General features: G+C 46.2%; 2 non-coding genes across 2 annotated transcripts; both read left to right on the plus strand.

Annotated features, from left to right (window-relative positions):
- The first annotated feature begins 38,630 nt into the window (after positions 1-38,630).
- Positions 38,631-38,793, plus strand: LOC147087644 (U1 spliceosomal RNA). The gene has a single exon (XR_015075570.1). It is a non-coding gene; the product is annotated as a U1 spliceosomal RNA (small nuclear RNA).
- A 16,952-nt stretch (positions 38,794-55,745) lies between these two features.
- LOC147087645 (U1 spliceosomal RNA) lies at positions 55,746-55,909 on the plus strand. Its single transcript, XR_015075545.1, has one exon. It is a non-coding gene; the product is annotated as a U1 spliceosomal RNA (small nuclear RNA).
- The last annotated feature ends 16,180 nt before the right edge of the window (positions 55,910-72,089 follow it).

A 72,089-nucleotide genomic window follows, 5' to 3' on the forward strand; every position in this document is an offset into this window, starting at 1 on the left:
GAACTAAAACATTTCATTCATTTGCTTCCAATTTCTACCCTTCCCTCACCTTCACATGGTCCATCTCCGACTCTTCTCTTCCCTTCCTCGACATCTCTGTCTCCATCTCTGGTAAAAGGATATTGACAAACATTCACTGTAAGCCGCTGGTGGGGTGGGGAGGAGCTGAGGATATTAGGTGGGGTGGGGAGGAGCTGAGGATATTAGGTGGGGTGTGGAGGTGCTGAGGATATTAGGTGGGGTGGGGAGGAGCTGAGGATTTTAGGTGGGTTGGGGAGGAGCTGAGGATATTAGGTGTGGTGGGGAGGCTCTGGAGTTATTAGGTGTGGTGGGGAGGAGCTTCGGGTGTTCGATTAATAAATAAATATCGAAAGTCACAAATTGAGGCTGAAGCAAACAGGAGAGCAGTTCTGTTATTTGAAATAAATAATATCTTCACTGACTTCTTCGAAATGCACAGGTACAAAGTGACAAGCCAGCAGTTTACTCTGCAATAAATCCACAGATGTTCTGATAAAATTCCAAAACCACGCACTGTTTTATTTGGCTGCCTTTAGTATTTATTATTGTTTTTTATTCAATACACTGATGCGTTGCTTCAAATATTGAAGATACATTTCTCTACATGACATCTCACAATGGACATTAGAAAACAGACAGACTGCGCAGTTAAGTGGGAAGTGAACTTTAAAATAAATGACAGCGAGGCGATGCACTTTGGTAGGAAAATATAAGCATCATGAGGGTAGTGCGGTTGATGTTGTGCATATGGACTTTCAAAAGGCGTTTGACAAATACCACGTGACATACCTGGTCATAAAATTGTCGCCCATGGGATTATTGGGACAGGGTAGTGTGGATACCAAATTGGCTAAGTGTCAGAAAGCAGAGAGTAGTGGTGACGGGTTGTTTTTCAGAATTGGCGGAGGTATACAGAGGTGTTCCCCAGGGGTTGCTATTAGGACCAGTGCTCTTTTTCAAATATTTTAGTGAAGTAGATTTGGATAAACAGGGCATCGAAACTCGGAAATGTAGCACACAATGAAGAGAATAGTAACATAATTCAAGAGGACGTAGACTGACTGGTCAGCAAGAGAACATACGAAATAGGAGCAGGAGTAGGCCATTCGGCCCTTTGATCCTGCTCCACCATTCAATATGATCATGGTTGAACTTCAGTTAAAGAGCCATTCATGTAACACCTTTTAACTGAACCTCATTCCAGCATTAAAAATTATGCCCTTAATCAGTTTACTGGCATATTTTGCAGTAACAGAATAAAATATAATTGGAGTCGTAAGCAAGACTCTAAATTCCTAGAAAATTTGCTGTGTCTTGAACCTTATAAACTGTTCCTCAGGCTGGAGGTTTTGAGAGCTTCAGATACGTCCCTGACATGATACTGCAATTCGCTCATGGAGTTTATTTCCTAATCCAATCCCTTTGCTTACAGCATAACCATAACTCTGATTCAATTAGGCAGACACTTGGCAGAATCTATTTAACACAGAGAATTGTGAAGTGAAACATTAGAAGAGGCAATGGTACAATTTTAAAGGGAGTGGAGGAACAGAGGGACCCAGGCATGTATGTACCCTAAACTTTGAAGGCGGCCGGACAACTGGAGAAGTATGTTAGTAAAGCATACGGGATCCTTCACTTTATTAATAAGTAGTAGCGTACAAAAGCACGAAATTTATGCTAAAATTTTAAAAAGCACTGATTAGGCTTCAGCTGGAATATTGTGTCCAATTCTGGGCACCAAACTTTAGGAAAATGTCAAGGCCTTGGAGCGTGTGCAAAAGAGATTTACTAGAATGGTACCAGAGATAAGGGACTTCAGTTATGTGGAGAGCCTGGAGAGCTGGTGTTTTTCTGATTAGAGCAGAGAAGATTAAGATGAGATTAGCTGGAGGTGTTCAAAAGCCTAAATAGATTAAAATAGAGCAATTAAGGAGCAACTGTTTCCAGTGGCAGTGGGGTCGGTAACCAGAGGATACAGATTTAATGTGATTGGCAAAAGAACCCGAGAGAACATGAGGAAGTTTTTGTTTTACACAGCGAGTTATTGTGATCTGGAATTCGCTGCCTGAAAGGGTGTTGGAAGCAGCTTCAATATTAGCTTTCAAAGGGCATTTGGAAAAAATACTGGAGGTAAAATAAAATACTGGGGAAAGAGCAGAGGAGTGGAATTAATTGGACAGTTCTACCAAAGAGTCGGGACAGGTGCTGTGGGCCGAATGGCCTCCTTCTGTGCTGTATCATTCCATGATTCTATAATCACAGATACATTGGAAAATAAGAAGCTGAACCTGCCAGAAGAGCAAAGGGCTCTAGGGCGACAGGTGAACAAATAATTAAAGCCGTATTACTGGACAGCAAAGCAATTAAAATGCTAACAATGAATTGAGGTTTATTTCTAAGAAGATAGAATTCAAAAGAAGTGAATTTGGCCAATGGTGGGAAGTGATGTTTCACAAGGATCGGTGCTGGGAGCACTTTTGTTCACCATTTACTTCAACATTTAGGACTCAGGAATCGGAAGTGCAATTTCAAACATTGTGGATGCCACCGAAATTGGGGTTTATATTTAATACAGAGGAGGACTGCGACAAATACAGGAAGACGTTAATAAACTGGCAGAATGGGCGTGTAACTGGCAAATGAACCTCAATATGGAGAAATGTGAGGTAGTGCATTTTATTAGGAAGAATACGGAGGTCACATACTCCTTGGAAAATAAGTTCTAAACGGGATTGAGGGACAGTTACATCAATCACTAAAAGTTGCAATGCAGGTTGATAAGGCCATAAAAAGAAAGAAAGCACTGGGGTTCATTTCTAGAGGGGTAGAATTGTAAAGAATAGAAGTTATGTTAAACTTGTATGGAACCTTGGTTAGACCACACTTGTGGTACTGTGAACATGGTCTCCATCTTATAAATTTGTCACAGAGGGACTGGCGAAGGTACAAACAGTATTTACTAGAATGATACCAGAACTGAGAGGTTATACCTGTCAGGAAAGACTGAACATGCTGGGGCTCTTTTCTTTAGGAAAGTGAAGACTGAGCGATAATCTGATAGAGTTCTTTGAGATTATGTAAGGGTTTCATAGAGTAGATTAGAGAAGGTGTTTCCACTTGCAGGACAGACCAGAACTTGGGATCATAGATTTAAGATAGTCATTAATAAATCTAATAGGGAATTCAGGAAAAACCTTTTTACCAAATGACTGGTTAGAATGTGGAACTCGCTACCACAAGGAGCAGTAGATGCGAATAGCACAGACACAATTAAAGGGGGAAAGGTTTAGAACGGTATTTTACTGGGTTAGATGAAGGAGGATGGGAGCAGGCTCTTGTGGAGCATTGACACCAACATGGACATTTTGAGTCGAATGGCCTGTCTCTGTGCTGTAAATATGTTGTAAATTGTATTAAACATGTATAGGACCCGGGTCAGGTCACACTTAGAGAACTGTGCATAGTTATCGATTCCATAACATAAAAAGGACATCGAAGAACTGGAGAAAGTGCAAAAATACTTACAACAACAACAACTTGTATTTATATAGCGCCTTTCACATAGTAAAATGACCCAAGCGATTCTTGGGAGCGTTATTGAACAAAACCTGACCCTGAGCCACATAAGGAGATATTAGGAATGATGACCAAAAGCTTAGTCAAAGAGGTCAGTTTTAAGCAGCATCTTAAATGAGGCGGGAGATTTGCTGAAGCATAGAGGGTTAGGGAGTGGATTGCTGAGCTTAGGGCCCAGTCAGCTGAAAGCACAGCCGCCAATGGTGGAACGGTTAAAATCGGGGATGTGCAAGAGGCCAGAATAAGATCAGCACAGAGATCTCGGGAGTGCTGAGGGGCTGGTGGGGCTTGCAGAGGTAGGGAGGGCGAGGCCATGTAGGGATATGAAAGCAAGGATGATAATTTTAAAATGGAGGCATTGCCGGAACGGGGGTGACTGTAGGTCAGCTAGCACAGGGGTGGTGGTTTACGGGGCTTTGCTGTGGGCAGGTTATGGGCAGCACAGCTTAGGATGAGCTCAAGTTATGCAGGGTGGGAGATGGGAAGACGGCCAGGAGAGAGTTGTTGTTATCAAGCCTAGAGCTACCAAGGGCAAGGATGATGGTTTGAGCAGCAGATGAGCTGAGGCAGTGGCGGAGTTCGGCGATGTTAACGAGGTGGAAGCAAGACGTCCTGGTGATGGAGTGAATATCTGGTCGGAAGTTCATCCCGGGGTCAAATACGACACCAAGTTTGAAACAGCAAACTGGTGCTAAGGAGAGGGATGGAGTCGGTGGCTAGGCAATGGAGTTTGTGAAGGGGCCAAAAGCTTCGGTCTTACAAATATTTAGTTGGATGTCTCCAGAACTGAAAGATTGCAGCTAAACTGTTAAACGGAACAGGAAAATAAGGAGCAATTACTTTACTCAGAGAGTGGTTAGAATATGGAACTCTCTACCACAGGAAGCGGGTGAGGAAAATAGATTAGGTTCTTTCAGAACGAAACTAGACGTGTAAATGCTAGAAAGGGGAATAGAAAGATATTCTGAGAGGCTGAGATGAGGTAGATGCAATGTGAGGAGACTGATGTGGAGCATAGACACCGGCATAGACTGATTGGGCCGAATGGCCTGTTTGTGCGCTGCATATTTCATGTAATACAATCCCCTGAACTACAGCTCAGCACTGTCTGCCTACTTATTGACCAGGCTCTTACTCTGGAAGCTGTGAATGAATTGCTGCCCTCAATAGCTGACGGGACTCTATACAGAAGAGCTCAGACGGAAAGCAGCAAACCTTTGGCCCTGTCCCGAAAGACAATGTGGGAAATATCAGTCAGAAACAGTGCCGAGTCCTGAACACAGTGCTTGCTCCCGTCACTGGCTGTATCTTCAGATCGCCAGTGATTGCTGGTGTAATTTAGTGAATGGCAGTCTGGTGCTGAATATTACATTCTTGGACTGGAAACACTGGGAGCTGCCTCTGGGCTGCGCTCAGTTCTTTCTGATTATTAATAAATTGAATAATTGAGGTAAATGGATATTTCACCGCGCTCTTCACCTGCTCTCTGAACTTGGACTGGGTCACCCCATAAATAAATGTGTTTGTGCAGCAACTTAAGTTCATCAGCATAAATCCGACTTTTCCAAAGATATATAAAGAGCCTGTGTAATAACGGGGATCTTTTCCAGCAATATTATAATATAAGAAATCTATAACAGTCACCAGCCACAGCAGTATGAAGCTGGCGGATATGGTAAAGAGTAAAATCACAGACTTCCTTCTGCTCTCCATCTCCGGGTCTCTGCCATTCTCTCCCTTGCTCCCTCCCCTCAGTTCCTTACGGACCCGACTGGCCACTAAAATTTGTCTGACTGTCAGAGCGTTGAGCAACAGAATTCAAGCGAATGGGAGCAACGGGGTTAAAACCTTATCAAACCAGCCAAATCCTAGCCACCCGGGCTCAGTATAATAGCCTGGGATTGTGACACAGCCCCAAGGCACATTTTTGATTATCACCGTGGGTTGCTTTACAAAGTAGATGGGAACATTTTTTAAACATAGCAGAATGCTGGTTGTTGCCAGAACAACAGCCGCAGTTTTCCCGGTGCAATATTTAGTTTTCAGCTTTTGGCAACAAATGGCCACAAATCGATCAAAGGTGAAAGTGACGGTGAACCAGACAGAACAGTCTGTGGCTGCACTGGACAGAGCAAGGATAACACTACACACAGGGGTGATGTGCAGGAAACTCATTGGGAAATAATGCCAATTGATGTTCCTCAGTATGACCTCAGTGACAACGAGCAGGAGATCCGCCGCTGCCATGGCCACCAGGTAACGAGTTGTGCAGGTGGAGAGCCCGCACTTTCCCCGGGACAGGATCACAATCGCCAGCAAATTCACTGTAAAACACAGAAGGGAAAAGAGACTGAAAATTACTGATCACACATTCCCCGTGTCTGAGCCCAGACAGTAAGGGCTGGATTTTAACACCCCAAAAATCGGCGACTTGGTGTCGGGTCAGAGGTGAGAATTGAAGAATGTCCTCCCAACCCCAAACTGCCACCAACCCGCCCGCTTCCGAGTTTAACGGAGATGGGACAGGGGACGGGCAGTGAACCACTCCCAGGAGGCAGTTTGGCAAGTTGAATATTTTCATGAGGCGGACAGCGTTGGATATTTAGCCTGTCTTACAGGTTTAACTACGGCTGGCCGGCTTCCTGATCCTCGGGATTGATTTCAGCCACCACATCTCACTCTCTACCCATCGTCCGATGCCCCCATGGATAGAATCGCGCAGTCGGGGTTGAACTTCCCCAACACTGGGGATTGGACACCCCACCAGGGATCGGTCAAATCCCCAGGAAGGTCAATCCGCCGGGACCATTCAAACCCCCGGGGCCGGTCAAACCCCCGAGCCAATGATCGGACACACCACGGGATCAGACGCCACATCCAACCCAATTTCGTCCATCGGACCTACCTGGTCCTGCTGCGGAGTACCCCCATCCCGTCCGACTGGAGGCCCGACTGTCAATCAGGCTGACTTCCGTGGTGGAGAACCAGTCAAGGACAAAGGACGTACGCTGAGGAGTTAAGACACCCCAACGTCCGTGAATACTTGGACTTCCAGGTATCCAGTCTGATATTCCGCATCCACAACGTACCCCCCAGCCATCTTACGTAACCCTCCTCTGTTATTATCCAGGCAGAAGTATATGAGCAAATGCAAAATACTGAGACTGCTGTAAATCTGATAAGAACAAAAGAACATAAGAAATAGGAGCAGGAGTAGGCCATTCGCCCCTTCGAGCCTACTCTGCCATTCAATGATATCATGGCTGATCTTCTGCCTCAATTCCATTCACCGGGCTTATCGCCATATCTCTTCATGCCCTTATTAGTCAGCAATCTATCGACTTCTGTTTTGAATATACCCAATGACTGAGCCTCCATAGCCCTCTGGGGTAGAGAATTCCAAAGATTCACCAGCCTCTGTGTGAAGAAATCTCTTCGCATCCTGGCCCTGAATGGCCTACCCTTTATACTGAGGCTGTGGTTCCTGGTTCTAGACTCCCCAGCCAAGTGAGGCATTCTCCCAGCAGCCACCCTATCAAGCCCTGTAATAATTTTGTAGGCTTCAATGAGATCCCCTCTCGTTCTTCTGAATTCAAGAGAATACAAGCCTAGTTTAATTAATCTCTTCTCATATGGATGTCCCGCCAGCCCAAGGAGCAATCTCGTGAACCTTCGTTGCACTCCCTCTCTGGCAAGTATATCCTTCCTTACGCAAGGAGACCACAACTGTACAAAGTACTCCATGTGTGGTCTCACCATGCCCCTATATAATTGGAGTAAGACTTCTTTACTCCTGTACTCAAATCTTCTTGTAATGAAGGCCAGCAGACCATTTGCCTTCCTAATGGCTTGCTGCACATGCACATTCACTTTCAGTGACTCATGTAAAAGGAAGCCCAGAGCCATTTGAGCATCTGAATTCCCCAATTGTTCACCATTTAGGAAAAACTCTGCCTTCTCTATTTTTACCAAAGTGGATAACTTCACATTTATCCACATTATAATCAATCTGCCATGTTCTCGACTACTAACTGAGCCTGTCGAGATCCCCTTGAAGCCTCTTCACATCCATTTCACAACTGACACTGCCACCTAGCTTGGTGTCATCAGCAAATTTGAAAATGTTACATTTAGTCCCCTTATCCAAATCATTGATATAGATTGTGAATAGCTGGTGCCCAAGCACAAAACCTTGTCGTACCCCACTAGTCACAGACTGCCATCCTGAAAAAGACTCACTTATCCTTACAATTTGTTTTCTGTCTGTTAACCAATTCTCAATCCATGGAAGTATATTACCCCCAATTCCATGTGCCCTAATTCTGTTCACCAAACTCTTGTGTGGGACCTTATCGAAGGCCTTTTGAAAATCCAAATGCACCACATCTACCAGTTCCCCTTTGTCTACTCCACTAGTTACATTCTCAAAGAAATCCAATAGGTTTGTTAAACAGGATTTCCCTTTCATAAATCCATGTTGCCTCTGCCCACTCTTACTATTACGTTGTAAGTGCCCAGTTATTGCATCCTTTATAATAGATTCCAGCATTTTCCCAACTACTGATGTCAGACTAGCAGGTCTGAAGTTCTCCATTTCTCTCTCCATCCTTTCTTAAACAGCGGGGTTACATTTGCTATCCTCCAATCTGCAGGGAACGTTACAGCATATATACAATTTTGGAAGATGACAACCAATGCATCCACTATCCCAATGGCCACCTCTTTCAAAACCCTAAGATGTAGTTAATCCAGCCCTTGAGAATCATCGACATTTTGGCCCATTAATTTTGTTAGGACTGTTTTTTACTATTAATAATTTCATTAAGTTCCTCATAATCGACACATCATTGGTTTTCTCGTATTTCTGGGAGGTTTTTTGTGTCTTCCTCTGTGAAGAGAAAAAAAAAGTATTTATTTAATTTCTCAGCCATTTCCTCATACCCCATTATAAATTCTCCCGTCGCTGATTGTAAAGGACCTACGTTTACCATCGACTGTCTTTTCCCTTTCACATACCTATAGAAGCTTTTACAATCCGTTTTTGTATTTTTCGCTAGTTGTTGCTCACAGTCCATTTTCCCTTTTTTATCAATTTCTGGTTCCCCCTTTGCTGATTTCTACAATGATCCCAATCCTCAGGCTGACCGTTTTTTCTGGAAACTTTATAAGCTTTCTCCTTTGATGTAATACCAGCTTTAATTTATTAATAAAGACAATGCTGAAAACACCCAGCAGGTCAGGCAGCATCTGTACAGAGAGAAACAGAGTTAAAATTTCAGGTCAATGACCTTTCATCAGAACTGGAAGATATCAGGTATTAACAGTATTAAAGCAATGAGAGAGTCAGAGAAAAGTGCGGTTGCATAAGGAAAGAACAAAGTCTGTGATTGGCTGGAGGGCAGCTGCGTTTCAATGTCAAAAGTGATGATGGTGCAAGGCGAATGGGAAAATTAAAGAAACAGAAGATAGGACTAGAGGAGGTGTAAATGGTTGCAGCAGAATAACAAGGGGGAGGTGCAGTAGGGCACATGTGGCAGATAAGCTTGGGTAGAGCCCAGGAGTTTGGAGCAGCCCGCTGTCTATGTACCGGGATCTCTAGCACAAAGACCCAACCCACACCTCCACGTAATTTGAATTTGAATGATCAGCCATTATCTCATTAAATGGTGGAGCAGGCTCGAGGGGCCGAATGGCCGACTCCTGCACCTATCTTCTATGTTTCTATGTCCCTATGACAAGTGGAACCATTTCTGGGTTCTAGCTGGGAGGGCAAGTGGTAATGGGAGCAATGCAGGATTGACACGGTCGAGGGCCCTGTCAATCACAATGGAGCTGTATACTCGGCTGAGGAAATATGATGACATTTCGGAACCACTGGTGCGGAAGGTGGCATCGTCAGAACATATGCAACTTTGAGAATAGAATAGATCCCGTCCAGGAAGCCGGGTTGGAGGAAGTCTACTACAGATTCCTGTGGGAGTTGATTGGATTATAGTAGATATTTGTGGACGGCCTAGCAGCTGAAATGGAGATCTAGAAGTCGAGGAAGAGAAAGGAAGACCACTGTGGATCACCATTTACATGTTATTCCTGTATTTAAAATGTAAGATAGAACAATTCCAAGGATCTACAGACCAGTTAGCATAACGTCGATGGTAGAAAAGATCATGGAATGCTTACTCAAAGATGGATCAGAAAAACATCTAAAAGCACAAAATATAATAACGAATAGTCAGCAAGTATTCCAAAAGGGAATCATAGAATGGTTACTGCACAGAAGAAGATCATTCGGCCCGATGAGCCCGTGCTCACTCTCTGCACATGCACTTCAGCTAATCCTCTGCCCTTTCGCCGTAAGGCTGCAAACTTTTCCTTCACGTAATTATCCCTTTCCATTTTGAAAGCCACGATTGAATCTGCCTCCACCACACTTTCAGACAGTGCATTCCATATCATAACCACACGCTGCCTTAAAAAGCTTTTCCTCATGTCGCCATTGCATCTTCAGCACATCACCTAAAACCTGTGTCTTCTGGTTCTCGACCGTTTCACCAATGGGAACAGCTCCTCTCTATCTACTCTGGCTACTCTGTGTAGACCCCTCTTGATTTTGGTCACCTCTATCAAATCTCCTCTCAATCTTCTCTGCTCTAGTGAGAACTAGGACAGCTTCTCTAGTATATCTACATAACTGAAGTCCCTCATCCCTGGAACCATTCTTGTAAATATTTTCTGCACCCTCTCTGAAGCCTTCATGCCCCTTCCTAAAATGCTGTGCCCAGAATTGAACACAATACTCCACTTGTGGCAGAACCAATGTTTTATAAATGTTTATCATAACTTCCTTGCTATTTTACTCTACTCCTCTATTTATAAAGCTCAGATTCCAGTAAGCATTTTTAACTGCTTTCTCAAACTGTACTGCCACCTTCAACGATTGTTGTACAACTAACTCCAGGTCCCTCTGTTCTTGCACCTCCGTTGGAATGTCAAGCTTGAGTAACCTTAGTGAATTATTTGAATAAGTACCAGAAAGAGTAGATTAGGTTAATGCAGTAGATGTAATATACTTTGATATTTTAAAGCCATTCGATAAGGTACCACATAGCAGACTGAATCACAGAGCAAGTGGAGATAGGGGACAATCAGCAGAATGGATAGCAAGATGGCTGCAATAACAGAAAATAGGGAGTAGTGGATAAAGCTATTTCTCAGATAAGTGGATGGTGAGAAGTGATGTTACACAAGGATCGGCGTTGTGACCACTGTTGTTCAACATTTACATAAACGATATTGATTCGGGAAGCAGAAGCACAATTTCAAAATTTGCACACCAATCCAAATTGAGAGTACAGTTAATACAGAGCAAGATTGCAACACAATACCTGAGGACATTATTAAACTTGCAGAAAGGGCGTTCAAGTGGAAAATTAATTTCAATATACTACGTGAGAGGTGCTGCATTTTGGTAAGAAGAAGAATGTTCCCAAATACTTTTGGAAAATCAGTGTGGGAATGGGGTAGAGGAGTACCGATGATCAAATCATTTAAGGTAGCAACGTATGTTAACAAGGCCATAAACATGCAACAAAGCACTGGGGTTCATTTCGAGAAGAATAGAATCGTAAAGCAAAGCAAATAAATTAAACTTATTTAGAACCTTGGTTATATCACACTGAGCGTACTGTGTGCAGTTCTGATCGCCATATTACATAAAGGATATTAAGGATCAGGAGAAAGTCCAATTTTTTTTACAAGTTTGGTACCAGAGCTGAGACATTATAACCATCTGGATAGATTGAACAGGCTGTGGCTCCTTTCTTTACAAAAGTGAAGGGTGAGGGGTGTCCTAATAGAGTTCTTTAAATTTTGATGTGGTAACAAAGGGTAGATGTTTATACTTGTGACATGGGTGCAAAATTGGAGATTACCGATGCAAGATAGTCACTAATAAATCTAATACGGAATTGAGGAGAAATGTATTTACTCAGAGAGTGTGGTTAGAATGTGGAACTCGCTACAACTTGGAGTACTTGAGGCGAATAGCAGAGATTGATTTAAGGAGAAGCGAAAGAAGTACACGAGGTAGAAATCAGTAGAAGGTTACGCTGATAGGGTGAGATGAAGAGGGGTGGGAGGAGGCTCCTGTGGAGCATAAACACTGGCATAACCTAATAGGGCCGAATGACCTGTTTTGTGCTGTAAATTCGAAGGAGATCTCCGTAACTTGTGTACAAATTAAGCACATTCGTCAGTTCATTTAATCATTGCGGATATTTAGGTGCGTTATTTATTGAAGCATTGCTGTATTTATTGCATTATTATAAATGTATTACTGCTATTATTTACTGCCCCGGGACTGATCTCTGTATTATGAAAACCTGATATGCATGTTCTTCAGTTATATGTGTCTCTCCTCACAGGGACTCACCTCACTGAGCTGAGACCAGAGATCGTTGCAGGTTACCTGTGTAGATACTCTGAATCAGAGATAAGTATTGGTTTGTCAATCCTTAATCAGTTACAGAAGTGGAACAATCAATAACCACAGCCCAATATTCATCCTGTCTAACTGTAACATAATGAAATTCAGCACTCATGACCCACAGATTCTCAGGACTGTCTTGGGGAAGGGGATTAATCAACACCAAAACAATTAATGTGTTTACAATAATTATACATAGAGTAAGAATAAGTAATTATACAGAGTATTTGAATACTGTAACACTGCGATCCTGCTGTTTACCTGTCAATAATTAGTTAACATCTGCTTCTGTAGATGCAGTTCAATGGGAAACAAAGCATTGTCAATACATTTTCACCTTATATATGAGCATAAGCACATAAGAAATAGGAGCAGGATTAGGCCATACAGCCCCTCGAACCAGCTCAGCAATTCAATAAGATCATGGCTGATCATCGACCTCAATAGCCCTTTCCTGCTCGATGTCCATATCCCTTGATTCCCCTAGAGTCCAAAAATCGATCTATCTCAGTTTTGAATATATTCAAAGACTCAGCATTCACAGGCCTCTGGGGCAGAGAATTCCAAAGATTCACAACCCTCTGAGTGAAGGATATCCTTCTTATCTCAGTCTCACATGGCCTACCCCTCATCCTGAGACAGTGTCCACTAGTTCTCGATACTCCAGCCAGGGGAAACAACCTCTCAGCATCTAACCCTGGCAATCCCCTTCATAATCTTGTATGTTTCTATGAGATCACCTCTCATTATTCCAAACTGCAGAGAATAAAGGCCCATTCTACACAATCTCTCATCATAGGTCTGCCCTCTCATCCCAGGAATCAATCTCGTGAACCTTCGCTGTAGCACCTCATATGCTTATAACCAAACGTCTTCAACCAACAGCAAAACTCTTCCGCTTTGCCATTGATTACATTCGGAAAACACGAATGCAGCTCCATGAAGGGGAGAGATTAGTTATCTAAAGCAATAATTTCAAATTGGAACGGACTTGTTCCACTCGATTTAGTGACCCACACAAAGTACATTTCTACAGTGACAGATACTCCTAGTAATGAATGACCATTGGGGTCATGTGTTCCACTCTCGTTGGTGGCCCACACTCAGGACAGTTCTACAATGACAGATACTCCAAGTAATACATGGCCACTGGGGTCAGGTGTTCCACTCCGGTTAGTGACCCACACTCAGCACAGCACTACAGTGAAATATACTCCCAGTAATACATGGCCACTGGCGTCAGGTGTTCCACTCTTGTTGGTGACCACACTCAGGACAGTTCTACAGTGACATACACTCCCAGTAATACATGGTCACTGGGATGAGGTGTTACACTCCAGTTATTGACCTACACTCAGTCGTTCTACAGTGGCAGATAATCCCAGTAACACATGGCCAGTGGGGTCAGGTGTACCACTCCAGTTAGTGACCCACAATCATTAGTTCTACAGTGACAGTCCCTTCCACTAATACCTTCTCACAAGAGTTGCTTAAACTGGGGTCTGATTCAACAGTACACAATATTACACTCAAAGCAAGAACTTCATACGGCGAACCCGTGAGTTACGAACAGAGTTTGCTTTCAGTTGAGGCAATGGAATAAATTCTCAGATAATTCAGGACATTTAACTAAACGAGGACATTTAACTAAACGAAATGTTATCTCTGATCGGATATCTGTATAACGGTGTCTACTAGATCAGGATGTAACATTATCAGTCACAAAGGAAAACCAAAGACCAGCTCACACACAGATTTACACAACTTCAATGGAGATTGTCACCTACCAGGAACACCAATGACAGCAATGATCACGTAGCATACTTTCTGTACACTGAGATATGTGCCAATCATTTTCTGTGTGAAGCGATGTGTCCCTTCGTGCTGCAGGCAATCTCCCAGAATTAATTTCTGAGGCAGTACATCCACAGATCATTTCATTTATACCTTGCGGGATCTCCACGGGGACATTGAGGTTGCAACATCACTGAAAATATTATTTATAAAAATCATTTGAACAAACAGATAATGACAGCCGAGATAATTCTCTGTTGTGTTGGAATATATTTAGTGCTGAGATTGAAATTGAAAGCTCCAAAGACCGGAGAATTCTGATCACATGAATTAACTAATGAACATTGCCAGCTGTATTCTCCCAGCAATGGGGTTGTTGTTGCAAACACCACCAGGCCAATCTCTAGTCGTCATATTTTTTCGGTCATGTCCTTCACGATGCTGTGGTCATTCAGTAATTCAATTCGAAATGTTAGAGTGTCCTCTCAGGTCTGCTCTGCTCCACTCTAGGATGGGGCTGTCTGCATTAACTATTGGCAGTTACTTAAACAATTACAGTGGGGAATTTGTGTCGATGTATCCTTAATCTAATGCAGCCCCTCAAACTAATACAGCCCATCGAACTAATACAGCACCTCAATTTAATTCAGCCCCTCAAACTAATACAACTCCTGAAACGAATTCTGCCCCTCAAATTAATACAGCCCCTTAATCTAATACAGTACCTCAAACTAATACAGCCCCTCAAACTGATACAGGCCCGCAAATTATTACAGCCCCTCAAACTAATACAGCAACTCAAATTAATACAGCCCCTCAAACTAATACAACCCCCCAATCTAATACAGCACATCAATAAAATACAACCCCTCAAACTAATTCAGCCCCTCAAACAAATATAGTGCCTCAAGATAAAATAGAACCCGCAAACTAAAACAGCCCCTCAAACTAATACAACCCCTCAATCTAAAACACCCCCTTAAACTAATACAGTACCTGAAAATCATACAGCCCTCAAACTAATACAGCCCTTCCAACTAATACAGACCCTCAAACTAATACAGCTGCTCAAACTATTACAGCACCCTCAATCTAATACATTACCTAAAATAATGCAGCATCTTAAATTAATACATCACCGCACTCCAATACAGCATCTCAACCTAATACAACACTTCAAAGTAAAACAGTATCTCAAATGAATACCGATCCTCAAACTAGTACAACACCTTCAAACTAATACAGCTCCTAAATCTAGTAGCCAGACCCGCCCACAACCTCTCTGGTCAAAAGTTGGTTAGCTCCTGTTCCCACAAACTCACAGTGCACGGGATCTCACTTGCCAGATACCATGAGGTCGTTAGCAGGCTGATACCAACTGATTGTACAGATTATTTGAAGAGTTTAAAAATGCATTTCTAAATATATTTTTTAAAGTCTTCAGTTTATTTCTGTTAAGTTAGTAATGGTCTATTAAATAAAGGCATGGCAGGGCACCCCATTCCCATGGAATGCACATCTTGTGCCATGTGGGAACTCTGGAACGCTTCCCGTGTCCTGGACTACCACATGTCGTCAGCTGGAGGAGCTGCAACTCCGGGTTTAGAAGCTTGAGCAGAAACTGGCGTCAAAGCGGTGCGTCCGTGAGGCTGAGAACTACGTGGAAAGCACGTACCAGGTGCTGGTCACCCGCAGCTTAAGAGTGTGCAGGCAGAGAGGGAATAGGTGACTGACAGAGAGACAAGGAGGACCAGGCAGGTAGTGCAGGAGCCCCCTGAGTGAATCTCACTCTCTTACTGGTATTCAGTTCTAAATACTGGAGAGGGCTATGGTTCAACTGGCGAGTGCAGCCAGAGCCTAGTCCAGAGCACCACTGGTGGTTCAGCTCTAGAGTGGCGGGGTGGAAGAAGATAGATCAGGAAAGCAATAGTGATAGTGGATTCAATAGTCAGGGGAATAGACAAGCGGATCTGCGTCCGCAGATGTGAATCAAGGATTGTAAGTTGCCTCCCTGGTGCCAGGGTCAAGGATGTCACTGAGCAGCTGAAGAACATTCTGAGGTGGTGGTGGGGGTGATGAACAGCCAGAGGTCGTGATCCATATCGGTAGCAATGACATATATAGAAATTGGGATGAAGACTTGAAGATTGATTTTAGGGACCTAGGAAAGAGATGGAAGGTGCCATCGACTGTGCTATCAAGCGACATTTACTCACCAATAACCTGCTCGCGGATTCCCAGTTTGGGTTCCACCAAGACCAATCGGCTCCCGACCACGTAACAGCCTTTGTTCAAACATAGACGAAAGAGCTGAATTCCAGCCGAGAGGTGAGAGTTACAGAATTTGACCGAGGTTGGCATCAAGCAGCCCTAGCAAAATTGAAGTTAATAGGAATCAGTGGGACATCACTCCACTGGATGGAGCCATGACTAGCACAAAGGAAGATGGTTGTGGTTGATGGAGGTCAATCATCTCAGTCACCGGACATCGCTGCAGGATTTCCTCAGGGCAGTGTCCTAGGCCCCAACATCTTCAGCTGCTTCATCAATGAACTTCCCTCCATCATAAGGTCAGAAGTGGGGATCAATAATGATGATTTCACAGTGTCCAGTTCCATTCTCAGCTCCTCAGATAATGAGACTGTTAATGCACGCTTGCAACAAGATCTGGACGACCTTCAAGCTTTGACTGATAAGTGTCAGGTAACATTTGCACCAAAGAAGTTTCAGGCAATGATTTTCTACAGGAAGCGAGAGTCTAGCCATCGCCCGTTGACATTCAATGGCATTACCATCTCCGAATCCCCCACCATCAACATCCTGTGTGTCATCATTGAACAGAAACTTAACTGGACCAGCCACATAACTACTATGGCAACAAGAACAGGTTAGAGGCTAGGTAATCTGCAGCGAGTGTCTCACCTCCTGACTCCCCAAAGCCTTTCCACCATCTACAAGGCACAAGTAAGGAGTGTGATGGAATACTCTCCACTTGCTTGGTTTAGTGCAGCTCCCACAACACTCAAGAAGCTCAACACCATCCTGGACAAAGCAGCCAGCTTGAATGGCAATCGATCCACAAATTTAAACATTCATTCTCTATACCATTGGTGTACCCTGGCTGCCGTATGTACCACCTACAAGATGCACTGCTGCAACTCGCCAAGGCTTCTTCGGCAGCACCTCCCAAAATTGCGACCTCTTCCAACTAGAAGGATAAGGGCAGCAGGTGCATGGAACACCACCACATCCAATTTCCCTTCCAATTCACACACCATCCTGACTTAGTAATACATCGCAGATACTTTATCGTCGCTGGGTCAAAATTCCTGAACGCACTCCCTAACAGCACTTTGTGAGTACTTTCACGACACGGATTGCAGCGGTTCAAGAAGGCCGATCATCACCACCTTCTCAATGGCAATTAGGGATGGGCAATAAATGCTGGGTTTACCAACGACGCCCACATCCCATAACCGAATTAAAATAAGACAGACAGAGATTCAGATACAGGCAGAGCCAAATAAAGAGACAGAGTCAGACAGGCAATGACTGACAGACTGGTATAGTCAGATGGATATAGACAGAGAGACGAGATCGGCAGAAGGAGACAGAAAGACAGAAGCAAAAAGAAAAATAGACTCAGACAGACAAAGCCAGACAGAGGTAGACACATAGAAACAGACAGGCAGACAATGAGAGAGAGAGTGATACAGATGGACACGACACATTCTGCAACAGAAACTGACAGAGAGAGAGAGAGAGACAAAGTTAGACAGAGCGGGAGAAAGAGAGACAGAGACAGACAGAAATAGAGATAGTCACAGACAGTCACTGATCGGCTGCAGGGCATTCTGAAGGGGGAGGGTGAACAGGCAGAGGTCGTGGTTCACATTGGGACCAACGACATGGGGAGGAAGAGGGATGAGATCCTGCTGCAAGAATTTAGGGAGCTAGGTAGCAGATTAAAGTGCAAGACCTCAAAGGTTGTAATCTCTAGAATACTCCCGGTGCCACGTGCTAGTGAGTATAGGAATAGGAGGATAGAGCAGATGAATGCGTGGCTAAAGAGTTGGTGCAGGAGGGAGGGCTTTAGTTTCCTGGATCACTGGCTCTGCTTCTGGGGAAGGTGGAACTTGTACATGTCGGACGGCTTGCACCTGAACCAGAGCGGGACAAATATCCTTGCGGGGAGGTTTGCTAGCACTGTTGGTGGGGGGTTTAAACTAACTTGGCAGGGGGATGGTATACAGATTGGAGCTACAATAGGGGGTGATGTACAGCCAAATATAGAGGAAAAAACATGTCAGCTTGGAAGGAAGGGCAAAGATGTAACGGCACAAGGGAGGAGGGCAAGGCTGGATGGCATTTATTTTAATGCAAGGAGTCTTGCAAATAAGGTGGATGAACTGAAGGTGTTGATGAACACATGGGAGTATGATATTGTTGCTATCATGCAGACATGGTTGAGGGAGGGGCAAGACTGGTAGCTCAATATTCCGGGATATAGAATCTTCAGGCGAGACAGAGGGGGAGTTAAAAAAGGAGGGGGTGTCGCAATATTAATTAAGGAGTCAATTACTGCTAGAAGGAGGGATGATATATTAGCAGGTTCCTCTAATGAGGCCATATGGGTGGAACATAAAAACAAAAAGGGGGCAAGCACTATGCTGGGAGTGTATTATAGGCCCCCAAACAGTCAGGGGGAGATAAAGGAACAGATATGTAGGCAAATCTCAGAGAAATGTGCAAATAATAGGGTAATAATAGTGGGGGTTTTCAACTTCCCCAATAATAACTGGGATAGTCAGAGTGTGAAAGTCTTAGAGGGTGCAGAATTCTTAAAGTGCATCCAGGAGAACTTTTTGAGCCAGCATGTAGAACGTCCTACAAGAGAGGGGGCGGTACTGGACCTAATTCTAGGGAATGTGGCAGGGGAAGTGGTAGTAGTGTTAGTAGGTGAGCACTTTGGTGACAGTGACCATAATTCGGTGAGATTTAAGGTAGTCATGGAAAAGGACAGAGATGGACCAGAAATAAAGGTTCTAAATTGGGGGAAGGCCGCTTTTAATAGGATAAGGCAGGGTCTGGCCAAAGTGGACTGGGATCAGCTACTTGTAGGAAATACCACATCGGAGGAATGGGAGTCTTTCAGAAGGGAAATTGAGATCGTACAATGGCAACATGTTCCTGTAAAGGTCAAGGTGGGTCCAAAAACCCCAGGGAACCTTGGATGTCAAGGGATATATGAGAATGGAATAGAAAAAAATGAGTGCTTTTGGCATATACAAAAGGCTAAAGACAGAGGAAGCCATAGAGGAGTATAAAAAGTGCAGGGGGATACTTAAAAAAGAAATTAGGAGAGCGAGGAGGGGCCATGAAATAACACTGGTGAGCAAAATCAAGGAAAATCCTAAGGTGTTTTATAAGTATATTAAGGGTAAGGGGATAACAAGGAAAGAGTAGGGCCCATTAGAAACCAAAGTGGCAATCTGTGTGTGGAGCCGGAAGAGGTAGGTGGGGTTCTAAATGAATTTTTTGCATCTCTTTTCACTATGGAGAAGGACGATGTAAACACAGAAATAGGGCAGGGGGACTGTGATATAATCAAACATATTAGCATCGAGAGGGAGGAGGTATTGGCGGTTTTCGCAGGCTTAAAAGTGGATAAATCCCCAGGCCCGGACGAGATGTATCCCAGGCTGCTGTGCGAGGCAAAAGAGGAGCTTGCAGGGGCTCTAACACACATTTTCAGAACCTCTCTGGCCACAGGGGATGTGCCAGAGGACTGGAGAACAGCTAATGTAGTACCATTATTCAAGAAGGGTAGTAGGGATAAACCAGGGATCTACAGGCCAGCGAGCCTAACATCAGTGGTAGGGAAATTATTGGAAAATATTCTGAGGGACAAAATTAGTCTCCACTTGGAGAGGCAAGGATTAATCAGGGATAGTCAGCATGGCTTTGTCAAGGGAAGATCATGTCTGACTAATTTGATTGAATTTTTTGAGGGGGTGACTAGGTGTGTGGATGAGGGTAGTGCAGTGGATGTGGTATACATGGATTTCAGTAAGGCTTTCGATAAAGTCCCGCATAGGAGACTGGTCAAGAACGTAAGAGCCCATGGAATCCAGGGTGCCTTGGCACATTGGATATAAAACTGGCTTAGTGGCAGAAGGCAGAGGGTGACGAAGGTTGTTTTTGTGACTGGAAGCCTGTGTCCAGTGGGGTACCGCAGGGATCGGTGCTGGGTCTATTGCTGTTTGTGGTCTACATTAATGATTTGGATGCGAATGTAAAAGGTATGATCAGTAAGTTCGCAGATGACACGAAAATTGGCGGGGTGGTAAATAGCGAGGAGGGTAGCCTCAGTCTGCAGGACGATATAGATGGGTTGGTCAGAAGGGCGGAACAGTGGCAAATGGAATTTAACCCTGAAAAGTGTGAGGTGATGCACTTTGGAGGGACTAACAAGGCAAGGGAATACACAATGAATGGTAAGACCCAAGGTAAGACGGACGGTCAGAGGGACCCTGGTGTGCATGTACATAGATCCCTGAAGGCAGCAGAGCAGGTTGGTTAAAAAGGCATATGGGATACATGCCTTCATTAGCCGAGGCATAGAATACAAGAGCAGGGAGGTTATGATGGAGCTGTATAAAACGCTGGTTATGCCACAGTTGGAATACTGTGTGCAGTTCTGGTCACCACACTATAGGAAAGATGTGCTTGCTTTGGAGAGGATGCAGAGGAGATTCACAAGGATGTTATCTGGGCTGGAGCGCATCAGCTATGAAGAAAGACTGGACAGGCTGGGTTTGTTTTCCTTGGAGCAGAGAAGGCTGAGGGGGGACCTGATTGAGGTGTACAAAATTATGAGGGGCATAGATAGGGTAAATAGAAAGGAGCTTTTTCCCTTAGTAGAGTGGTCAATAACAAGGGGGCATAGATTGAACGTAAGAGGCGGGAGGTTTAGAAGGGAATTGAGAGGGAAGTTTTTCACCCAGAGGGTGGTTGGAATCTGGAACTCACTGCCTGAGAGGGTGGTAGAGGCAGAAACCCTCGCAACATTCAAGAAGCATTTGGATGAGCACTTTAAAAGCCAGAGCATACAAGGCTACGGACCAAACGCTGGAAAATGGGATTAGATTAGACAGGGCTTGATGGCCGGCACGGACGCGATGGGGCGAAGGGCCTCTTTCCGTGCTGTATGATTCTGTGACTCTGTGACAGAGTGAGACATCAGACAAAGGCAGCGACAGAAACTAACAGTGAAAGACAAAGACAAAGGCAGACAGAGCCAGAGAGAGGGACAGAGAAATACAGACTGGCATAGCGACAGAGACAGATAGACATAGACAGAGAAACAAACACAGAGACACAGACAGAGACACAGATTCAGATGAACAAGCTAACAGACAGATACAGACAGGCGGCAGAGACACAATAAGAGGGGGACCTAGACAGACAGAGACCGACAGACAGCAAAAGAGACAAGCAGATAGAGATACAAAGCCAGCCAGAGTAATAGAGAGAGGGACAGCGAGAGACAGACAGGGGGAGATAGACAGACAGAGACACAGACATACAGTGGCAGATCAACAGAAACAGACACACAGACATGGACAGAAAGCCAGGGACAGATATGCAGAGACAGAAAGATAGGCAGGAACTCTCAGACAGAGACAACTGCGGGAGAGAACGAGAGAGAGAGAGACAGAGACAGAGACCAAGAGAGGACAGGATATGCTCTGCGTGCAGTCAGGGAGTGGTGGGGACAGAGATGCACTTCCACACAAGTTGTAGAAAATATCAGGGCATAAGGGAGAATTTCTACCCAAAATTCACAAAAATATGCCTGGAATTCAGAAATTTGAATGACGACCAAAAACTCCCATACCTACTAGGGGAAGAGAGAAATTGTGTAACCTTAGCGGCACACTATGTTACAGCTTGCCATAAACAGAGGGACAACCACTAAATATAAGAAAAGAGTATATACAAATTATATGAATGTATGTTTATACACTCAGGGATATATCTGTTTATACACTGTATGGATAGATCTGTATTTTTGTGTACAACCATGAATGTTTTTCGATGCTTTGGCAACATAAGATGTACCTTGTCATGCCAATAAAGCGATTTGATTGAATTGACATAGTCGAACAGATAAAGACAGACAGGAGAAACAGAGAGACAGACAGAGAGACACAGACAGAGAGGCAAAGAGATACAGACAGACAAATAGAGACAGACATACAAACAGAGAGACAACGAAACAGACAGAGGTAGGCAGAGAAAGAAACAGACAGATAGAGACAGAATTACATAGACAGGGGCACAGACGGACAAAGACAGTGACAGAAACTAACAGAGAGAGAGAGAGGAACAGATACACAGACACGTAGACAGAATGAGACAGATAGTCAGAAAGAGACACATATGGACAGAGAGAATCCGATAGCCAGACAGAAATATCTGGTCAGACAAAAAGACAGACAGAGGCAGAGACAGACAGGGACACAGCTAGACTGAGACAGAGAGACAGCAACAAGGACCGACAGAGCGAGACAAATAGACCAACCGTACCAGACATAGAGAGAGAGAGAGACAGACAGAGGCAGACAGATGGAAATAGACATACAGAGGCAGACAGCTGAACAGAGAAAGACAGACTCAGACAGGCAGAGCATAGGTGGAGAGTGAAAGACTGACAGAGATAGACAGAGACTGATCAACAAATTCAGACAGAGTGAGAGAGACACACAGGGACACATATACACAGAATCTTAGAAATAGTATCATAGAAAGTTACAGCACGGAAGGAGGCTATTTCTGCCCATCCTGTCCATGCCGGCCAACAAAGAGCTACCCAGCCGAATCCCACGTTCTAGTGCACGGTGCTTAGCCCTGTGGATTACGGCACTTTAAGGCTGCATCCAAGCACTTTTTAATACGATTAGCATTCCTGCCTCTACCGCCCTTTGAGGCGGTGATTTCCAGACCCCCACAGCCCTCTGGCTGAAGAGATTTCCCCTTAAATCGCCTTTAAACCTTCCACCAATTAATTTAAATCGGTGCACCCTGGTTTTTGACAACTCTACTATGGGAAATATATCGTTCCTGTCCACTCTGTCGAGGTCCCTCATAATTATATACACCTCAATAAGGTCTCCCCTCAGTCTCTCTGTTCCAAAGAAAACTGACCCTGCCTATCCAGTCTTCCCACATCCCTAAGATTTTCTACTCCCGACAACACCCTTGTAAATCTCCTCTGTACCCTCACTAGTGCCTTCACAGCATTCCTGTAATGTGGTGACCAGAACTGCACGCAGTATTCTAGCTGAGGCCTAACTAGTATTTTATACTGTTTAAGCATAACCCCCCTGCTCTTGTATTCTATGCCTCAGCTAATGACGGCAAATATTCCGTATGCCTTCTGACCCACCTTATCTACCTTCAGGGATCTGTGGACATCCATTCCAAGGTCCCTTTATTCCTCTACATTTTTCAATGGCCTACCATTTAATGCGTATGTCCTTACATTGTTAGACGTCCCCAGAGGCATGACCTCACATTTCACCGGACTGAATTCCTTTTGCACTGTTCTGCCCACCTGACCAATGTATTGATATCTTCCTGCAGTCTACAACTTCCTATTTCAGTATCAACCACACAGCCGATTTTAGTGTCATCTGCACACTTCTTAATCATATCCCCTATATTTAAGTCTAGATCATTTATATGTACCACAAAAAGCAGGGGTCCTAGTACTGAGCCATGCAGAACCCCACTGGAAACAGCCTTCCAGTCAAAAACACAACCATCAACCATAATCCTCTGCTTCCTGTCACCGAGACAGTTTTGGTTCCAACTTGCCACTTTGCCTTGAATCCCATGGGCTTTTACTTTCATGAACAGTCTGCCATGTGGGACTTTATCAAAAGCCTTGCTAAAATCCATATATACTACATCAAACGCACTACCCTCATCGACCCTCCTTGTCACCTCCTCAAAAAATTCAACCAAATTCGTCAGACAGGATCTTCCTTTAACAAATCCGTGCTAACTTTCCTTGATTAATGCGTGTATATTTAAATGAAGCTTTATCCTGTCCCTCATAACTTTTTCCAATAATGTTCCTACCAGCGAGTTTAGGCTGACTGGCCTGTAATTGCTCGGTCTATCCCTTTCTCCCTTCATAAAAAAAGGTGCAACTTTAGCAGTCCTCCAGTTCTCCTGCACCACACATATAGTCAGAGAGGATTAGAACATGATGGTCAGGGCCTCTGCTATTTCCCCTTTTGCTGCTCTTAATAGCCTGGGATATGTTTCATCCGGGCCAGGGGATTTATCCACTTTCAAATCTGCTAAGCCCCTTAACACTTCCTCTCTCAGTCTGCATCTGTCAGGCACAGCCTATCAGTTTCGCTCTGTCGGTCACTTTCTGCGTGTCTGTCTCTGTCTGTCTGTCTGGCACAGTCTGTCTGTTTCTATGTCTTTCTCCATCTGCCTGCATCTGTCTGCCTCTCTCTCTCACACACACACACACACACACACATACGCAGAACCACAGAAACAGACGGAGAGACAGACAGACAGAGGCAGACGGACAGACAGAGACAAACACGCAGAAAGAGACAGACACAGAGTAATAGACAGACTGTGCCAGACAGATGCAGGCTGAGACAGACAGAAGTGAAACACAGTGAAAGACAGTTGAAGTGACAGACTGAGACTGACAGAGACTGAGGCAGAATTTGAGAGACAATCAGACAGAGGTAGATAAAAAGACGGAGACAGAGAGGCATAGAAAGCCGGGGACACAGGCAGTGATACAGACAGAAATCAGTATTTGTAGGGAAATGGTGTTAGTTAAACTGACGGGATTGAAGGCAGATATATCCCCAGGGCCTGATAATCTACATCCTAGGGTACTTAAGGAAGTGGCCCTAGAAATAGTAACTGCATTGCTGATCATCTTCCAACATTCGACGGAATCTGGAACAGTACCCATGGATTGGAGGGTAGCTAATATTAACCCACTATTCAAAAAAGGTGGTGGAGAGAAAACGGGGAATTACAGACCGGCAAGCCTGACATTGGTAGTGGGGAAAATGCTAGAGTCCATTATAAAAAATCTAATAGTAGAGCACTTGGAAAACAGTGACAGGATCGGACAAAGTCAACATGGATTTACAAAAGGTAAATCGTGCTTGAGTTATCGACTGGAATTTTTTGAGGATGTAACTGGTAAAATTGATAAGGGAGAACCAGCGGATGTGGTGCATGTGGACGTTCAAAAAGGCTTTCGATAGGTCCCGCATAAGAGATTAGCGTGTAAAGTTAAGGCACATGGGATTGGGGTCAAGATATTAACTTGGATAGAGAACTGGTTGGCAGACAGAATGCAAAGAGATGGAATAAACACGACTTTCTCCGAGTGGCAGACAGTGACTAGTGGGGTACCGTAGGGATCGGTTCTTGGACTCCAGCTATTCACAATATATATTAATGATCTAGACAAGGGAACTAGATGTAATATCTCCAAGTTTGCAGACGACACAAAGCTGGTTGGGCCTGTGTGCTGTGAGGAGGATGCCGAGAAACTCCGGGACCATTTGGACAGGTTGGGAGAGTGGGCAGAAGCATGGCAGATGCAATATAACGTGGATAAATGTGAGGTTATCCACTTTGGTGTCAAAAACAGGAAGGCAGATTATTATCTGAATGGCAATAGATTGGGAGAAGGGTAAGTGCAACGAGACCTGGGTGTCCTTGTGCACCAGTCGCTGAAGGTAAGCATGCAGGTGGTTAAGAAGGCAAATGGTATGTTGGCCTTCATAGCGAGAGGGTTTGAGTACAGGAACAAGGGTGTCTTGCTGCTGTTGTACAGGCCCTTGGTGAGGCCACATCTTGAGTATTGTGTGCAGTTTTGGTCGCCTTATCTGATGAAGGATATTCTTACCATGGAAGGAGTTCAGCGAAGATTCACTAGACTGATACCTGGGATGGCAGGAATGACGTATGAAGAGAGATTGGTTCAATTGGGCTTGTACTCGCTGGAGTTTAGAAGAATGAGAGGGGATCTAATTGAAACTTATAAATTCTGGCAGGGCTGGACAGACGAGATGCAGGGAGGATGTTCCTGATGGTCGGGGAATCCAGAACCAGGGGTCACAGTCTAAGGATAAGGGGTAGGCCTTTAGGACAGAAATGAGGAGGGATTTCTTCACCCAGAGAGTGCTGAACCTGTGGAATTCTCTACCACAGAACGCAGTAGAGGCCAATTCATTAAATATATTTAAGAAGGAGTTGGATATATTTCTTAAGGCTAGAAGGATCAAGGGGTATTGGGAGAAAGCAGGGACTGGGTAATGAACTTGGATGATCAGCCATGATCGCACTGAATGGCGGAGCAGGCTCGAGGGGCCGAATGGGCTACTCCTGCTCCTATCTTCTAGGTTTCTAATTTTCTATGTTCCCTAGCCAGTGACTCCATTCCTCTCCCTAACTAGTGTCTGTGGCTGAACCAAACTGTTTGTAACATTGCTGCCATATTGGACCCTGAAATGAGCTTCCGACTATATATCAGCAGCATAACAAATGACGCCTACTTCCACCTCCGTGACATCGCCCATCTCCGCCCTTGCCTCATCTGATCCGCTGCTGAATCCCTCATCCAGTCCTTTGTTACTTCTAGACTTCACTATTCCAACGCAATCTCGGCTGGACTCCCACATTCCACCCTATGTAAACTTCAGGTCATCCAAAACTCTGCTGCCCGTGTCCTAACTTGCAGCATGTCCCGTTCACCTATCTCCCCTGTGCTCGCTGACCTATATTGGCTCCCAGTTAAGCAGCACCACTATTTCTAAATTCCCATTCTTGTTTTGAAACCCCTCCATGGCCTTTCCCCTTCCTCTCGCTAATCTCCTTCAGCTCCACAACTCCCTCTCACCGAGATATCAGCGCTCCTCTAATTCTGCCCTCTTGAGCATCCCTGATTATAAATGCTCAATATTTGGTAACTGTACCTTCGATTGCCTCGGCCCCAAGCTATGGAATTACCTGCCTAAACCTCTCGCTGTCACAACCGCTCTTTCCTCCTTGAAGACGCTCATTAAATCCTACCACTTTGACAAAGCTTTTAGACACCTGCCCTAATATATCCTTACTAGCTGGGGAGCCCCGCTTTGCGAGGGCAATTTTGGGGTGCTTGGTCTCCCTGCCCCTGTGTGTGCCCCCTCTCCCTGTCATGTCCTCTCCCTGTCCTATCCCTCCCTCCCCTCCTCTCCCTCCCCTCCCCTCCTCTCCCTCCCCTGTCTCCCTCCCTCCCTCCCCTCCCACACCCCCTCCCCTCCCCTCCTCTCCCTCCCTTCTCTCCCCTGTCTCCCTCCCTCCCTCCCCTCCCACACCCACACACCTCCCCTCCCCCACCCCCTCCCCTCCCCTCCCCCATCCGCACCCCTCCCCTCCCCTCCCCCACTCCCCCGCTCCCCCACTCCCCTCTGTCCCTCTCTCCGGCCCCTCCCCCTGCCTAGTGCCTGAGGTCCGGTGCCCTTGCGATTGCGGCCGTGCGGGGCCTAGCGCTTAAGGCGCGGTCGGGTTCTGAGGCCGGGACGGACCAGAGCTGAGGTCCCCGCGTATCGCGCGGCTGATGGACGGCCGCTGCCGCTCCCCCGACCGCTGTGTGTGTCGGGCCGAGCGGTTGCGATGCATGGCCCAAGTGAGGCGAACTTACCTGCCGCTCCGGGGGGGCGGGAGCGGGATGAGGAGCCGCAATCTGGGGGTTTCTTTTGGTGCTGCTGTCCCCGTGGTGATGGAAAAAATGGCGGCGAAGTTTAGGGAGCGTGGAGGATTAGGACCCGCCCCTGGCGCACTGATTGGTCAACCATCAGGTGAGTGAAGTGTAGAATTGGTCAATCATCACGTCACAGGATTGGTCAACCTTCACGTCACTCAATGCTAATGAGTGGATAATGAGTGGAATTTTGAAGGTTTTTTGTATAATGTGCGAACAATTGTTCTGTGACGAAAAAGTAAATACGCCTACAAGAGTCCCCTAATGATGAGCTTTCTTTTGATATAAAATATGTGTAGGAACGCTCTATAACTTTTGATAGTATAGCCGGACAGAGAGACAGACAGAGAGACAGACAGAGAGACATATCCTTTTATATATATAGATAGAAGATGTGGCTCGGTGGCAAAACTCCTGTGAAGCGCCTTGGGATGTTTTACTACGTTAAAAGTGCTATTTAAATACAAGTTGTTGTTATATATCTCTGGCTCTACAGAATCATTAAATGGTTACCACATAGGAGGAGTCCATATTGCCATTCAAGCCCATGCCAGCTCTCTGCAAGAGCACTTCAGCAACTCACACTCCCCCACCCTTTTCCTGTAGACATTCCTCTTTTTTTCCTTCAGGCACTTATCTAATTCCCTTTTGATATACCTCACACTCCACTGTAACATTCTGATATATCCCACACCCCTCACTGTCATACTGTGATTTCATCCACATCCCTCACAGTAACACACTGAAATACCCCACAGCCCTCAATGTAACACTGATATACCCCACACCCCTCACTGTAACAGTCTGATATACACAACTCCACTGTAACATTCTGATATATCCACACCCCTCACTGTAACGCTGATATATCCCACACCCCTCACCATAACACTCTGATATACCCCACTCTGTTGTGTCCGTGTATAATTAAGACACAGACTGCAGGAGAACGGTGCAACAGGTGTTTACTGAACTTAGGGTACACTGGAACTAACTGTACAGATTACTACTCAGTGTTATATACAGGTGTGGTCACTGCCGGTACTGCAGCATGCAGGAGCTGCAAAAGATAGTTCCTCCCTTAAAGGTACATACATTACAATTCCTCCCCTTTTAGATTAACAGTAACATGACACTCATTTAACAATTAAATATCAAACTATTTACAAATACAATTTTTAACAATACACATTAGCTGACAACAATCTCTTTATAGATTCAGTCTCTGGGGAGGCTTCCTGATCCTTTCTGGATAGTGCCTTTCCCGAGTGTCTTGCTCTTTTGGCAGAGGCGATTCTGGTTACTTATCATCGGCTGGTTCATCAGCTACTGTTTCTGAGGCAGATGCAAACTATACGTCGGTTTTATCACCAGGTACGTATGGGCGAGGCATGGGGTTGACTTGCTCCCGTGACTCTAGGATCTGGTCAGCATGGCGTCTCACGATGCTTTCCCCACCGTCCACTGTGTACATGAGTGGCCCCTGTCGTGTGCATATCGTTCCTGGCTGCCATTTTTCTGTTCGGTAGTCGCTGGCCAAGACTGGTTGTCCAACATTGAAGCTCCTTGTTGGCTTCTCATGGATGTGATGGAATTGCTTATTCTCAACATCTCTTCGTACGTTTGGTCTGAGCAAATCCAGGCGAGATCTTAACCTTCGGTTAAAGAGCATCATGGCTGGGGCCTGGTTGGTGACTGCATGTGTCGCATTCCGGTAGGCTAACAGGAAATTGTTCACCTTGTGCTGCAGTGGAATGTTATCATTGTACATAGCCTTTATTGCCTTTTTCAAGGTTTGTACGAACCTCTCAGCCAATCCATTTGTGGCTGGATGATACGGGGCGGATGTGTAATGCCTTACCCCATTCTTTTTCAAGAACTTCTGGAACACTTCGGTCGCAAACTGTGGACCGTTGTCGGAGCAAATCTGTTCTGCCAAGCCATTCCTGGCAAAAATGGTCCGTAGGACTGCAATAGTTTTCTTCGTGGTGGTGGAGGACATTTTGATGACCTCAGGCCATTTCGAGTGCGCATCCACGGCTATTAAAAACATTGAGTCCATGAATGGACCAGCAAAATCAAAATGCACCCGTTGCCATGGAGATGAGGGCCACTCCCATGGGTGTAGCGGGGCCTGTGGTGGTGCATTTTGGACTTTCTGGTATCCTGAGCAGCTCTTGGTCAGTTCCTCGATTTCTTTATCGATACCCGCTCAACACACAAACGCCCTGGCTAGGCTTTTCATTTTTACCCCTCAAGGATGACCCTCATGAAGCTCATTGAGCACTCTATCTCTCAACTTGGGTGGAATTAACACTCGGGATCCACACTTCAAGGTGCCCCGGCACACTGACTGCTGTTCTCTGCTTGTCGAGAATGCTGGCAACAGTGAGTCACCATGTGCTGGCGATCCCTTCACCATCAAATCTTATAACCGAGAAAGTGTCGGATCATTTCGGGTTTCCTTCTCGATACACGCGTTTGTTACCGGTAGGTATTTGACTATAGTCGAATGGAATATTCCGACTGGATCCACTGCAGGTGCTTCCTCCACCATAGGCAGTGGCAGGCGTGATAGCCCATCAGCGTTTCCATGCGGTTTCGTGCCCTTATACTCAATTTCATAGTGGTGCGCCCCTAGAAAAAGAGACCAACTTTGTAGCCGTTGCGCAGTCATCGCCGGAACGCCCTTCTTTGGGTTAAAGATGGAGACAAGAGGCTGGTGATCAGTCAGCAAGGTGAATTTCTGCCCGTGCAGATAGTGATTGAACTTCTTCACCCCCCACACTAGGCTGAGGGCCTCCCTGTCAATCTGGGCGTAGTTACGCTCGGCTGTGTTTAATGAACATGACGCAAGCGCTGTTGAACTCTCTGAGCCGTCAATTAATTTGTGCAACAGCACCGCTCCAATGCAGTAGGGTGACGCATCACATGCCAACCGAATTGGTAGTGCTGGATTGTAATGGGCCAATAACTTTTTTGAAGTGATTAGAGTTTTGCTTTTCTGGAAAGCACATCTACATTCGTCACTCCACTTCCATGGCACTCCAGTTTGCAGTAGGGTGTTCAGTGGGTGTAGTATTGTAGACAAATTTGGCAAGAACTTATGGTAGTAGTTAACCAGCCCGAGGACCGACCTCAGTTGTGACACATTTTCCGGTGCTGGAGCCTTGGCTACTGCCTCAATCTTTTCTGCGGACTTATGTATCCCCTCTTCATCAATAACGTGGCCACAATACGAGATTTGTTTTCGGAAAAATTCGCATTTGGGGCGGTTGGCTCGGAGCCCATATTCCTGTAATCTAGGGAGCAACTGCTCCAGGTTGGCAAGGTGATCACTGTCATTTTCGCCCGTAACCAGGATGTCGTCCAAATAACACTGGGTCCCTGGGATCCCTTGCAGGACTTGTTCCATTGCCCTCTGCCATATAGCCGGAGCTGATGCTACCACGAATACCAGCCGGTTGTATTGGTAGAGACCTTTATGAGTGTTGATTGTGAGGTATTTTTTTGATGCTTCTTCTACCTCCATTTGCAGATACGCTTGGGCCGGATCAATCTTAGTGAAGCGTTTCCCTCCAGATAGTGTGGCGAAAATATCGTCAATCCACGGAAGTGGATATTGTACGGTGTGAAGGACTGGGTTCACAGTTACCTTAAAGTCCCCACAGATGCGAACCTTCTTTGGTTCCCCAGGTGTGCTGCTCAACGACTTTTTCATTACAGGAACGATGGGTGTGGCCCACTCGCACCCGTCCACCTTGGACCGTATACCTGCATGTTCCAGACTCTCCAGCTCTGCTTCGACGGCTGGGCGGATCGCATAAGTTATCGGTCTGGCCTTAAAAAAATTTGGGTTTGCGTTTTATTCCATTTTAATCGTTGCAGTTATGACTTTTGTGTTCCGAGTCCTTGCTGGAACACTTCTTTCACGTCTGTTAGGATCTTCGACAATCGCCTAGGTGTGACGTCGTCCTCCTTTTTGTCAGCCATACTCAGTGACTGAATGGAATGCCAATCCAGTTGTATTTTCCGGATCCATTCATGTCCCAATGATGGTGGTCCTCCATCTTGTAATACATACATGTCTAGTTTCTGTGTTTCCGTACCGTTATATCTAACGGGCACTCTTATTTTTCCTTTGGGGTAGACTTTTTGCCGAGTACATCTTCAAAATAATTTTTGTGTCTCTCAAGGGTATATGTGAGAATAGCCGCTCGTAGTCCCGTCGGTTAATGACTGTTACAAAGAAACATAGAAACATAGAAGATAGGAGCAGGAGTAGGCCATTCAGCCCTTCGAGATTGCTCCAACATTCAATGAGATCATGGCTGATCATCCAAATTCAGTACCCTGTCCCTGCCTTCTCCCCATATCCCTTGATCCCTTTAGCCTTAAGTAATATATCCAACTCTTTCTTGAATATATTTAATGAACTGGCCTCCACCGCCTTCTGTGGCAGAGAATTCGACAGGTTCACCACTCTCTGGGTGAAGAAATTCCTCCTCATTTCAGTCCTAAATGGTTTACCCCTTATCCTTAGACTATGACCACTGGTTCTGGACTCCCGGCCAACATAAACATCCTTCCTGCATCTAGTCTGTCCAGGCCTGACAGAATTTTATAAGTTTTGATGAGATCCCCTCTCAATCTTCTAAACTCCAGTGAGTATTAGCCCAATCGACACAATCTCTCCTCATCGGTCATTCCTGCCACCCCAGGTATCAGCCTGGTGAATCTTCGCTGCACTCCTTCCATGGCAAGGACGTCCTTCCTCAGGTAAGGCGACCAAAACTGCACACAATACTCAAGGTGCTGTCTCAACAAGGCCCTGTACAACTGTAGCAAGGCATCCTTGTTCCTGTACTCGAACCCTCTTGCTACGAAGGCCAACATACCATTTGCCTTCTTAACCACCTGCTGCACCTGCATGCTTACCTTCAGCGACTGGTGCACAAGAACACCCAGGTCTCTTTGCACTTCCCTTTCTCCCAAATCTATTGCCATTCAAATAATAATCTGCCTTCCTGTTTTTGCCACCAAATTGGATAACCTCACATTTATCCACATTATTGTGCATTTACCATGTTTCTGCCCAATCACCCAATCTGTCCAAATCGAACTGGAGTTTCACGACATCCTCCTTACAGCTTACCCACCCACCCAGCTTTGTGTCGTCTGCAAATTTTGAGATATTACATCCAATTCCCTCGTCCAGATCCTTAATATATATTGTGAACAGCTGGGGTGCTAGGATCGATCCTTGTGGTACCCGACTCGTCACTGCCTGCCATTCGGAAAATTATCATTTATTCCAACACTTTGCTTTCTGTCCGCCAACCAGTTCTCTATCCAAGTCAATACCTTGCCCCCAATCCCATGTGCCTTAATTTTGCACGCTAATCTCTTATGTGGGACCTTATCGAAAGCCTTCTGAAAGTGCAAATACACCACATCCACTGGTTCTCCCTTATCTATTTTATCAGTTAGATCCTCAAAAAATTCCAGTAGATTAGTCAAGCATGATTTACCTTTTGTAAATCCATGTTGACTTTGTCCGATCCTGTCACTGCTTACCAAGTGCTTTGCTATTACATCTTTTATAATAGATTCTAGCATTGTCCCCAATACCGATGTCAGGCTTTTTCTCGACAACCTTTTTTGAATAGTGGGGTATCATTAGCTACCCTCCAATCCATGGGTACTGTCCCAGAGTCTAACGAGTTCTGGAAGATGACCAGCAATGCATCTATTATTTCTAGGGCCACTTCCTTAATTACCCTGGGATGTAGAATATCAGGCCCTGGGGATTTATTGGCCTTTAGTCCCATCAATTTTCCTAACACCATTTCCCTACAAATACTGATTTCTTTCAGTTCCATCCTTTCATCAGGCCCTATGTTCCCCGGCATCTCTGGGAGGTTATTTGTGTCCTCCTTTGTGAAGATAGAACCAAAGTATGAATTTATTTGTTCTGCCATTTCTTTGTTTCCCATTATAAATTCCCCTGATTCTAACTTTAAGGGACCTGCGCTTGACTTCACCAATTTTTTTCACTTCACATATTTTTAAAAGCTTTTACAGTCAGTTTTTATGTTCCCCGCAAGCTTACTCTCATATTCTATTTTCCCTTTCTTAATTAATCCCTTTGTCCTCATTTGTTGAATCCTAAACTGCTCCCAATCCTCAGGGTTATTGCTTTTTCTGGCCAATTTATATGTCGTCTCCTTGGATCTTATGCTATCCCTAATTTCCCTTGTTAGCCACAGTTGAGTCACCTTTTTTGTTTTATATTTATGCCCAACTGGGATGAACAAATTCTGTAGCTCATCCATTTGGCCTTTGAATGTTTGCCATTGCCTATCCACCGTCAACCCTTTGAGTGCCATTCCACAATCAATCCTACCCAACTCGCTCCTCAGACCATCGTAGTTTCCTTTATTTAAATTGAGGACACTAGTCTCTGAGTCAACTATTTCATTCTCCATCTTAATGAAGAATTCGATCATATTATGATCGCTCAGACCCAAGGGGCCTCGTACAACAAGATTGCTAATTAATCCTTTGTCGTTACATAATACCCAGTCTAAGATGGCCTGATCTCTGGTTGGTTCCTCGACATATTGGTCCAGGAAACCATCCCGTAAACATTCCAGGAATTTCTCCTCCACAGTATTTTTACGAATTTGGTTGGCCCAATCTATATGTAGATTAAAGTCACCCATGATGAATGCTATGCCCTTATTGCATGCTTCTTTAATTTCCCTTTTAATGCCATCCCCAACCTCCGCGTTACTGTTGGGCGGTCTATATACCACTCCCACTAATGTTTTTTTTCCCCTTAGTATTTCTCAATTCTACCCATACAGATTCCACATCATCAGAGCTAATATCCTTCATTACAATTGTATTAATCCCTTCTTTAACCAGTAATGCTACCCCACCTCCCTTTCCTTTTTGCCTATCTTTCCTGAATATCGAATACCCCTGGATGTTGAGTTCCCAGTCCTGGCCGTCCTTGAGCCACGTTTCCGTAATTCCAACCAAATCATATTCGTTTACCTCTATTTGCGCAGCCAATTCGTCCACCTTATTACAAATGCTCCTCACATTAAGACACAAAGCCTTCAGCCTTGTTTTTTTAATGCTCTTAGACCTATTAGAAATATTATTTACTGTGGCCATGTTTAATTTAAACCGTTGATTACTCTGACTGCCACTGTGGCTTTTCTCCTTCCTATCTTTTGCTTTTATCCCTGTTTCCCTTTCCTCTGTCTCCCTGCTCAGCTTCCCAACACCCTGCTATGTTAGTTTTAACCCCCCCGAACAGTGCTAGCAAACCTCTCCGCAAGGATATTTGTCCCGCTCTGGTTCAGGTGCAACCCGTCCGACTTGTACAAGTCCCACATTCCCCAGAAGCACGCCCAGTGATCCAGGAAACTAAAGCCCTCCCTCCTGCACCAACTCTTTAGCCACGCATTCATCTGCTCTATCCTCCTATTCCTATACTCACTAGCACGTGGCACCGGGAGTAATCCGGAGATTACAACCTTTGAGGTCCTGCTCTTTAATCTGCTACCTAGCTCCCTAAATTCTTGCTGCAGGACCTCATTCATCTTCCTACCCATGTCATTGGTCCCAATGTGAACCACGACCTCTGACTGTTCACCCTCCCCCTTCAGAATGCCCTGCAGCCGTTCAGTGACATCCTTTACCCTGGCACCAGGGAGGCGACAAACCATCCTGGAGTCACGTCTATGGCCACAGAAACGCCTATCTGTACCCCTTACGACAGAATCCCCACCACTATTTCTCTCCCACATTTTTTCCTCCCTTCCTGAGCAGCAGAATCACCCCTGGTGCCGGGAAGTTGGCTGCTGCTGCCTTCCTCTGGTAAGTCATCCCCCTCAACAGTATCCAAATCGGTATACCTGTTTGAGAGGGGAATGGCCACAAGGGTCCCCTGCACTACCTGCCTGCCTCTACTGCTCTGCCTGATGGTCACCCATTTCCCTTCTGCCTTTGCAGCCCTTTCCTGCGGTGTGACCAACTCACTAAACGTGTTATCCACGACCCTCTCAGCATCGTGTATGCTCCAAAGCCCATCCATCCACAGCTCCAGCGCCGCAATGCGGTCTGCTAGTAGCCGCAGCTGGATGCATTTCTGGCACATGTAGTGATCAGGGACACCGGCAGTATCCCTGAATTCCCACATAGAGCAAAAGGAGCATAACACGGGGCTGGGCTCTCCTGGCATGGCTTACCCTTTAATTAATTTAAATTAATTCGCTATCACCAATTAAAGATAAACTCTAAGGCGCTTGTTTGGTTTACCAACAGTCCCTGCTACACCAGAAAAGACCTTAGCAACTATAAGCTACAGAGTTAAAGTTTAAAAAAGAGTAATACTCACCAACCAATCACTTACCTGCTCCCTGGTGACGTCACTCTCTGATTACTTTTTACCTCTCTCCCCGCTGCTGAGTTGGTGAGCCTCGGTGCTCGCTCCTCCTTATATCCTCTGCCTCGGTGCTCTCCTGGTCCGATCTGGTCGGGCCTCGCCACGCTCCTCCTTTTATACTGCTGCCTCGGTTCTCTCCTGGTCCGATCTGGTCGGGCCTCGCCTCGCTCCTCATTTTACACTGCCGCCTCGGGGCTCTCCTCCATCAGAACCTTGATGAAGTTCAACTCTTCTCTACAACAACTCTGTTACTCTCTCCACAGATGCTGCCTGACTTGCAAGTATTTGCAGCATTTTCGTTTTTTATTTCAGATTTCTAGCATCCACAGTATTTTGCTTTTGTATTTGAGATATTAGGACAGATGAGCAAAAGCTTGGTCGAAAAGGTAGGTTGTAAGGAGCGTCTTAAAGGAGGAGAGAGAGGGAAGTGGCGCAGTTTTGGGAGGGAACTCCTGATTTTAGGGCACATGCAGCTGAAAGCACGCCGGTCAAAGTTGGAGCAAATAAAATAGGAATATGCAAGAGGCCCGAATTGCAGGAGCACAGAGATCAAAGGCAACACGAGTGCAAAAATTATATGTAGCGTGTGGATAGCATCTGGAATTCACTGCCTGAAAGGGTGCTGGAGGCCGATTCAATTGTAGCTTTCAAAAGGGAGTTGGATATGGACCTGAAAGGAAAAAAAGTGCAGGTCTATGGGGAAAGGGTGTCGGAGTGGGACTAGCTGAGGTGCTCTTTCAGAGAGCCGGCACATGCTCGACAGGCTGAATGGCCTCCTTCTGTGCTGCAGCCATTCTATGATATGATCTCGGAGAGTTGTAGGCAATGGTCCCTCTGGCTTGTTTCTTTGGCCTGCTCGTCCCCGTCAACGGGCTGTGCGACCTATTAAAAATTCAGCACATGCACGTTATTTCTCTTTAAATGCCGGCTCACTGGATGCACGGGACCTGCAGCGTGCTGTGTTTCTGTGTGGCCTTGAAGGGTGCATTGGTTGTAGTGTGTTTTGTTTGGTGGTTAAAGTGAAAGGGAGGGTCGAGCCCGTGGAGGGATTTGAAAACAAGGGCATTTTAAAATCGAGGCATTGCTGGACCGTGACCCAATGTAGGTCAGCGAGCACAGGGGGTGATGGTGAACGAGTCTTGGTGCGAGATACGATACGCACAGCAGGGTTTTTGCAGAAGTAACTCTTTTCTGTTACTACTTTATGTATTGATGAATGTGTGTGGTTAGAGCCATGCAGCCCGTTGAGCCATAAAAATATATCTATCTCAGCCTTGAATATTCTCAAACACTCAGCATTCACAGCCCTCTGGGGCAGAGAATTCCAAAGATGCACAGCCCTCTGAGTGAAGAAATTCCTCCTCATCTCGGTCTTAAATGGCTACCCCTTGTCCTGAGACTATGCCCCCTAGTTCTAAACACTCCAGCCAAGTGAAACATCCTCTCAGCCTCTACCCTTTCAATCCCTTTCAGAATCTTTTATGGTTCAATGAGATCACCTCTCATTCTTCTAAACACCCAGGAGTATAGGCCCATTTCTCATCATAGGACAGCCCTCTCATGTTGTTTGCAAAGGAAAATGCCTCAATTCTTAGAAGGTCCTGCTGATATTTCCTGCTGCAGGACATCATTTTGATTTAAGGCAAGACTGAAATGGAACAGAAGAAAGCCTTACTGCAAGCCCTGACCATGCTGGAGAAAGTTAGGATTGTTGCACTGTTGGCATGAATATTTCAATATTTCCGGTGTCTCCCTTACATATAACAACATAAAGGGACATGTATTTTCCACCTCCTTCTCTAAGCTTTAATGTGGCATTTCCTTATATCATTTAATCACTATGATTATACTGAATGATCATACTGAGAAGAGTGAGAAATATTGCAAACGGCAACAACAACTTGTATTTATATAGCGCTTTTAACATAGTTGAAACTTCCCAAGACAATTCACAGGACTATTATGAGACAACAATGTGAAACCCGCTTAAATAAATGAAGTTAGTTTTATTGGTGAAATATTTCAACCACAGTGAGTGAATGTGAGAAGTGAGGAAGACTTGATAGGCCAGAACCTCACAATGTCCCTATCGGTCTTTATGGGAAAACTTGAAAATTGTGCTTTCAAACACATCAGATTCCGAATTATTGTTCATATGAAGATAAGACAAACATTTACTTCAGATGCAATACATATAAGGAGAGATTTATTTCCAGAAAATTTTCCATGGCCTGAAGAAAAGTTACTGAGGGAGCGGACCTTTCCTTTTAAGGGCAATATGCAAATATGTATGTCCATATATTTATTATTGCAGCGTTTTGTCAAATGGTATATCATTATACATTGCAAAAGTTTGGCAGAATCGACATGAGAAAATAACAGCACTTTCTGAATGAAGGGGAAATTTGATCATAAAAAATGAGTCGTTGAGACGGTAAGAGGCAGTGATTGATGTGGCGAGACAATGTGTGCCAATAGAAATCCTACTACCCTGGCAGCGGAAAGACCATGATCATGAAGGTGGTTTTCCCAGGACGAGGTTAGCCATTGCACTTCGGGTGTGCTGATGCCTGCGATGTCCCCAAATGCGGGATACTCGATTGCAAAATTTGTGGTAGTGGGGGACTGCGTTCGCGCTATCTCCTGGCTTTACAATTAAAATTAGATTTTCAACTAACCTCTCAAAGGCACTATTATTTTGTTTTCAATCCTAACTTTGCTTTGTTCCCGACTGAGGGAGCTGTGATGCGAAACGACCTTTCTCCAAAACACAGTCTATTCAAACCCACTCATAAGCGATTCCCAAAGCTCACGTTTCATTTCCTCTCTATGCTTACATTTAGATTCATTTTTACAAATAAGAAATTACATATTTTGCATAATAATTAAAAATTATTCTTTCTTTCAAATCCACACCGAGTGCAACCAGACTTTCAAAGCTGCATGCCAACTCTGCACTTTTGCAAATTGTTTAACATTGATAACTATAGAAACAATGGTACAGCACAGAACCAGGTCATTCGGCCCATCGTACCTCTGCTGGTTCTTTCAAAGGGCTATCCAATTAATCATACTCCTCTGTTCTTTCACCAAATACCTGCAATTATTTTACCAGCAAATATTATCCACGTTAGCTTTTCAACATTACTATTCAATTTGCTTCAACCACACTTTCAGGCAGAGCATTCCAGGCACTGAAAACAATTTGCTGCATTATTGTTTTTCAGCTCATCGAGGGGGAGTCGGGGAAACTTCCTACTGGTTCTTTTGCAAATGTTCTTAAATCTGTGTCCACTGTAACTGACACTGGAACAGTTTAAGAACATAAGAACATAAGAAATAGGAGCAGGAGTAGGCCAATCGTTCCCTCCAGCCTGTTCCGCCATTCAATAAGATCATGGCTGATCTGATCCTAACCGCCAATCAACTATCACAGAACCATCTCCTGATTCTAACAGTATTAGACACACAAAATAGGAGCAGGATCAGGCTACACGGCCCTTGGGCCCGCTCTGCTACCCACAGGGCCATGACCGATCCGAACCTAGACTCATGTCCAAATTCCTGCCTGCTCCCCGTAACCCTTAATTCCCTTTACTTCTAGGAAACTGTCTATTTCTGTTTCAAATTTATGTAATGATGTAGCTCCTCCAGCTTTTTGGGGCAGCATATTCCATGGACCTATCACCCTCTGAGTGAAGTAGTTCCTCCTCATCTCAGTTTTGAAAGAGCAGCCCCTTATTCTAAGACTGTGCCCCCTAGTTCTAGTTTCCCCCATCATCGGGAACATCTTCCCCGCATCCACCCGATCCAACACCTTCACAATCTTATATGTTTCAATAAGATCGCCTCTCATTCTACTGAACTCCAATGAATAGAGTCCCAATCTACTCAACCTCTCCTCATATGTCCATCCCCTCATCCCCGGGATTAACCGAGTGAACCTTCTTTGTACTGACTCGAGAGCAAGTATGTCCTTTCTTAAGTATGGACACCAAAACTGTATGCATTATTCCAGGTGCGGTCTCACCAATACCTTGTACAACTGAAGCAATACCTCCCTATTTTTATATTCTATCCCCCTAGCAATGAAAGCCAACATTCCATTGGCCTTCTTAATCACTTGCTGCACCTGCATACTAACCTTTTGAGTTTCGTGCACCAGGACCCCCAGATCCCTTTGTACTTCATTACTTTTCAGTTTCTTGTCATTAAGATAATAACTTGTTCTACGATTTTTCCTGCCAAAGTGCATAACCTCACACTTTCCAGTATTGTATTCCATCTGCCAAACCTCTGCACACTTACTTAGCCTGTCTATGTCCCCTTGCAGGTTTTTTATGTCCTCCTCACTCTACTACTTTCCCTCCCATCTTAGTATTATCTGCAAACTTTGATATGTTACACTCGGTCCCCTCCTCCAAATCGTTAACATAGATTGTAAAGAGTTGGGGACCCAGCACTGACCCCTGTGGAACACCACTAGTTACTGACTGCCAGTCTGAGAATGAACCATTTATCCCAACTCTCTGCCTTCTGCTAGATAGCCAATCCTCTATCCATGCCAGAATATTACCCACAATCCCGTGATTTTTTATCTTAAGCAATAATGTTTTGTGTGACACCTTATTAAATGCCTTTTGGAGGTCTAAATACCATACGTCCACTGGTTCCCCTTTATCCACCCTATATGTTACTTCCTCAAAGAACTCCAGCAAATTTGTCAAACATGACTTCCCCTTCATAAAACCATGCTGGCTTTGTCCTATTAAATTATGATTATCCAAATGTCCTGTTACTGTCTCCTTAATAATGGATTCCAAAATTTTACTTACCACAGATTTTAGGCTAACCGGTCTATAGTTTCCAGCCTTCCGTCTACTGCCCTTTTTAAATAATGGTGTTACATTAGCAGTTTTCCAGTCTGCCGGGACATTTGCCAAGTAATTCTACTTTATGATCTCGGAGAGTTGAAGGCAATAGTCCCTCTGGCTTGTTTCTTTGGCCTGCCGGGCCCCGTCAACGAGCTGTGCGACCTATTCAAAATTCAGCACATGCACGTTATTTCTCTTTAAATGCCGGCTCACCGGATGCACGGGACCTGCAGAAGGCTGCGTTTCTGCATGGCCTTGAAGTCTGTATTGGCTGTAGTGTGTTTTGGTTGGAGGTTACAGGAAATGGAGGGGCGAGCCCCAGCAGGGATTTGAAAACATGAGAATTTTAAAATCGAGGCATTGCTGGACCGTGACCCAATGCAGGTCAGCGAGCACAGGGTGTAATGTGTGAACGAGACTTCGTGCGAGTTACGATACGGGCAGCAGGGTTTTTGCAGAAGTAACCCTTTTCTGTTACTTCTTTATGTATTGATGTGTGTTTGTGGTTAGAACCATGCGGCCCCCTGAGCCTTAAATATCTATCTATCTCAGCATTGAATATACTCAAACACTCAGCATTCACAGCCCTCTGGCGCAGAGAATTCCAAAGATGCACATCCCTCTGAGTGAAGAAATTCCTCCTCATCTGGGTCTCAAATGGCCGACCCCTTATCCTGAGACTATGCCCCCTAGTTCTGGACACTCCAGCCAAGGGAAACAACCTCTCAGCATCTACCATTTCAATCCCTTTCAGAATCTTGTATGGTTCAATGAGATCATCTCTCATTCTTCTAAACTCCCGAGAGTATATAAACATAGAAACATAGAAGATATGAGCAGGAGTAGGCCATTCGGCCCCTCGAGCCATCTCCGCCATTCAATGAGTTCATGGCTGATCATCCAAATTCAGTACCCTGTCCCTGCCTCCTCCCGCTATCCCTTGATCCTTTTAGCCTGAAGAAATATATCCAAATCTTTCCTGAATATATTTAATAAACTGGCCTCCACCGCTCTCTGTGGCAGAGAATTCCACAGGTTCAGCACTTTCTGGGAGAAGAAATTCCTCCGCATTTCAGTCCTAAATGGCTTACCCCTTATCCTTAGACTATGACCCCTGATTCTGGACTCCCCGGCCATCAGAAGCATTCTTCCTGCATCTAGTCTGTTCAGGCCTGAGAGAATTTTAAAGGTTTTGATGAGATCCCCTCTCAATCTTCTAAACTCCCGTGAGTATAAGCCCAATCGTCACAATCTCTCCTCATACGTCATTCATGCCATCCCAGGTATCAGCCTGGTGAATCTTCGCTGCACTCCTTCCATGGCAAGGACGTCCTTCCTCAGGTATTGTGACCAAAACTGCACACAATACTCAAGGTGCGGTCTCACCAAGGCCCTGTACAACTGTGGGAACACATCCTTGTTCCTGTACTCGAACCCTCTTGCTACGAAGGCCAACATACCATTTGCCTTCTTAACAGTCTGCTGCACCTGCATGCTTACCTTCAACGACTGGTGCACAAGAATACCAAGGTCTCTTTGCACTTCCCCTTCTCCCAATCTATTGCCATTCAAATAATAATCTGCCTTCCTGTTCTTGCCACCAAAGTGGATAACCTCACATTTATCCACATTATAGTGCATTTGCCATGTTTCTGCCCAATCACCCAACCTGTCCAAATCGTATGGGATTTTCACATCATCCACCTCACAGTATACACTCCCACCCAGCTTTGTGTCATCTGCGAATTTGGCGATATTACATCCAATTCCCTCGTGAACATCTGGGGTCCTAGGACTGATCCCTGCATTACCCCACTAGTCACTGCCTGCCACTCGGAAAACGACCCATTTATTCCAACTCTTTGCTTTCTATCCGCCAACCAGTTCTCTAAACAAGTCAATGCCATGCCCCCAATCCCATGTGCCTTAATTTTGCACGCTAATCTCTTATGTGGGACCTTATCGAAAGCCTTCTGAAAGTCCAAATACACCACATCCACTCGTTCTCCCTTATCTACTTTACCAGTTACATCCTCAAAAAATTCCATTAGATTAGTCAAGCATGGTTTTCCTTTTGTAAATCCATGTTGACTTTGACGATCCTATCTCTGCTTTCTAAGCGCTCTGCTATTACATCTTTTATAATGGACTCTAGCATTTTCCCCACTACCGATGTCAGGCTTACTGGTCTATAATTCCCCGCTTTTTCTCTACCACCTTTTTTGAACAGTGGGGTAACATGAGCAACCCTCCAATCCATGGGTACTGTTACAGGGTCTATCGAGTTCTGGAAGATGACCAGCAATGCATCTACTATTTCAAGGGCCACTTCCATAAGTACCCTGGGATGTAGATTTTCAGGCACTGCGGATTTATCGGCCTTCAGTCCCATCAGTTTTCCTAACACCATTTCCCTACAAATACTGATTTCTTTCAGTTCCACCCTTTCATCAGGCCCTATGTTCCCTGGCATCTCTGGGAGGTTATTTGTGTCCTCCTTTTTGACGACACAACCAAAATATGTATTTAGTTGGTCAGCCATTTCTTTGTACCCCATTATAAATTCCCCTTATTCTGACTGTAAAGGACCTACGCTTGACTTCACCAATCTTTTTCTCTTCACATGTCTATAAAAGCTTAACAGTCAGTTTTTATGTTCCTCGAAAGCTTACTCTCATATTTTATTTTCACTTTGTTAATTAATCCCTTTGTCCTCCTTTGTTGAATCCTAAACTGCTCCCAATCCTCAGGTTTTTGCTTTTTCTGTTCAATTTATATGTCTTCTCCTTGGATCTTATGCTATCGCTAGTTTCCCTTGTTAGCCATGGTTGAGTCACCTTTTTTGTTTTATTTTTATGCCAACTGGGATGAACAAATTCTGTAGCTCATCCATTCGGTCTTTGAATGTTTGCCATTGCCTATGCACCGTCAACCCTTTGAGTGCCATTCCCCAATCAATCCTACCCAACTCGGTCCTCAGACCATCGTAGTTTCCTTTATTTAAATTGAGGACCCTAGTCTCTGAGTCAACTACTTCATTCTCCATCTTAATGAAGAATTCGATCATATTATGATCGCTCTGACCCAAGTGGCTTCGTACAATAAGAATGCTAATTAATCCTTTCTCGTTACATAATACCCAGTCTAAGATGGCCGGATCTCTGGTTGGTTCCTCGACAGATTGGTCCAGGAAACCATCCCGTAAACACTCCAGGAATTCCACCTCCACAGTATTGTTACTAATTTGGTTGGCCCAATCTATATGTAGATTAAAGTCACCCATGATGACTGCTGTGCCCTTATTGCCCGCTTCTTTAATTTCTCTTTTAATACCATCCCCAACCTCCGCCTTACTGTTTGGACGTCTATATACTACTCCCACTAACTTTTTTTTCCCTCAGTATTTCTCAATTCTACCCATACAGATTCCAAATCATCAGAGCTAATATCCTTCATTACAATTGTGTTAATCCCTTCTTGAACCAGTAATGCTACCCCACCTCCCTTTCCTTTTTGCCTATCTTTCCTGAATATCGAATACCCCTGGATGTTGCGTTACAAGTCTTGGCCATCCTTGAGCCACGCTTCCGTAATCCCAACCAAATCATATTTGTTTACCTCTATTTGCACAGCCAATTCATCCACCTTATTACAAATGCTCCTCGCATTAAGACACAAAGCCTTAAGTCTTGTTTTTTTAACGCTCTTAGACCTATTAGAATTATTATTTACTGTGGCCACATTTGATTTAAACCGTTGATTTCTCTGACTGCCACTTTTGTTTTTCATTTTCCTATCTTTTGCTTTTATCCTTGGTCGCCTTTCCTCTGTCTCCCTGTTAAGTACCAACCCCCTGCCATTTTAGTTTAAACCGTCCCTCACAGCACTAGCAAACACTCCCCCTAGGACATCGGTTCCAGCCCTGCCCAGGTGCAAACCGTCTGGATTGAACTGGTCCCACCTCCCCCAGAACCGTTTCCAATGTCCCAAGAACATGAATCCTTCCCCCTGGCACCATTCCTCTAGCCACGTATTCATCTGAAGTATCCTTCTATTTCTACTCTGAATAGCACGTGTCATTGGTAGCAATCCTGAGGTCCTGCTTTTAAATTTATCTCCTAACTCCCTATATTCCGCTTTTAGGACCTCATCCCGCTTTTTACCTATATCCTTGGTGCCTATATGCACCACGACAACTGGCTGTTCACCCTCCTCTTCCAGGATGTTCTGCAGCCGCTCGGAGACATCTTTGACCCTTGCACCAGGGAGGCAACACACCATCCTGGAGTCTCATTTGCGGCCGCAGAAACGCCTATCTATTCCCCTTATACTAGAATCCCCTATTACTATAGATCTACCCCTCTTTTTCTTCCCATTCTGCGCAGCAGAGCCACCCCTGGTGCCAGGAATTTGGCTGCTCCTGCCTTCCTCTGATAAGACATCCCCCCAACAGCACTCAAAGTGGTGTATCTGTTGGAGAGGGGGATGGCCACAGGGGACTCCTGCACTACCTGCCTGCGCCTAGTACTCCGCCTGTAGGACACCCAGTCCCTTTCTTCCTGTCCAACCTCTACCTGCGGTGTGTCCAACTCCGTAACCGTGCTATTCACGATGTCCTGAGCATCGTGAACGCTCCAGTATGCATACAATCGCAGCTCCAGTGCTGCAATGCGGTCTGTCAGTAGCTGCAGCTGGATGCACTTCCTGCACATGTAGTTGTCAGGGGCACAGGAAGTGTCCCTTAGTTACCACATATCGCAGGAGGAGCATATCACGTGGCCGAGCTGTCCTGCCATGAATTACCCTTTAATTAATTGAATTTACATTAAATCAATCAATCCCACTAATTACACTACAGTTAACTAGTTTACCAACAATCCCCACTACACCAGAGAGACCTTAGAATCTATAAACCACAGAGATCAAGTTTAAAAAAGGAGAGAAATTCTCACCAACCAATCACTTACCTGCTTCCTGGTATAGGCCCATCTCTCATCATCGGACAGATCTCTCATGTTGTTTGCAAAGGAAAATGCCACAGTTCTTAGAAGGTCCTGCTGATATTTCCTGCTACAGAACATCATTTTGATTTAAGGCAAGACTGAAATGGAACAGGAGAAAGCCTTACTGCAAGCACTGACCATGCTGGAGGAAGTTAGGATTGCTGCACTGCTGGCTTGAATACTTCAATATTTCCGGTGTCTCCCTTACATATAACAACATAAAGGGATATTTATTTTCCAACTCCGTCTCTAAGCTCTTAATGTGGCATTTCCTTATCTCATTTAATCACTATGATTATTCTGAATGATCATACTGAAAAGAGTGAGAAAGTTTGCAAACGACAACAGCAACTTGTATTTATATAGTGTAGGAACGGAGGTTCCTAGCTGAATGAAGGATTCGACTCGATGAATCAAATCAACAGGTTTTAATGAACAACGAAGTTAGCAGGGAAACTGCAGGAGAAACGGTATACAGGTCTTTTCAGCTTGCTGGGCACTCGAGGACTACTGGAAGATTCTGGGAGCTGACTTCATGACGTCATCACGTTCTCCGCGCCACTGGCGGTCACGTGAGCAGCGTCATGACGTCATCACGTGGAGTGCAGGAAAACACAATACAGCACAGTTAACAGGCAGTTTAAAGGTGCAGTCCACGGTTGCACTATACTGTAGTTAAAGGGATTATTACCAATTGTTCTGAGACCCTTGGTGGCTCTGCCACAGGCACACCCTAGAATACACTTTAACAGACATTGTCAAGCGAGTGGGAGGCTTAATTATCCTGGCCGAATGGCGACGAAACTCAGGCAGTGGAAACGGGGCGTTATTCGAAGAACCAGTGCCGGATTGTAACAGAAGCGGCGCCTTGGGCGAGGCAGAAACGGTAGTCAGGGGTGCAGGCGCGTCGGAGGCCGAATCGGGCTGTTCGACAGTGGGTTGATGCACAGCTGGTCTGGTGGCTAACGGCGGTCGGCCATGGCGAGGCGGTTGGGCAGCCACGACAGGCTCGGTCCGATCCATGTGGGCAGGTTTGAGCCGGTCGACAGAAACAGCATCAGACTTTCCACCGACTTCGACTGTGAAGAACTTTTCCCCTGATGAGATGACATGAAAAGGTCCGGTATACGGCGGCTAGAGTGGGTCTCTGTGACCATCTTGTCGAATAAAGACATAGTCCTAACTCATGAGCTCTGTCAGAACGTAAGGTCTCTGCAGGTCATGCTGCGAGGTTGGGATGGGCCTGAAATTCCTAACCGCCTCCTGAAGAAGTAGGAGCTGTTGAGCTGCAGACCATGTTTCGGTGTGCGGAGGTAGGAAGTCACCTGGCACTCTGAGTGTCTGGCCACAAACCATCTCAGCTGATGAAGACTGAAGATCCTCATTTGGTGCTATCCGGAGGACTAGCATCACCCATGGGAGCCTATCCACCCAGTTGGGTCCTCTCAGGCTGGCACGGAGGGACGCTTTGAGGGACCGATGAAACGTTTCGCACAGACCATTCGCCTGTGGATGGTACGCGGTGGTACAGTGCAGCTTGGTACCCAGGCCTTGCACCACTGCGTTCCACAGCTCTGAGGTAAATTGCGGACCGCGGTCCGAGGAGATGTCCGATGGCACCCCGAAATGAGCTACCTACGATGAAAGAAACGCCCTGGCTACAACTGCTGCGGTGGTGGCGGCCAAGGGAATCGCCTCTGGCTACCTGGTGATCCGGTCTACGACTGTCAGGGGGTGTGTGAATCCACGTGACCCGGGAAGGGGGCCTACTAAATCCATGTGAACGTGGTCGAAACGGCGCTCAGGCACCGGGAAATCTGCCAGCGGGGCCTTGACGTGATGGTGAGCTTTGGACTTTTGGCAATCAACGCAATTGTTTGCCAGTCTCGGACGTCCAAATGCACGCCTTTCCAAACGAATTTGCGGGACAGTAGCTGTTGAGAAGCCCGCATCCCCGGGTGAGATAACCCGTGGATTGCCTGGAATACCTTCTTCTGCCATTCGACAGTGAACGGGCGGCCTTCTAGGCGGAAACGGAAATGCCTGATGTCCAAAAACAGGGCGAGCAGCTCTCTGTCAAAAGTGCTATACTTTCGCTCGTTCGTGCACAGTTGGTTGCCATCCCCCGTTGACCAATTGCTCTTGAACTGCTCTGATGGTGTCGTCGGATGTATCCGTAGTGAGGGCAACCGTCGCTCCCAGAAGTGGATGTGCCAGCATAGTTGCATCTGCCAACGCCGCCTTTGTATCGCGGAACGCCTGGTCCATTTGCAGTGTCCAAGTGAGAACATCATTGCCCGCCTTTCCCTTTAGTGCTTCGTACAGAGGCTGCATCAACCGGGCCGCTTTGGGGATGAAACGATGATAAAAATTTACCATCCCCAAGAACTCTTGCAAGTATTTGATCGTGCGAGGCTGCGGGAATGCGGTAACTGCCTCTACCTTGGTGGCTAGTGGGACGGCGTCTTCTGGGGTAATCCTGTGTCCCAGGAAATCAATGCAGGATACTCCGAACGTGCATTTGGCCGGATTGACAATAAGGCCATGTTGGCTGAGTTGGGCGAAAAGTGTACGTAAATGGGCCATGTGAGCTGGGTCCACTTTAGAAAATATAGCGTTTCCAGCCAGATGAGCCGAAAAATCTTGGATTTGGGGAAAAGGGTACCTGTCCGGTGTCGTGGCATTGTTTAAACGTCTGTAATCCCCGCAAGGTCGCCATCCGCCACTTGGTTTGGGTACTATGTGCAGTGGGGAAGACCAAGGGCTGTCCGAACGCCAGATGATTTCGAGGCGCTCCATGGTCTGGAAATCATTCTTTGCGGCTGCCAGCTTGCCGGCTTCTAATCACCACGGCTGAGCGTAAACTGGTGCTCCGGTCATGGCGATGTGGTGCTCCACCCCGTGCCGAGTGCTTGCAGCCGAAAAAGTGGGCCTGGTGAGCTCCGGCAATTCGCCGAGCAGGCGCGTAAAGCCGTCTTGTGAAGGAACCGCGCAGGCCACCGACCAGGACATGGCTTTGCTGCAGTGGCAGGGCACTGCATGGAAAGTGGACGCATTAATGTGTCGGCAGTGTTGGACGTCGACCTGCAGACCGTTGGCGCAGAAAAATCGGCCCCCAGGATGGCCTGTGAGACCTTGGCTGTAATAAAGTCGCAGACAAAACATTGACCGGCGAAGGTTAAGTTTGCCGTCCGTTTCCCGAATGTATGCATGGCAGTGCCATTAACTGCCACGAGGGAAGGCCCGTGGCTGCCGGATAGTAGGTCCAGCTTTGAAGCCGGGAGGAGGCTGCACTGTGAACCAGTGTCACACAGGAATCGGCGGCCTGTGACGGAATCCGTAACATAAATGAGTTAGCCCACTGAGCCCGCCACCATAGCTAACTTGCTGTGCTTTTCAGACCTTGTCATCCGTCTGGGAGGACGCGGGCTTGTTGGAGTTTTTTTTTGTATTCTTGAGGGAAACTGCAAGGAGGCCAGCAGCATCGAGCTTTGGCGCCAAAACGGGCGTGGTACACGCACCATCCTGCCGGGGGCGGGCTGGTTTTCTCTCGCGTGGGGGAAAGGTGCCTCGCAGCTGCACAACATTGCTGAGTGACAGTAAAAATCTTGTCTGCCTCTGCAGCGAGTTCAGCACCGTCTGTGATGGCTGTGTTGGCCAATGCCGCCTAAACTGGTTCGGGTAGCTGACAGAGGAAAAGCTCACGGAATAAGAAGCATTGGGGTTCCGCACCCAACAGCATGAGCATTTGACTCATCAGCTCTGACGGTTTTGAGTCTCCGAGGCCCGGCATGGAAATAAGCTTGCGTGCCCGCTCTGACTTAATAAGATCAAATACCTGTGGCAAACGGGCTTTAAGCGCTTCATATTTGCCCTCCTCCGGTGGGCTTCCAAGGATGCTGATGACCCGCGAGGCCGTGGCACTGTCGAGAGCGGCAACCACGGAATAATAACGGGTCGCATCCGCTGTGACCTCCTGGAGAGCGAACTGTGCTTCTGCCTGGATAAACCATGCTGCTGGCTGCTGTTCCCAGAACTGCGGCAGTTTAAGGGCGATGGCGTTCGTGTTCATCCTCGACGAAAGTTGTCTGACGAGATCGGGGTCACCAATGTAGGAACGGAGGTTCCTATCTGATTAAAGGCATTCGACTCGATGAATCAAATCAACAGGTTTTAATGAACAACGAAGTTAGCAGGGAAACTACAGGAGAAACGGTATACAGGTCTATACAGCTTGCTGGGCACTCGACGACTACTGGAAGATTCTGGAAGCTGACGTCATGACGTCATCACGTTCTTCGCGCCACTGGTGGTCACGTGAGCAGCGTCATGACGTCATCACGTGGAGTGCAGGAAAACACAATACATTACAGTTAACAGGCAGTTTAAAGGTGCAGTCTGCGGTTGCACTATACTGTAGTTAAAGGGATAATTACCAATTGTTCTGAGACCCTTGGTGGCTCTGCCACAGGCGCACCCCCAGAATCCACTTTAACAGACATTGTTAACCGAGTGGGAGGCTTAATTATCCTGGCCGAACGGCGACGGAACTCAGGCAGCGGAAACGGGGCGTTATTCGAAGAACCAGTGCCGAATTGCGATGGAAGTGGCGTCTTGGGCGAGGCAGAAATGGTAGTCAGGGGTGCAGGCGTCATGACGTCATCACGTGGAGTGCAGGATAACACAATACAGTACAGTTAACAGGCAGTTTAAAGGTGCAGTCCGCGGTTGCACATTACTGTAGTTCAAGGGATTATTACCAATTGTTCTGAGACCCTTGGTGGGTCCGCCACAATAGCACCTTTAACGTAGTTAAAACGTCCCAAGACACTTCACAGGACTATTATGAGACAACAATGAGAAACCCGCTTATACAAAAGAAGGCAGGTTTATTGGTGAAATATTTCAACCACAGTGAGTGAATGTGACAAGTGATGAAGACTTGATGCTCCAGAACCTCACTATGTCCCTATCGGTCTTTATGGGCAAAATTTGAAAATTGTTTTTTCAAACACATCAGATGCCAATTTATTTTTCATATGAAGATATGACAAATATTTACTTCAGATGCAAAACATATAAGGAGAGATTTATTTCCAGAGAACATTCCGTGGCCTGAAGGAAAGTTACTGAGGGAGCGTTCCTTTCCTTTTAAGGGCAATATGCAAATATGCATGTCCAGCTCTTTTAATTGCAGTGTTTTGTCAAAGGGTATATCATTATATTGTTGAGATACCGCGGCAAACGTGGGAGTCGAGACCAGAGCTAGTAAATCAGAACAGCTTTTTATTTCAGCCTCATGGCAAAACAGGAAATGGAAGAGCCTGCGCCTGACTTAAATACTCCCCAGACAGGAAGTGCTCCCGGCAGCCTGTCCCTGTGGGAAACAAGTTGCTGGAGGAAAGGGCCCCCGGTTGGGGGCGTCTGCTTAAACTGTCCATACCGCCGTGAGCGGATTGTGTCCAGTGGTGGCGTGTCGCCACAGAGATCCCCCCAGAATCCGCTTAGGAGGAGTGGACGAGTCGTGACGGTGGTCTGATGGTTCTGCCGCAGCGGCTCTGCGTGATCGCCAGTCTAGTTGTCGGGGCCTGGCAGTTTGCCGCCGGCTGTGCTGGCTTGCTGGCGGGATGGCCTCTAGTTGGAGGCCGGGCCACGGGGACCTGTTCCCCTGGTTCTGTGTGTGCTGGTTTGAGCCGGTCGATGGAGACTGTCTCGACCATGTCGCCGGGTCGCAGCTTGAAGACCTTGTCCCCAGTTAGTAGTACTTCATACGGTCCATCGTACGGGGGTCGCAGGGGTCCACGGTGCACGTCGTGTCGCACGAAGATGAAGCGCGCCTGCTGTAAATTTGGCGGTACGTGAGGTGCGAGTTTGCCGTGTCGGTTGACCGGAAGTTGGGCGAACTGCTGAGCGGAAGAGAAAAAGTTGAGCCGCTGCTGGTCGGCTGACCAAGGCGTGGTAGCCTCTGGAAGGAATTCGCCTGGGATGCGCAGCCGTTGTCCGTAGACTAACTCCGCTGCCGAGCACTGGAGGTCTTCTTTGACCGCGGTGCGTAGGCCTAGTTGTACCCACGGTAGGCGGTCAGTCCAGGCACTGTCCTGCAGGCTGGCGCGGAGTGAGGCCTTGAGTGACCGGTGGAAGCGTTCACAAAGCCCGTTGGCTTGTGGGTGGTATGCCATGGTTCGGTGGAGCGTCACACCGAGGTTGCATGCTGTGGCCGTCCAGAGTTCGGAGGTGAACTGGGCGCCTCTGTCGGAGGTTATGTCAGCTGGAACGCCGAACCTCGCTACCCAGGTGTTAACGAATGCCCTGGCGATGTCGGCTGTGGTGGTGGAGGTCAGCGGCACTGCCTCAGGCCAGCGTGTGTAGCGGTCGACCATCATGAGGAGATAAATCTGGCCTTGCGATGGCGGCAGGGGCCCGACGATGTCGATGTGTAAGTGGTCGAAGCGGCGGCTGGGTACCTCGAAGTTTCCCAGGGGTGCTTTTGTATGCCGTTGTACCTTAGCCCGTTGGCAGGCGAGGCAGGAGGTGGCCCAAGTCCGAACATCTCTGCTGAGGCCGCGCCAGACGAAATGCTGGGAGAGGAGTTTGATGGACGTGCAGGAACCTGGGTGGGAGAGCCCGTGGAGCGTGCCAAAGACGCGGCGGCGCCACGTTTCAGGGACGACCGGCCTGGGTTGGTTGAGTGTGACGTCGCAAGTAACTGCCGTGGCTTCGGCCCGTGTGTGACCTTGGCTAGGCGTAGCCCTGGCAGGCTGGTAGTCGCCGAGAGGAGGTCTGGGTCCATGAGCTGGGCTGCTGCTAGTTGCGCGTAGTCGACCGCAAGGTGATTCGCGCAGATGGCGGGACGGTAAAGGCAGTCGGCGACAATGTTGTCTCTACCGGAGACGTGCTGGATGTCCGTGGTAAACTCGGACATGGCCGCGAGCTGGTGTTGCTGCCGAGTGGAACAGGGTTCGGTGTGCTTGGCCATCACGTATGTGAGTGGCTTGTGGTCCACGTATGCGGTGAAGGGGCAGCCTTCCAGGAGGAACCTGAAATGGCGGACCGACAGGTGGAGCGTGAGAAGCTCGCGGTCGAAAGTGGAGTATTTGACCTCTGGGGGGCGCAGTTGGCGGCTGTAGAAGGCAAGTGGCTGTCACGCGCCATTAACCCACTGCTCGAACACGGCCCCGACCGCGTGGTTGGAGGCGTCGGTGGTGAGCGCGACCCGGGCGTCGGCCCTCGGGTGCGCGAGCAGAGTGGCGTCGGCGAGCGCGTTTTTGGTGGCATCGAAGGCGGCTGACGTGTCAGTGGTCCAGGCTATGGCCATCTTGCCAGTTTTACCTCGGAGGGAGTTGTACAGTGGCTTCATGAGGGCTGCAGCTCTGGGGATGAACCTGTTGTAGAAGTTTACCATCCCGAGGAACTCCTGGAGGCCCTTGATGGTTGTGGGGCGGGAGAACTGCTGGACGGCCTGCACCTTGTTGGGCAGGGGGACGGCCCCAGCAGGGGTGATGTGGTGACCGAGAAAATCAATCTCGGTTAGGCCGAATTGGCACTTCGCCGGGCTGAGGATGAGCCCGTGTTGGGCTAGGCGCCCGAACAGGACGCGAAGGTGTTCGAGGTGTTCCTGTTTGGAGGAGCTGGCCACGAGAATTTCGTCTTGATAGACGAATAGGAAGTTCACGTCCCGCAGGACCGAGTCCATAAGGCGCTGGAAAGCCTGGGCTGCATTCTTGAGGCCGAAGGGCATCCTCAGGAACTCGCACAGGCCGAATGGGGTGATGACGGCCGTTTTGGGGATGTCCGCGGGGTGTACGGGGACTTGGTGGTAACCGCGCAGCAGGTCGACTTTGGAAAAGACGGTTCATCCAGCCAGTCGGGCCGAGAAGTCCTGGATGTGAGGCACCGGGTATCGGTCGGGGGTGGTGGCGTCGTTAAGGCAGCGGTAGTCCCCACAAGGGCGCCAGCCTCCGCCGGGCTTCGGGGCGATGTGGAGGGGCAAGGCCCAGGGGCTGCTGGAGCGGCGGATGATGCCGAGTTGTTCCATGGTGGTGAACTCGGCCCGCGTGATTTCCAGCTTGGCCGGGTTGAGCCTGCGGGCATGGGCAGAAACTGGAGGGCCGGTGGTGGGGATATAGTGCTCCACCCCGTGTTTGGCGGCTTTGGCCGAAAAGGTCGGGTTTGTGAGGGCGGGAAACTCGGCTAGGAGTGCCGAGTAGTCGTCCACGGCCCTGTCGAGGCAGCAGGTCGTCAGGCCGGCCGAACGGTCCGGGGTAAAGGCGCCGGGGATGGTGGCCATAGTGTTGGCGTCGACGAGGCAGTGCCTCGGAATGTCGACAAGGAGGCCGTGGGCGCGTAGGAAGTCAGCGCCGATGAGTGGGCAGAGGACCTCGGTGGTGAGGAACTCCCAGCGGTAGCGGCGGCCCGCGAGGTCGAGCGTGACCATGCGGGTGCCATATGTGCAGATGTCCGAGCCATTGGCAGCAGCCAGCATGATACCTCGTGTGCCACGTTGGATTTCGAGGGTGGAGGCGGGGGTGATGCTGTGCTGGGACCCTGTGTCGCACAGAAATCGGCGGTTGGTTCTGTCGTCAGTGACGTACAGTAGAGGCCCCTTTTGCCCCACGGCCATCGCGGGGGCCGGTGCGGGGGGGGAATTGAAGGTACACTGTGGCGTGCAGCATTGGGCCTTCGTGCCAAAGCGGGTGTGGTAGTAACAGTGGCCCGGAGTGGTAGGGCGGGCGGGCCTGGTGGGCCGGGGAGACCGCGTGGTCATTGCCGCGAGGTCGGGCGTGACGTTGCGCGTGGACTGTGCAGAGAGCAGCCGGTCGGCCATTTCTGCTATGTCATTCAGGTCCGTGGAGCCGGACTCCATAATGAGCGGGCGGATGCTGGCAGGAAGCTGCCGAATGAAAAGCGTGCAAAAGAGGGCGCCGGGGGGCTTGTCGTCCATGAGGGACAGCATGTGGGAAAGCAGGTCTGATGGTGAAGCATCACCGAGACCGGGGAGGTCAAGGAGTTGGCAGTGGCGCTGGTAAGAGGACGTTTGAAATTTTTTAAGGAGCGCAGCCTTCAGATGTTCGTACTTGCCAGTCTGTGGTGGGCCCTGCAGCGCTGCCCAAACTTTGGGGATGGTAGCGTACATGAGCGAGGAGACGAGGTAGTCGTACTTCGTGGTGTCGCTTGTGATGCCTTTCAGCCGGAATCTGGACTCGGCTTGAACGAATCAGGCTTCGGCCAAGTTTTCCCAAAAGTCTGGTAATTTAACCGTGACTGCGTTTGTATCCGCCATGCTAGCTTTGGATTCGTCCTGAGCGTCGGGGTCACCAGTGTTGTGATACCGCTGCAAACGTGGGAGTCGAGACCAGAGCTAGTAAATCAGAACAGCTATTTACTTCAGCCTCATGGCAAAACAGGAACTGTAAGAGCCCGTGCCTGACTTAAATACTCCCCGGACAGGAAGTGCTCCCGCCAGCCTGTCCCTGTGGGAAACAAGTTGCTGGAGGAAAGGGCCCCCGGTTGGGGGCGTCTGCTTAAACTGTCCATACCACCGTGAGCGGATTGTGTCCAGTGGTGGCGTGCCGCCACAATATATTGCAATATTTTAGCAGAATTGACATGAGAAAACAGCAGCACTTTCTGAATGAAGGGGAATTTTGATTATAAAAATGAGTCGTTGGGATGGTAAAAGGCAGTGAATGTTGTGGCGCGGCAATGTGTGCCAATGAAAAGCATATTTACCTGGCAGCAGAAAAACCATGATTATGAAGGTGGTTCTTCCAGGCCGAGGCTAGCCCATTGCACTTTGTTTCTGCTGACGCCTGCGATGTCTATAAATGTGGGATACTCGACTGCAAAATTTGTGGTAGTGTGGGACTGCGTTTGTGCTATTCCCCTGGCTTTACAATTAAAGTTAGATTTTTCAACTAACCTCTCAAATGTACTGTTATTTTGCTTTAAATCCTAACTTTTCTTTGTTCCCGACAGAGGGAACTGCGATGCAAAACGGGCTTTCTCCAAATCACAGCCTATTCAGATCCACTCATAAGCGATTCCCAAAGCTCACATTTCACTTCCTCTCTATGCTCACATTTATATTCATTCTTACAACTAAGAAATTAAATATTTTGCACAAAAACTTAAAAATTATTCACTCTTACAATTCCACACGTACAACCAGACTTTCAAAGCTGCATGCCAACTCTACACTTTGGCAAAACGTTTAACCTTGTTAACTGCAGATACAAGGATACAGCACAGAACCAGTTCATTCGGCCCATCGTACCTCTGCTGGCTCTTTCAAAGGGCTATCCAATTAATCATACACCTCTGTTCTTTCATCAAATCACTGCAAATATTTTGCCTTAAAATTATATCCAAATTATCTTTTCAACATTACTATTCAATTTGCTTGCACCACCCTTTCATGCAGTGCATTCCAGGCACTCACAACAATTTGCCGCATCACCTTTTTTTTTGCCTCCTCGAGGGGTAGGCAGGGTGAGGAGGCGCATCACCCTACTGGCTGTTTTGCAAATTTTCTTAAATATGTGTCCCCTGGAACTGACACTGGAAACAGTTTCTCCTTATTGACTTGTTATCTTGTATTTATATAGAACGTTTAACGTAGTAAAACGTCCCAAGGCAGTCCACAGGAGCGTTATCAAACACATTTTCACACCCTGCCGCACAAGTAGATATTAGGACATAAAAACCGAAAATGCTGGAAATACTCAGCAGGTCAGGCAGCATTTGTGGAGAGAGACTAACAGTGTTAACTTTTCAGGTCGATGACCCTTCGTCTGAACTGTAACAGTGATTAATTCACTGCCACTTCTCTTCTAAGAATGCCCACCTTTGTAACGCTCTGCCCTCTCTCCAACAACTCTGTTACACTCTCCACAGATGCTGCCTGACTTGCTGAGTATTTGCAGCATTTTCGGTTTTTATTTCAGACTTCCAGCATCCACAGTATTTTGCTTTTGCATTTGAGATATTAGGACAGATGACCAAAAGCTTGGTCGAAAAGGTAGGCTTTAATGAGCGTCTTAATGCAGGAGACAGAGAGACGTGGTGCAGTTTCATGAGGGAATTCCAGAGTTTAGGTCCTAGGCAGCTGAAAGCACGCCCGTCAACGGTGGAGCAAATAGAATAGGAATACGCAAGAGGCCCGAATAGCAGGAGCGCAGAGTTCAAAGGAAACATGAGGAAAAAATATTTACGTAGTGTGTGGACTGCATCTGGATTTTACTGCCTGAAAGTGTGCTGGAGGCAGTTTCAAATGCGGCTTTCAAAAGGGAATTGTATATGGACCTGAAAGGAAAAAAAATACAGGGCTATGGGGAGAGGATGGGGCAGTGGGACTGGCAGAACTGCACTTTCAGAGAGATGGCACGGGCACGACAGGACGAATGGGCTCCTTCTGTGCTGCAACCATTCTATTATATGATCTCGGAGAGTTGTAGGCAGTGGTCCCTCTAATTTGTCTTTTGTCCCACCCGGCCCCATCAGCGGGCTGTGCGGCCTATTCAAAGTTCTGCACGTGCATATTTTTTCTATTTAAAAGCCAGCTCACTGGATGCACGAGATCTGCAGCATACTGCGTTTACGCGTGGCCTTGAAGTTCGTATTGGTTGTGGTGTGCATTGCTTGGAGCTTGCAGTGAAAGAGAGGGGCGAGCCCGTGGAGAGATTGGAAAACAAGCGAATTTTAAAGTCGAGGCTTTACTGGACCGTGACCCAAAGCAGGTCATCGAGCACAGGGGGTGATGGGTGAACGAGACTTGGTGCGAGTTACGATACGGGCAGCAGGGTTTGTGGAGAAGTAACCCTTTCCTTTTACTTGTTTATTTATTGATGAATGTGTGTGGTTAGAACCATGCGGCCTCTTGAACCATAAAAATCTATTGATCACAGCCTTGAATATACTCAAACACTCAGCATTCACAGCCCGCTGGGGCAGAGAATTCCAAAGATGCCGACCCTCTGAGTGAAGACTTTCCTCCTCATCTCGGTCTTAAATGGACTACCCCTTATCCTGAGAGTATGCCCCCTAGTTCTAGACACTCCAGCCAAAGGAAACAACCTCTCAGCATCTACCTTTTCAATCCCTTTCAGAATCTTGTATGGTTCGATGAGATCACCTCTCATTCTTCTAAACTCCCGAGAGTATAGACCCATCTCTCATCATCGGATAGACCTGTCATGTTGCTTGCAAAGGAAAATGCCACGGTTCTTAGCTGGTCCTGGTGATATTCCCTGCTACAGAACATCATTTTGATTAAAGGCAGGACTGAAACGGATCAGGAGAATCCTTACTGGAAGCACTGACCATGCTGGAGGAAGTCAGGATTGCTGCACTGTTGGCTCGAATACTTCAATATTTCCGGTGCCTCCCTTACATATAACAAAATTAAGGAACATTTATTTTCCACCTCCTTCTCTAAGCTCTTAATGTGGCTTTTCCTTATATCATTTTATTACTATTATTATACTGAATGATCCTACTGAAATGAGTGAGAAAGATTGCAAACAGCAATAACAACTTGTATTTATATAGCGCCTTTAACGTAGTAAAAACGTCCCAAGACACTTCACAGGACTATTATAAGAAGCAAAATTTGAAATCCGCCTAAGCAATAGAAGGTAGGTTTACTGGTGAATTATTTCAACCACAGTGAGTGAATGTGACAAGTGATGAAGATTTGATGGGCCAAAACCTCACTATGTCTCTATCGGTCTTTATTGGCAAAACTTGAAAATTGCTTTTTCAAACAAATCAGATTTTGAATTACTGTTCGTATGAAGCTATGACGAACATTTATTTCTGATGCAATAAATAAAAGGAGAGATTTATTTCCAAAAAACTTTCTGTGGCCTGAAGAAAAGTTAATGAGGGAGCGTTCGTTTCCTTTTAAGGGCAATATGCAAATATGCATGACCGGCTCTATATTATTGCAGATTTTTGTCAAAGTTTATATCATTATATATTGCAATATTTTAGCAGAATCGACATGAGAAAACAGCAGCACTTTCTGTGTTCTGGACTTGTTAGGTGTAGGTAGCAACCCTAGTGGTTGTTATTGTATAGCAGCGTGTTATTTGACCTTCTTCCTGTCTGCATCGGAAGTAATATACGAGGAAGTGGTTTCTCAGTTGTGAACAAGGCAGCTTGTTTTCTATGCTCCTCCATCCTTCCTTATATTCTAGGCAAGACGCAATGTTTGTCAGTATCCTTGTTTGGTAACATAATAACTACCTTTTCGGTGTAGTATTTTGACAATACTTTGTCAATAAGAAGTTTATTAGCTGCTAGCTACTGAGGGTTAGCTTCAGTGCTATTTACTTATACATTTGCCTAATTACCTGTGTTGAGCAGTCTTTTCTGTTTTCATAAACATTTTTTTGCATCTTATGTAACATCTAATGTAGAGTACTTACCTCTGTGTTCAAAACATACGTTGTCTTTGTTTACAATTTCACACTTTTATTCAAGTAAAGCTTCAAAGCAACACCCTGTTTCAAATAACGCAGTGGGAGGCTGGAGCCAGATCGAGCGGGTCTGAAGTGGGTTCACTCCCATTCCTTTAGGAGATGTGACACGACGAGTGAAAAATCTCTCCTGATTGGCTCCTCCATTCTCGAAGGAGACAAAAAGTAACTAAAACATGCTGAATCCCGGGATCGAAGCAGGGGCCATTAAATTTGCAGTCGAACGCTCTCCCAATTGAACTATTTCAGCTTCACAGCAAATTCGATGTTGTGTCATTCTTTTGGACGTTTTTCTAACCCCGGGTGGAATTGCTCCTCGCTCTCATTCCTCACTCTGGTCAACGTGACCCGACATGATCTCGGAGCTCAGGTTGTGTAAATGTAAAACTGGGGTGTTGATAAGGATACATAGGTGACACAGCAGGTGCAACCTCACCATATTGGAAACAGCGTGCCTGATACGAGACTCCCAAAACAAGCGCTCTACTCAGAGCTCCAGCATGGCAAGAGAGCCCCAGGTGGGCAGAAGAAACATTTCAAGGACACCCTCAAAGCCTCCTTGAGAAAGTTTAACATCCCCACCGACATCTGGGCATCCCTGGCCCAAGACTGCACAAAGCGGAGGAAAAGCAGCCAGAAATGCTGCGGACACCTCGACTCACTCCGCCGGGAGCAAGCAGAAGCTAAGTGCAGGCAGTGCAAGCAGCGCACGTCAACCCAAGCACTCCACCCACCTGCCCTTTCAATCACCGTCTGCCCCACCTGTGCCAGAGACTGTAGGTCCCACATTGTATGCATTAGTCTCCTGTGAACTAATTTTTAACGTGGATGCAAGTCACCCTCGGTTCCGAGGGACTGCCGAAGAACACAGCTTGAAATGCACTGAAGTGTTCAAATCAAGTTACAGAACTCAACACATGTGTAAAATTTCCTGTACTTTTCTCAGCACTGATGGGTTGTGAAGGGAGAGACGGGCCGAAGTCTCACTGACCCGCACTGATCAGGAGCCAAGCTGAAATGATGTCAAATTCAATCTTCAGCAGGTATGGAGCTGAGCCCCACACAGAACTGAAAATGCCCAGGTTCCATCCCCGGCCTGTGGTCTCTTAGTTCCTCACTCAGTGGGCTACTGAGCAATACGGGAATGACTCAGGCCTAATGAATATCGTAATGCTCAGTTTAAGTTATCACTGCCCACGGCCCAGACAAACTCTGATTCCATTCTTGCACACGTTCCTCAGTTTCAAATGTTGCATTTTTCACACTGGCAAGTAATTGATTGATAGCCGTGCCTTTGATAAGTGAGCCAGCAGATGTATCGAAGACTGATAAGAACCGTGACTGTCCCGGGCACTGTGAGGTGCAGCTAACTGTTGGCAACATTGAAAGTGTCAATCAGCCAGTGTAAATGTTGATCGAAAGGGCTAATCATTTTCTGCTGACTTTGAAACAGCACGCATTTTACAGAAATCAAGGAAGTGTATTTTGTATCGCTGTATAAAGAATGATGCTGAGCAGCGGTGTGGAAAGTTGAAAGGTTGTTCAGGAGCAAGCATTGCTTCATGCGGGTGCTTTGATTGGTGGTATTTCAAACAGCCTCAAAACACACTGTCCACTGACAGGTGAGATCACAAAGGACATGTTCGTGAAAGCACAGCACCAAGGGCGGGTAGGCATCCACTTGGAATCTATTTCCATCTGTGCTTTTCTCAGAGACAAAGACACACGGTCAGAGAGAAGCCCTCGGGGTTTGAATACTCACCACTATAATATCACGTACAATGTAGAGGAAATGGTTATGCAGTGCTTGAGACAAAGACTCAAACACACACACAAACACAGGTGTGTGCTCTCTTTATATGGGTATGTCTCAGATATCAATCTGAGTGTCATGGATTCCTACAGGCTTGCAGCACAGTGGGAGGCCATTCGGCCAAACGTGTCAGTGCTGTCTCTTTGAAAGAGCAGTCGCGCTTATTCCCGCTGTTATCTCATTTTGTCTGTCCTCTCAGCCCTCCTCAGTGCCCCCCACAAAAGGCAAACAGACGGAGAAGACTATACTAACGAGACATTGTTGCAGGAAGTTGTTATACATTTCTTCATATGCCAGTACATCTTTTTAAATTATTTTAGTTAATTTTTTTCTGTTCAACTTTTTCAGCGAGCATTTTAAGTAGATGCGCACAGGTCTAAAATTGTGGCTGTTAAACAGCCTCCCCATCAGGGAGTTGAACCGTGGTCTCCCATGTGACAAGTGGGGATACTCACCACAGTACAAACGGGGAACTGGATGATGCCGAGCCTGTCAGAGTAAGAATCGACCGGTGAACAGAGAGACAAAGCAGCAGAAAGGACAGAAATAAGAATAAGAACAGAATAAATAGGAGCAGGAGTGGGCCATCGGCCCCTCGAGCCTGACCTGCCAATCAATAAGATCATGGCTGATCAGATTTTCGTCTCAATGCCACTTTCCCGCCCGCTCCCCATTACCCTTGACACCCTTGTAGCGCTGACTTATGTCTATCTGTGCCTTGAATATAATCAATGACTCCGCCCCCACAGCTCACTGTGGTAGAGGATTCCAAGGATTCACGAACCTCTGAGAGAAGAAATTCCTCTCATCTCCGTTTTAAATGGGCAACCCCTGTTCCTGAAATGTTGCCGCCTGGTTCTAGATTCCCACAGGAGGGAAACATCCTCCCTGCATCTGCCCTGTCAAGCCCCCTCGGAATCATATACAGAGACAAAGAGGAAGTCAGAGACAAAGATAGACATAGAGAACGAGAGCCTCAGTTTGACGTCTTACAGAGTGATCCGAGGGATAAGGGACGTCAGTTATGAGTGTCTGGAGAAGTTGGGATTCTTTTCCTCAGAAGGATAAGACGAAATTTAATAGAGGCTTTCAAATCTACAAGGGGTTTTGTAAGAGGAAATAAGGACAAACAATTTCCAGTGGCAGGAAGGACGGTTACCAAGGACACCGATTGAAGATAACCGGCAAAACAACCAGTATGGGGAGAATTGTCTTACGCAGCAAAGGCTCAGGCCTAATGAATATCTTAATGATCAGGATAAGTTATCTCATTCCAGTCTTGCGCACGTTGCTAATGTTTCAAATGTGGCATTTTTCACATAGCAGTGAGTTGATTGATAGCCATGCTGTGATAAGCTAAGTTTGTTGGGGAGACGCAGTCGGCAAGAAAATACATGGAAGACGGATAATAACCGTGACTGTTCTGAGACTGTGAGCTACAGTTAAATGTGGGCATGTCAACATTTAAAATGTCTAGTTCCAAATGCCATTTCCTGCTGACGTTGGCACAGCAGGCATTTTACATAAAGCAATGAAACTCATTTTGTACCTCTGTACCGAATGATGAACTGCTGACTGTTGAGGCTGCAGTGTGGAAAGTTGAAAGGTTGATCAGGAGCAAGCATGGCTGCGCGAGGGTGCTTTGATTGGTGGCATTTCAAACAGCCCCAAAATGCATTTTTCCCTGACTGAGAATCGAACACGGAGCCACGGAGGTGAAAGCCCCGAATTCTAACCATTAGACCACCAGCGAAGCAGCAGGAAACTTCCTGCCAACAACCTGAGCAACGCAATCTTTCCTCCTTGCTGTTTTGAATTTCGGAACATTTTCATGCCTGGCAATGTTTTCGTACAAGATGACATTTTTTAGGTGAGATCACAAAGGACATGTTCGCGAAAGCACAGCACAAAGGGCGGGTAGGCATCCACTTCGAATGTATTTCCTCCTGTGCTTTTCTCAGAGACAGAGACACACAGTCAGAGAGAAGCCGTCGGGGTTTTAATACTCACCACTATAATATCAAGTACAATGTACAGGAAATAGCTATGCAGTGCTTGAGACAACGACTCAAACACACACACACAAACACAGGTGTGTGCTCTCTTTGTATGTGTATGTCTCAGATATCAATCTGAGTGTCATGGATTCCTGCAGGCTTGAAGCACAGTGGGAGGCCATTCGGCCAATCGTGCTAGTGCTGTCTATTTGAAAGAGCAGTCGTGCTTACTCCCGCTGTTATCTCATTTTGTCTGCCCTCTCAACCCTCCCCAGTGCCCCACACAAAAGGCAAACAGAAGGAGAACACTATACTAACGAGAAATTGTTGCAGGAAGCTGTTATACATTTCTACATATGCCAGTACATCTTTTAAAATTATTTTAGTTCATTTTTTTCTGTTCAACTTTTTCAGGGAGCATTTCAAGTAGATGCGCATAGGTTTAAAATTGTGGATGTTAAAAAGCTTCCCGTCGGGGACTTGAACCCCGGTCACCCGTGTGACAAGCTCACCACTATACTAACGAGGCAATAAGTAATGCCGAGCCTGTCAGAGCAAGAAGCGACTGGTGAACAGAGGGACAAAGAGGCAGAAAGGGCAGAAATAAGAATAAGAACAGAAGAAATAGGAGCAGGCCATCGGTCCCTCGAGCCTGCCCACCCATTCATTAAGATCATTGATGATCAGATCTTCGACTCAACGCCACTTTCCCGCCCGCTCCCCATTACCCTTGACTCCCCTGTAGCGCAAACATATGTCTATCTGCGCCTTGAACCTAATCAATGACTCCGCCTCCACAGCTCTCTGGGGTAGAGGATTCCAAAGATTCACGACCCTCTGAGAGAAGAAATTCCTCTCATCTCCGTTTTAAATGGGCAACCCCTGTTCCTGAAACGTTGCTGCCTCGTTTTAGATTCCCCCCAGGAGGGGAAACATCCTCCCTGCATCTACCCTGACAAGCCCCCTCAGAATCATATACAGAGACAAAGAGGAAGACAGAGACAAAGATAGACATAGAGAACAAGAGCCTCAGTTTGAAATATTACAGAGTGGCCCGAGGGATCAGGGATGTCAGTTATGTTGAGATTGTGGAGAAGCTGGGATTCTTTTCCTCAGAAGGTTAAGAGGAAATTTAATAGAGGCTTTCAAAATTACAAGGGGTTTTGAAAGAGGAAATAACGATAAACGCTTTCCAGTGGCAGGTGGGATGGTAAAAGAGGACACCGATATAAGATAACCGGCAAAACAACCAGTTTGGGGAGAATTGTCTTACGCAGGAAGGGCTCAGGCCTAATGAATATCTTAATGCTCAGGATAAGTTATCACGGCCCAGGCACTCTCTCATTCCAGTCTTGCGCACGTTGCTAATGTTTCAAATGTGGCATTTTTCACATTGGCAATGAGTTGATTGATAGCCGTGCTGTGATAAGCTACGTTTCTTAGGGAGATGCAGTTGGCAAGGAAATACATGGAAGATGGATAATAATCGTGACTGTTCTGAGAATGTGAACTACAGTTAAATGTGGGCATGTAAACATTGAAAGTGTCTAGTTCCAAATGGCATTCCCTGCTGACGTTGAACCAGCAGGCATTTTACAGAAAGCAATGAAATTCATTTTGTACATCTGTACCGAATGATGAGCTGCTGACTGTTGAGGCAGCAGTGTGGAAAGATGAAAAGTTGATCAGGAGCAAGCATTGCTTTGCGAGGGTGCTTTGATTGGTGACATTTCAAACAGCCCCAAAACACACTGTTCACTGAGCGAGAATCTAACCCGGGCCACGGCGGTGAAAGCGCCGAATTTTAACCACTGGACCACCATGGAAGCTGCAGGAAGCTTTCCACCAACAAGCTGAGCAACGCAGACTTTCCTCCTTGCTGCTTTGAATTTCGGATCACTTTCACACCAGGCAAACTTTTCAGACAAGATGACATTTATTAGGTGAGATCACAAAGGATATGTTTGCGAAAGCACAGCACCAAGTGCGGGTAGGCGTCAACTTGCAATCTATTTCCATCTGTGCTTTTCTCAGAGACAGGGACACACAGTCAGAGAGAAGCCGTCGGGGTTTTGATTACTCACCATTATAATATCAAGTAAATGTAGAGGAAATGGTTATGCAGTGCTGGAGACAAAGACTCAAACACATACAACCAAACACAGGTGTGTGCTCTCTTTGTATGGGTATGTCTCAGGTATCAATCTGAGTGTCATGGATTCCTGGAGGCTTGCAGCTCAGTGGGAGGCCATATGGCAAATCGTGTGACTGCTGTCTCTATGAAAGCGCAGTCGTTATTCTCCCCGCTGTTATCTCATATTGTCTGTCCTGTCAAACCTCCTCAGTGCCCCCCACAAAAGGCAAACAGATGGAGAACACTATACTAACGTAAAATTGTTGCAGGAAGTTGTTATACATTTCTTCATTTCCCAGTACATCTTTTAAAATTATATTAGTTCATTTTTTTCTGCTCAACTTTTTCAAGGAGCACTTTAAGTCGATGCGCACAGGTTTAAAATTGTGCATGTTAAAAAGGCTCCCCGTCGGGGAATTGAATCCCGATCCCCCGCATAATAGGCAGGGATACTCACCTCTATACTAACAAGCAATTGAGCAATGCCGAGCCTGTCAGAGCAACAATCGACCGGTGAACAGAGGGACAAAGAGTCAAAAAGGACAGAAATAAGAATAAGAACAGAAGAAATAGGAGCAGGAGCGGGCGATCAGCACCTCGAGCCTGCCCCGCCATTCAATATGATCATGGCTTATCAGATCTTCGACTCAACGCCACTTTCCCGCCCGCTGCCCATTACTCTTGACTCCCCTGTAGCGCAAACATATGTCTATCTGCGCCTTGAATATATTCAATACCCCAGTAATTCGTGTCCCAAAGCGTGAGTACGCACGGCATACCCACGCGTGGACCCGGTGGAAGTGCCGGTATCTTGCATGCACAGCGCATGCGCGGGAAAACGGCATTTCCGGTCCCCTGACAGGAGGGGTTAAGAGGTGAAACGCGTGCGACATATGAGGCAGTGCGTGCGTGTTGAACTTCCGTTTTTCTGACAGGTTTGTCCGTGCGATAAGGCCTCCAGTTATTACCGAGAAAAAAGCAGACGTAAGTAATTAGTTTTAAAAGGTAAGTGGTTTATCAATTAAAGTTAGAATTTTTTTTCCACAGGTTCATTACTTTTAAAGACTTTACAGTAAGGTAAGTGTATTTTTAGACCTGATATGTTAAAAAATTATTTTTTTCAAAAATTTGAATAGTTGTTTAAATTAGTTTTTATACAGTTATTAATAGTTCATTTAATTACTGGGATTTTTAAAAACTTTTATTTGAAGTTTAAGTACTGTTTTGTGCACCCGGAGTTTTCATGAGTTTGACAGTTCTTACTATCAAACTCAAGAATGAACTTTTGCAAACTCCGATTGGTTGCCCAGTGCTCATGTGATCCCAGCCGGCTCATTGAACTAACTACGCCACTGGTACACGCAAACACAGCGCACCGGGAGCTGGAACGGGTCACAGAGCGGAAATGCACGCAGGCCCAGGCCTCAACATTCGGCGTGCTATGTAAGTGTAGGTCGGGGGCTTGCACCCGCAGGAAGCCCCCGACCCGAATTTCTGGGCCATAGACTCCGCCTCCACAGCTCTCTGAGGTAGAGGATTCCAAGGATTCACGACCCTCTGAGAGAAGAAATTCCTCTCATCTCCGTTTTAAATGGGCAACCCCTGTTCCTGAAACGTTGCCGCCTAGTTCTAGATTTCCCCAGGAGGGGAAACATCCTCCCTGCATCTACCCTGTCAAGCTCACTGATAATCATATACAGAGAAAAAGAGGAAGACAGAGACAAAGATAGACATAGAGAACGAGAGCCTCAGTTTGACGTCTTACAGAATGGTCCCAGGGATGAGGGCCGTCAGTTATGTTGAGCGTGTGGAGAAGCTGGGATTCTTTTCCTCAGAAGGTTAAGAGGAAATTTAATAGAGGCTTTCAAAATTACAAGGGGTTTTGAAAGAGGAAATAAGGAGAAACGCTTTCCAGTGGCAGCTGGGACGATAACCAGAGGACACCGATTGAAGATAACTGGCAAAACAACCAGTATGGGGAGAATTGTTTTACGCAGCAAGGGCTCAGGCCTAATGAATATCTTAATGCTCAGCATAAGTTATCAACTCCAAGGCACTCTCTCATTAAAGTCTTGCGCACGTTGCTAATGTTTCAAATGTGGCATTTTTCACACAGGCAATGAGTTGCTTGATAGCCGTGCTGTGATAATCTAAGTTTGTTAGGAAGATGCAGTCGGCAAGAAAATACATGGAAGATGGATAATAACAGTGACTGTTGTGAGACTGTGAGCTACAGTTAAATGTGGGCATGTAAACATTGGAAGTGTCTAGTTCTAGTCTAGTCCTGCTGACGTTGAAACAGGAGGCTTTTTACAGAAAGCAATGAAATTCATTTTATACCTCTGTACCGAATGATGAGCTGCTGACTGTTGAGGCAGCAGTGTGGAAATTTGAAAGATTGATCAGGAGCAAGCATTGCTTCACGAGGGTGCTTTAATTGGTGGCATTTCAAACAGCCCCAAAATGCACTGTTTCCTGACCAGGAATCGAATCCGGGCCGCGCCGTTGAAAACACCGAATTCTAACCACGAGACCACCATGGAAGCAGCAGGAAGCGTTCTGCCAACATGCTGAGCAACGCAGTCTTTCCTCCTTGCTGCTTTGAATTTCGAATCACTTTCACGCCAGGCAAACTTTTCGTACAAGATAACATTTTTTAGGTAGGATCACAAAGGACATGTTCGCGAAAGCACAGCACCAAGGGCAGGTAGGCATCCACTTGGAATCTATTTCCTTCTGTGCTTTTCTTAGAGACAGAGACACACAGTCAGAGAGAAGCCGTCGGGGTTTTGAATACTCACCACTATAAAATCAATACAATGTAGAGGAAATGGTTATGCAGTGCTTGAGACAAAGACTCAAACACACACACAAACACAGGTGTGTGCTCTCTTTATATGGTTATGTCTCAGATGTCAATCTGAGTGTCATGAATTCCTGGAGGCTTGCAGCTCTGTGGGAGGCCATTCGGCCAATCGAGTCAGTGCTGTCTCTTTGAAAGAGCAGTCGTGCTTACTCCCGCTGTTATCTCATTTTGTCTGTCCTCTCAACCCTCCTCAGTGCCCCACACAAAAGGCAAACAGATGGAGAACACTATACTAACGAGAAATTGTTGCAGGAAGCTGTTATACATTTCTTCATATGCCAGTACATCTTTTAAAATTATTTTAGTTCATTTATTTCTGGTCAACATTTTCAGGGAGCATTTTAAGTAGATGCGCATAGGTTTAAAATTTTGGATGTTAAAAAACCTCCCACTCGTGGAATTGAACCCCGATCTTTTACGTGATCTGGCGGGGATGCTCACCACTGTACTAGAAATATAGAGAATAGGAGCAGGAGTAGGCAATTCGGCCCCTCGAGCCTGCTCCGCCATTCAATATGATCATAGCTGATCATTCAAATTCAGTACCCTTTTCCTGCCTCCTCTCCATATCCCTTCATTCCCTTTAGACTAACAAATATATCCAACTCCTTCTTGAATTAATTTAATGAATTGGCCTCTACTTCCTCCTTTGGCAGAGAATTCCACAGGTTCACCACTCTGGGTGAAGAAATTCCTCGTGATCTCTGTCCTAAATGGCTTACCCCGTATCCTTAGACTGTAACCCTTGGTTCTGGACTCCCTGACCATCGGGAATATCCTTCCAGCATCTAGTCTGTCTAGTCCTGTTAGAATTTTATAAGTTTCGATGACATCCCCTCTCATTCTTCTAAACTCCAGCGAGTACAAGCCCAATCGACCCAATCTCTCCTCATACGTCATTCCTGCCATCCCAGATATCAGCATGGTGAATCTTCGCTGCACTCCTTCCATGGCAAGCACATCCTTCCTTTGATACGGCGACAATAACTGCACACGCCGAGCTGTCCTGCCATGACTTATGCTTCATTAATTTACATTAACTTAAATCAAATCAAATCAATACCACCAATTACACTACAAATAAATGATATACTCAAGTGCCCTATGTTAATAGCAGTAGAAACTATAACAAGAAAGAAATTAAGACCTTCTCAATTTTATAATCTATGAACCTTATCTGTCGAACTGTAGAGCAGTATAAATACTCCCTGGCCATACTCACCCAATCATCTGCTCCCTCCTGCCCACGTCACGTTTTGAATCGTGACGTGGCTCTGGAATGCTGCCACCAGTCTGAGATTGTTAAGATTGCCCGCAAAAGTGAGCTTAAATACTCACTGTGTCTCCGGTCTCACTGCTCCCAACACCAATCTCTGCAAAGAAAGCCCGCGGAAGTGAGTTTAAATACTCACTGGGTCTCTGGTCTCACTGCTCCCCACACCAACCTCTGCAACGAAAGCCCTTGAAAGTGAGTTTAATACTTACTGGGTCTCCGGTCTCTCTGCTCCCTATACAAACCTTGGCAATGTAATAAATAGTGAGCAGGATAGTAGCAGACTTGAGGAGGACATGGACTGACTGGTGAAATCGACAGAAACATGGCAGATGCATTTTAATGCGGATAATTGTGAAGTGATGCACTTTGGGAGGTACAATATGGACAGTCAGTATAGTTTAATTAGTAGTATTTTGAGGAGGTTGCAAAGGCAGAGGGACCTGGGGATGCAAATGCACAAATCATTGAAGCTGGTAGATCAAGTTGATAAGGCAGTTAAGAAAGCTTTGTAAATAAATAGGTGCATTGAATACAAAAACAAGGAAGTTATGTTAAACATTTAAAAAAGAGTGGTTAGGCTTCAGCTGCAGTATTATGTACAATTATCGGCAGCACATTTTAGGAAGAATGTCAAGGCCTTGGAGAGGCTACAGAGGAGGTTTACCAGGATGACGGACTCATGTTATGTGTTTAGATTGGAGAAGCTGGGATTGTTCTCCTTAGAGCAGAAAATGATAAGGGGAGATTTAATAGAGGTATTCAGCATTATTTGGAGTTTTGATGGAGTAGATAAGGAGAAACTGTTTCCTCTGATAAGTGGGTTGATAACCAGATGTCATAGATTTAAAATAATTGCCTGGGGAAATGAGAATTTTTTCACACAGTGTTGTTATTATCTGGAACGCCCTACCTGAACGGATGGTGGAAGCAGATTTCAAAGGAGCTTTAAAGAGGCAATTGCATATGTACTTGAAGAGGAATAATTTGCAGGGTTATGGGGGGAGAAAGCTGGGGTGTGAGACTAAATTGGGCAGCTCTTTCAAAGACCAGGAACGATGGGCCGAATGGTCTCCTATGGCTCCCTACTGCGCTGTAGGATTCTATGTTTTTGCTGATCAGTCTTTTCAGTTTGTTCTAATCTTACTGTACTTTTGAAGCTGAAAGCAACATATGGTAGGGCTTAATAACAACAGGAAACGCTGGAAAAAATCAGCAGGCCAGGCAGCATCCGTGGAGAGAGATACAGAGTTAACGTTTCAGTCGAAGACCTTTCGTCAGAACTGGAAAAAAAGCAAGACATGGAAAGCAAGATTTGGGGCTGGAAAAACGGAAGGGGATGAAAGAACAAAAGGGAAGGTCAGTGGTAGGATAGAAAGCAGGAGAGATTAAAGACATTGTGAGACATTAAGAGATATTCAAGGCAAGAGGAGGTGGTAATGGGACAAGTAAAGGAACAAAGGATGGTTCTAGATGAAGTGTGAATTATGCTGGCAGAATGAAGGACAGCTGTCATGCGGGAAGGACGAAAAAAACGGCCAAACAAAAAGTGTGGATAAAAAAAGAATATATACTTATGTGGTAGGGGCCGAGGTTATGATCTGAAATTGTTGAACTGCATGTTGTGTCCAGAGGGCTGTAGAGTGCCTAATCGACAGGTGAGGTGCTGTTCCTCGAGCTTATGCTGAGCTTCCATGGAACAATGCAAGAGGCCGAGGACGGTGATGTCTGAGTGGGAATGGAGCGGAGACATAACGTGACAGGCCAACGGGATCTCGGGGTCCAGCTTACGTTCTGAATGGAGGTGCTCCATAAAGGGGTCACCCAATCTGCGTTTGGTCTCTCCAATGTAGATGAGACCACATCGTGAGCAGCGAATACAGTATATTAAATTGCAAGAAGTACAAGTAAATCGCTGTTTTACCTGGAAGTGGTGTTTGGGGCCCTGGACAGTGGGAGCTGGGGATGTCTAAGGGAATGTGTTGCATCCCCTGCACTTGCAAGGGAAGGTGCCAGTCGAAGGGAATGGGGTGCTGGGGCTGGTAGAGGAGTGGACTAGTGTTTCACGGAGGGAGCGCGGTAAGGCTTGTAATTTTGTGGGAGGCAGAGAGAGAATAAAGGAATGTGGGGAAGTGAAAATGAAAACAGAAGAAACATGAGTTATTTTATCTTGTCTGATTCTACTAGTTAGCAAAATGGAATGCGTGACAATAGGCTGTTCCTTTAAGTAAAGTGGAAGCCAATAAGCAAAAGTCTGTGGCCACGCTACTTAGAAAATGCCTGATCTCATCTGATATTCGGAAACTAAGCAGCGTCCAGCCTTGTTACTACTTGGTTGTGAGATCGCCTGTGGATACCAGGTGCAGTAGGCTTCTGCTGCCAGCAGAGGCTGCTCACATGTCCACACATTCACCCTGCAGTTCATCAACCGCCAACCATTTTGAAGCTGCCTCCTCCACACAAACACTCTCTCTCTTTGGATTTCCTTCACCCATTTTTACTGT

This window comes from Somniosus microcephalus, unplaced genomic scaffold, assembly GCF_052327205.1.
Source record: "Somniosus microcephalus isolate GS21.2 unplaced genomic scaffold, FLI_Smic_1.0 unresolved_chr5, whole genome shotgun sequence".
In the NCBI taxonomy this organism is placed as follows: domain Eukaryota; kingdom Metazoa; phylum Chordata; class Chondrichthyes; order Squaliformes; family Somniosidae; genus Somniosus; species Somniosus microcephalus.